Source organism: Accipiter gentilis, chromosome 30 (genome assembly GCF_929443795.1).
Source record: "Accipiter gentilis chromosome 30, bAccGen1.1, whole genome shotgun sequence".
In the NCBI taxonomy this organism is placed as follows: domain Eukaryota; kingdom Metazoa; phylum Chordata; class Aves; order Accipitriformes; family Accipitridae; genus Astur; species Astur gentilis.
In genome coordinates, this window is record NC_064909.1 from 18,152,255 (window position 1) to 18,224,343 (window position 72,089).

The window sequence follows — 72,089 nt, forward strand, 5'->3', positions numbered from 1 at the left end:
TAGACTAGTACAAGTCTAAGCTTTGCTTCTTGCTGTGCCTCTAAGCTTATGCAAACCTACAGAGAAGCAGAAGGTGATACAGGAACAGTGCAGAGGACCAATAAAAGTTCAATCAGCACATATGTGTTATAGCCCCTTCCGAAAAAGCAGTGGAAGCAAAACTACCACCTGTCTTTTTTTAAAACTACATTAATCCAGCAATTGCAACTCGACGCACAGCAGTGGGCAATAAACTTCAAGGACCAGGCTGGTGCTGTTAGAAGAATGGTACAGCTGGCTAGGCAATTTTTACCTGCATGTAAATTCTGCTGATTTAACCACAGCTTTCTCCAGAGATTTCTCTAGGATCTAGACTTCTCTAATGTCAGAAGGACTTGCCTACATGTGATACATAGTCAGATTACTTCAAAAACTCTTCACAGGGACAGTCAGGAAGAGAAGCAATGTGTACACAGCTTTTGCACTTCAAACACTTGCCATGCAAGCACGTCTGTTGAATACTAATTGTCTCCTAAAAAGGTTATTCATTCAAGAAGCTCAACACCACTACATAAGCTAGCATCTAACCAGTAGGTTTGTACTGTACCGTTGCTTACGGTAGCTCATAACGTCTTTGGTATCCATAATAGCGTCAGTACCCATAAAGGCAGCCTATAAAGGAGTGGCTTGGATTTATCACCGTGTGCCTCTGTAGTTACGCTTGTACGACTCATTGGTCATGGCACCAGTGAAGCTAACACCACTGTATTTTGTCCAGTAACGGGACCTAAGGATGTTTTACACTGCCACAATGATAATAGAGAAGTTTTTTAGGCATGACCATTCACTGACAGCAACTGGGCATGCTCTGGTGTCTAAACAGCTCCCAAATCAAAGCTGGCAGGCAGCTGACGGGCTCAGAGTGCAGGCCATGCTAGCAGGTAGACCTGTCCGTATGGAGATTTGTGTTCTACAAAACCGGGCCCGTGGACTTCAGTGAAGTCACTGCAGCACAGCAAAGATAAAAATCAGGCCCATGCTGTGCTACAAATGGCTTGTGCAGGATTGTGGGTGTATTAATTCAGCATGGCAAGGACTCTTTACCCAGATTATTTATTGTTCCTTTTTTATAAGGCTGTGGCTTGTTTTCCCTCAAAAAGTCATGTTTCTTACTCTCATTTGTAACTTGCCAGGGGCAAGTAAAGCATAGCAAATGCACAGAAAGCAAAGGCCTAGCAGGGTAGTTAATTTTAGACTTACCCTGCTAGTGGCATTTGCTGCTTTTATCAACTTCTACAAATGGGGCAGGCATAGGGAAATGGTTTCCCAAGTAGCAAGTCATACAGTATATTTAGAAAGTACTGATTCAGTTAGAGAAGCATGCAGTCAGTGAATAAAAGTGTTAGATACGGGAATCAGCACATTTCATAGCATCAACATGCTGCAGAGAAGGCTATAGCCAGTGCTAACGTGCTTCCTGTCACCCATTCCCATCACTGGGAAGAAAGCTGAGCGTAATTAAAAGATTCATCTCCTGGAAACAATGCTTAATAAAGAGACAAAATCCTGAAAGTAATTCCACAGTTTCAAATATCTTTCTCCACTTAATTTTGCCAGAGTTGTTTGTAAGCAACTACATATATCTAAGATTCAAGCTCAAGTCTATGGACTTGATTCTGTTTCTGGTCACCAGTATAAGTCTAGAAAAAGTTAATCGAAGTTAATGTAGAAACAAAGGAATAAAACTAATGCAAGTGAAATATGAATTAGACCCAGTCTTCAGAAAGGTCTAAGAAAACAGCTTCATCCAACTTCAGCTAACAGCTAACATCCAGCTTCAATTTGCTGCTTCAATCAAGCCAAACAAAGAACAGTATTGTAGAAACAGATATAGAAGATGTGATATTTTATGCTCTGTGCATAAACCTTTTTTTTTTTTTCTTTGTGCTGTTTTTTTGTTCGTTTGTTTAGGAGACATGACATAGTACCTGAACTTGTCATTTTAGGGGAACACAGTTGTGATCTGATAGCACTCACTGTTTGGGGATTTTAGTTTTGTCAATATTGTGATAGGTATCATATGCTGCAGACCAAATTCTCAACTAATTTAAGCGGATGTAACACGTTTAAGTCCAGTGCAACTCCATTAGTTCATAGTACTGCTCAGCACTGACATTTTCATGAAATGTATTAGTACAAGCCAATGCAATTTAACAACACAAGCATAACAGTATTTGGTAGGGCCCAAACTGGCTCTATTTGTTAATACTAAGACCAGAAAAAACGATTACATTATACAGTCTGATCTGCTGGACAGCACAGCCCATTTACCAAGCCAAAAACTCTAATTAAAATAGATTAGAATTTGATCCTGAGCATGTACAAGAAATAACCAGCCAGGTAGCTAAGAATGATGAAGGAGAGAATGGACTGAGCAGCATTCATCCATATCCATCCAGGCTTTGAGTTCTGGTCTCATTCCAGCTGTCATGTTTAACCCCAAGCCAGCAACTAAGCACCACGCAGCCACTCACTCGCTTCCCCCCCATCCAGTGGGATGGAGGAGAGAATCGGAAGGAAAAAGGTAAAACTTGTGGGTCGAGATAAGAACAGTTTAATAGGACAGAAAGGAAGACACTAATAATGATAATAATAATAATAAAAAAATTACAATAGTAATAAAAGAATTGGAATATACAAAACAAGTGATGCATAATGCAATTGCTCACCACTTGCTGACTGATGCTCAGTTAGTTCCTGAGCAGTTCCCCCAGGCCAACTCCCCCCAGTTTATATACTGGGCATGATGTCACATGGTATGGGATATGCCTTTGGCCAGTTTGGGTCAGCTGTCCTGGCTGTGTCCCCTCCCAACTTCTTGTGCCCCTCCAGCCTTCTCGCTGGCTGGGCATGAGAAGCTGAAAAATCCTTGACTTTAATCTAAACACTACTTAGCAACAACTGAAAACATCAGTGTGTAATCAATATTCTTCTCATACTGAATCCAAGACATAATACCGGACCAGCTACTAGGAGGACAATTAACTCTATCCCAGCTGAAACCAGGACACCAGCTCTGATTCCATCTCTCTAGTTGTGCATTTGGGGGGGGTGGAGAAAAACATTTTAAAAACACACTCTTTAAGGCCTACAGACGATTGACTGAAGCACAAGATTCAGTAACTAACTGAAAGTACTAACTAGCTGAATTCAAAACCAAAATGTCATGAATACATGGAGACTGAAGCAGAAAATTTTCTTTTCTTCCTCATTAATCCACACAGGCAGCACAGACAGCACAGCATTTAATTATCCTGTTCCTATGGAGTGCCTTCTTTGTTCCTTCTCCATCCTTGTGCCTGGAAAGCTCCATCTTATTCTGAAATTGAATTAGTTCAACTTCACCTTCCAGCTACTGAACTATGATATACCTTGTAACAGTTGCTGTCATATCACTTTCCATGTTTCAGGACTGATTTTCAGCCATGAAGTCCCCTTCTAATGTTGTCATTGAAGAGACTTGTGCGTGCAAATGGTTCAAAAGTCTGTGATAAACTTCTGAGCCAGTAGTTCAGTTCCAATTTCTCTGCATCATATTATACAAGCCTCTTAAAAGGCTAACAAATAGTTAAGTTTCTGTACATGCTAAATGAGCACGTATGGAAAATTTCCTTTTATCATTGTTGAATCCTTCCATTGATTTCACTCCAGAAGTTTCACATCCTCTTTCAATCTCTCTCGGACATTATTCGCTCTATTACCAGTCCTCTTTTCTGAGAAAGTCTGCAAATCACAAGATTATATCACTGCCTAGCATGTCAATAGAAACACTAAAGAGCATCAGGCTCCAGTTTTTAGGGGAAGCTACTAGAGACCATGTTTCTTGCACTGCTAGATCTCCATTCACTGTGTTATCTGTAGACAAGGTAGGTTTTAATTCAGCTAACATGTCTGATACATCTCACATAAGGCAAGTTTACTTGGTTTTTAATCATAATAGAGTTTTAGTACTAAATCAGCATAAATTCAAGGATGGTATGTCAAACAGACTTCTAAGATCTACAAAAAACCTGCCAAACCACCCCCCCTCCCCCAAAAAAGAGGAAAAAAAAAGGGAACAGCCTCCCACCACCATTAATGTTTCCATTAAATAATGCCTGTCTAAAATATAATTGCACATTTCTAAATCCTATCTTGTAACAGCCCATGGTGCTGGCTGAGGTTTGTGAAGGAACCAGGAAGAAAAGAAGAGAGCAAACTGTCATTTGACTGCACAGACAGCTATGACCATCCTCACTACTACCAGCAGAGATCACCTCACCTTCCCCCATAGGACTGAACTGTCTCTCCCTCTGTCCTATGGGGTGGGTTCATCCCCTGGTTGTGCTCTAGTACCAAACAGCTCCTGGCTACTGCCTTAGTTACATCTCTTTTTATGATTTTAGCACCTACATCTACAGTCACCCAATTGCCCTTTGATATTTCACTGATTTCATTGGCTTCCCATAAGGGATCAGCACACAAGTTGCATGCTTGTGAGCACAGGAGTTGCTTAAAGAGACTTCACACCAAATGCAAATGGATATTTTCACGTCATGCAAGCCAGGTTCTTCAAAATGGTAAATAATAACCGTTTGCTCCACTCTGCAATGGAAGCATATCATTTATAGCCAGAAAAATAGAATGATATGGTCTAAAAGTTTCTCTCTTCTGCTTGAAGACTGACAGTTCTTTCTGATCGTAGCTTTGGATGTAGGAAGCTCTCAGGAAAGCAGAAGCATTAAAAATAAATGCAAGATGCTTCATGCACGTTATAACATACTGAACCTTCAGAATAAATTATTTATACCAAAGGTTGGATGCGCCATAACAGCACACACCCAGCAGCTAAGAAATGTATAGGAAATGGGAGAGCAAACCACACAGACTAAGAGAAAGAAGCCTGCCAGCTATGGCTGCAAGCCTGGTAGGAAAAATAACATAATGCTTAACTAAAATTATTCAAAGAAAGCAAAGGGATGATCAATTCACCTGGGTTTTGTTTTTTAATCCCTTGATAGTCTACAACAAGAACACATGGACCAGAGGATTTTGTAGAATTACGAATCTGGTGTATTTGTTCGTGTTATGCATCCATATTTCCGTGCAAATAAAAAAGTCACAGTTGCCAAACCTTCACTTTAAAAAAAAAAAAAAAAAAAAAAGTACAACTTGAGACTTCCCATGCAATAATAATATACAAAGTCTTTTAATTGAGCATCTCATTTCTTACATTGTTTGTAGCATTGTATTAACTAGCACCTTCCAGTAGTATTAACAAATACAAGATTAGACTTTGCCAGGATACTTCCCGGAGGTGGTTGCAATCACACTGCAATCAAATCACCTCTCCCAGGATGGGGTTACATGATAGAGGAAAAATCCATTGTATAAGGCAGCAGATAGAGCACAAAGTACACACTCCTTGGCTCTGCACAGCACCGTATTTTATCTCCATCTCCTTGCTGTTAAACTATGAAGCTGAAGTGTCAGAACAAAACCCCACATGCTGATCAGGGGATGCGCGTCTTCTCACACCATGGCACAGAATCAGGAGATGAGAGCTAGTGAGGTAAAATATTAGGGGGGACTTAATTCCAATCCCTTCAGTAAATCCTTACTTCCACATTCTTTAATGTCTCCTACACCAGTGGCGATCAGCTCTCTCCATACCAAGCATTTTGAATCAAGAGTTCAAAAAGATGGTGCAAAGTAAACAGTGTATCATATGGTTTCTAAAGTTCCCTTTATATTCTGAAAGCTCCCTCCACCACCAGCAAGCTGTTAGGTCAGAACACAAACACACACCCCGGACAAGGAAAACCTTTCAGTCTGAAGTCTTTCCTGGACGAAGGCAGTCAGAATATTACACTTTCGGTATATTGCATTTCTGTGAAATATTTTCAGCTGATGTCATGCTGACAGTGTAAGAGGTTGGGGTTTCATGTTAATATAGTTCTCTTTTCCTTCATGGAGGCTTGCTAGGCAGGGATAGTCTACTAAATATGCACGGTAGTACGTAACAAATTTGAGAGTGCAATATTCAAGCCTGTAAAGCTCTTCCATAAAGCCAAGCAACATGGCATAAATACTACATATTATAAGCAAAGTTTTACAGACACAGATGCTCACCGGATCCTGAAATTTTGTAACCCCTTTGCTTCAGAGAGCACCACGATGACGCTGCAGAGGGCACACACTGCACCACCCTGACAGTGCTCCATGCTGCGTCTATGAGCTTCGTGGCTTTGGTGATGAGTAACAGCATCACTCCACAGCCGTATGCTACATGGGTATGAGGAGCACAGCCAGGTACACCCTTACATTTGTGTTTCAGTCATAAACCATTCTACGGAAGGGAATTGTCCATGCACCATCGTCAGGGCCATCTGTAGGCTATACATCACGCTTGGTGAAAGCCCCTGAACTCAGTAACACCCAGTTTATTGTCCAAGACTGTCACCTAAATATAACAGAGCACAAACTAATCATTTTTACTGCTGTCACGAGGCTGAGCATGGGAGGGCAGGATGAAGGTGAGGGGCATGCTAACTTTCAATAAAGAACCTGAAACACTATTTCAGAGTGTTTTTCAGAACGGGCAACAAAGAGGCTGCTCTTGCACTGTGGGTTGCTTTGTAGGCTTCAAAGGCACAAGTGTCTGCTTTGGATTTTTCGTAGACCACTTTGGAAATGCACATAAACCCCAGACAATGCGGTAGTACCCTCATTCCAGTATTTTGCCAAGATACAAAATTAAACAAACATTGTCTTTCTCACTGTAACAGGTAGAGAGCTCCATGGTATGACAGAAGCTATGTATATAGCAACTGCTAATAGTTTCAGCTGAAATCACATTTAACAAAGCATGAAACACAGAAACAGATTTATACAAATAAGTCTACAGCCAAAAAAACTCTTCAGACCTACACTGCATTTCTCACTAAATATATCTGCATACAAAAGTCGGAGGGGGAGGGGGAAATCTTAAACTTGTCATTGGAAAGAAAAATCCCATGGTGGTATGCTTAGGTGCAATTCTCTTATTAACCCCACTGTGAATGCTTAGTAATTCCACCCACATCAAAACTATAATGGTGTAAAAAGCCCAAAAACTGCGAGGACAACCGTATCCAATATCACAACCAGAATAACAGGATGAATAATGGACAAACTGAGACAGAACTTTAGCTGGTGTAAAGCAACTTACGGATTTCAGTGTGGCAAGCTTAATTTACAGCAGCTGTGGATGTTGGTCCATTGTCAGCAAATCCTGTTTTCTCACACTTACATTAACAAACCTGTTAGGAATATGAGAACAAATGCAAAAGTAGGCGTAATGATTAATTTGATGAAACTCTCTGAATTAATTTACTCCTTAAAAGTAATACAGTATGCCCTATAAATGGAGAATGTTAAAGTTTTTTTAAAAGCCATTAAAATCACAGTAACTATTGAGCAAATTAAAGGCTCTGGTAATGATTCATCATTTCATTACAATTAAAAACTAATTGTATGCCTAAATAAATAATGTCAGAGTTTTATTCGTGATACTGGGGAAAATAGGGTCGAACAGCTTATGTTAGAGAGACACTCTTGTCCTTTCACTAATGGAGAGGATTATACTACACAATAATTTTTTTACCAACACCAGCATTTATGCTGCAGCATTAAACACAAAGATAAAAATGATCAGTTGCAGCAAAGAAATTGGAGCAATGGCGTTAATAAAACAACAGAGGCCAGCCATCTTGTACACCACAGGGAAATCCAGTTTTGCACAGTTGGTGTTTTGAGGCACATATGTGACACAATTAGTATAACAAAATAAGTTTCTCCTTGCTGAAGCATTTACTGCAAATTGAGTCATTAATCTCATTTATAAAACAGGCACGATGGCTAGCACACTGCGATTGGCCGAGGCGATTTCTTCTCATTAGTGTGTGAATAGCTCAATCTTGTTCACTTTACATGTGGGTCATTTTAACTAAATATAAATACTTCAGGCCCGAGCCCCTGCAAGAACTGTTTCTATATTTATATGAGCAATTTAAAGTTCCAGCATGCTGGTGATGCTGTGGGCTAGCACCTGCCCAGACTGCACTATGACCACGGCAGCAGGCATATTGCAGTCATAATTTTAAAGGAGAAGACTCAAAGCTCAGAGGGATTCAGGACTAAGTCCATTGAAAGACTTCATCTTCTAAAAGAGGATGCACGCACATTGAGACTCCTAAATTCAACCAGTGATTCAGAAAATCCCTATTGAGTTGCTGCCAAAATCTGAAGCTGCCTGTGCTCACAGGATGTCTACCTACTCAACTGTTTACAGTGCTTGCACCTACCCAAAACTGCCCAGACTGAGCTACTTGGCATATGCCTCCTGCCTTGTCCTGGTCATGTTGCAGAGAACAGGTGTCTTTTCAGCATAAGGCATTGGATCCAGACTCTTGTGCCACATATGCAATCTCATAGGAGTTTTGCAGCGTAAGGGCCAGTCCATCACAAGTAAAGGACTGCTGCCAGACCTGAAGGAATAGCCTGAGCTTTCTGATAGCAAATACAACTCAGTCACTACTTGCGTGGACCAAGTTTCAGCCTCCGGCTTGGACAGGTAATCTAACCCAACTCTAAAGTCACTTTCCCCTCCTACATTAGGAACTTTCTTATTTTGGTAGACCAAATATTGGGTGACTAGAGAGTGACCAAAGCTATAACTTCAGGTCACCAAGGAGATAGCAAATCCCTTGACTGACTTCTAGCAAAACTCCCTTTCCCCTGGTAAGGGCTTCTCCACATAAAGAAAAGCAATGCAAGGAATTACCTGTATTCCTTGTAGGTCTTTTCTTTCAAGTACTTCCACTTGGATGACTCGTGCCATGTTTACCTCAATTATATCACCTAATGTAATACAGTGCCACTAATACCACCAGACATAAAGAATAGCCCACCAGATCAGCTTTACAAAAAGCTACAGCCCATAAAGAGAGGAAATAAAAGACTACACACCCCTCCTCACAGCACAGACTGTTTTGATTGCTTTTAACATAAAACACACCCTCACGCCACCTGTTAGAGTTTCAGTCCCCATCCAAGAGCTGTCCCGTCAGCAGAGTCCCTATAGCATCAGGTGTGGATTGGGTACTCTGCGGGCTCCCTTCACTTTTAGGACACAACAAGCTCCAACAAATCATGGCTTCTTTGAGGCTCAGTTACTTTTTCCTTCCAAAGGGGATCTGCATAATTTAAACAGAGTAACCAAGTGCTAAGCAGTAGAGGGATCAAAGTCTAGCCTTCTTCAAGTTATCAAAGGCAACTCTTTTTTTTTTTTTGGTGTGTGTGGGGTGTCGTTTGTTTGAGTTTTTTTCTTTTCAAACAAACTTCTCAAGCCCACCACAAAATCACGTTAGCTGATATGATCATCAAGCTTCAAAACCTCACATTACAATCAAAGTGCCAGGTTTGCAGAGAGGCTTAAAAACCTCCTGTAAAGAAAAGCATGAGGAGGTCCTTTGAAATGCAAGAAGGAGCTACTCTTACATGTAACAACTCAACAAAAGTAAGTCACCTACCTACCTGGCTAGAAAGGAAGAGGTTAGCCCAGACTGCTGTAAGCCTCTTGCCTGCATCCTAGAGACTTAGGGGTGACTTCCTCCTCTGTTAAAAGGCCCAGCTACTCCAGAAGTGTATTTAAGGGGAGAGGCAACTGCAAGGGTAGGGGAGATCATTTTTGGGGGAATAGTCATTGAGGAATTGCTCTTTTGGTAGTGTAAGAGGTCGGATTATAACTCCCCACCATCTGAAAGCTGTGCTGAGGGGACTTTCTGCATAACCTTGCTGAACTGTCTTTATATGCATACAGATGTATAAAAACTGATATCTAGAACTTATGGTGTCTTGCCTGAGATTGATTTGTTGGTGTTTATAAATGAAAATAAAAGTCTAGGGCTTTTTTTCACATCAGCTACTTGTACTCTGCTCAGATAGGACTGTTCTCTAAAACATAGGCTCACAGTGCCAGCTTTAAGTGAGGGAACCTGCTTCTCATATGAAACCCGCTTGGATAAGTTGCAAGACTTTTAGGGCAGAGATGGTCAGATGCAAAGTGTTTGCTACATTCCAGCATAATGGTGTCATCTCGGTCTGTGAAGCCTCTAGACATTTCTTTGTTTAGCTAGTCACAGTAAACAATTAATCAAATAGTGCATGTTCTTTCTGAGAGGTTAAAAACATTAACATTTTGAATACTCTTATTACAAATTTTCATCAGTCACTGCACTTCCTTGATCCCACTGAAATTGAAAATGCTGCTACTTTTCTTGCTACTTCCACCCAAGGATGAAGCCAAAAAGGTGACGAATCTCAGAGAAAAGGATCATATCTCCCTTACTTTTGCAGATCAGTAAGCCCCTAAAGTTTGAATCCAGGAGTTTTGAAAATAGTCCTCTGATTTATAAGCAATTGTGGCATCCAAGAGGGGGATTACATTTCTTTACGATGGTCTTATTTTTTTTGTGACTGAAAGCAGGGCTTTCTCATCTGCTCTTTCACCTGGCACTACTTAACCCTCTTCTGGCAATCCTCCCACAATCTTGGAAGAGGAAGGGAGTAATAACATTAATCCACTGCCGAATGTACTGGCAGGAGTTAAGGCACAGCACTTATTGGAGGCCATGAATATTTATAATTGTAATCCACTGTGGCACGTGTTTTCTGCTTGCACTTTCATTGCATTTTCTAGGCAATATACATTTTTTTTTGTTGCTCAGAGTAAATACAGGAACTCTGAACTATTAACAATTAGAACACTTGCTGTTGTTTGTGAATTATTAGCTGACCTATTTCATTGCAGTTTTAATTAGGTATTACTCCCATGCTGTTCTCGTCCCTGTGGGGATTATACAGTTGGCACTGATATAAGTGTTCCTACGGTAGGGCGATTCACCAGGAAGGAGGCTGTTTAGAAATACATCCTTCAAGGCAAGGCAGAGAAGCACAACAGAGCACTGTACTGGTATCTGATCCACGTCAGCTTCCCTGCTCCCAATATCAGGAATTAACGGGGCAGGGCTGCTGATGTCCAAAAGGGAGACATAGCTTTGTATCCATCTGGGATCAACCCTGAATTCCCCCTGACTGCAGCCTAACCCCAGAAAAACCCTACTCTACCAAAAGTATTGAAAGCCTGGGACTGTGCCCAGGGATTCATCACCTGCAAACTTAGAGGTACTGTATTGACAAACTACAAATCATTTTAACAGTTGTCAAAACTGTTGTTTAATTTCCCAAAATAGGTCTTTCTGCTTCATGCCTCAATAACTGAAGTAATTCCAAATGAACTATTTTTCGCTTGAAAGAAGTCTGTTGAGGAATGGCAAGGCACAGATCTTAAATTATTTTCTTCTTTTACCCATCAGTAGAACCATGATAGCACAGTTATTTTGTTGTTTCACTACGGTAGTTCAGTTGTATGCTGCTAACTGCAAAAATGTATTCCCTGGGAATTTTTACAGTTGTTTTTTTTTTTTTTTCTTTTGGCAAGATGAATAACTATATGCAAAATTTCACTGCTCTATGTCCAAAAATAAGCAGCAATACATTGAGCAAGAATATGATTCCATGACACATGAAACAGATACAGTTTTACACACATCAAAGTAATTTCAGAAGCAATTAAGGATGAAACACAAATCAGGGGAGCCTGTACTCCCATTGAAGTGTCCCAGGGGAGAACAAACCCCTTAACTGCCACTCTCCTCTAATTACATGTAATGCCACTGTATACAATACAAAGAAATTGATAGCTATGGGTGCCTCAGCTGGCATTTGGAAACAAAAGAAAAAGTTAAAAGCTTCCACAGCAGTGAAGTTTTGAACCTCAAACATATCAGGCACATTTTTGTTCATTTGTTTTCTTTTTCCTCTCGAAGGGGCAGCTTTTGGGGTAGTCTTCCTTAAGCTGCGCCTCAGGCCATAGTCCTCACTGATTTTTCACTGACCTATAGCAGAAACTTTTTTCCCTCTGTTTATGAGTTTTAGGAATGATTAAAATCACCCTAAATCTGCCTTTCCTATTACAAATGAAAGTTAAAGTGGCCACAGCCAAATCCAATTAAACTGATGGCGCAGTCTGACCTTTCATCTTTAAAATCAAGTCGTTTTTTCATTAAGGAAATTCAGAAACCTTGAGTTTCTCAGTGAGAAGTGAGTGGCTGAACCTCCAATGCTTCCAAATTCAGGCTCAGATGAAATGAAACATCGTCATCTCCAATTAGGAGGCTTCGCACCTAGTGTTGTTCTCCACTTGTTGCAAAAGGGGATACATCAAGATTTGACAGAATTTCCTTTCTACTTTTCACACAAGATGCTAAGCAACAGAAAATGATAGTCTGGGGAAACAACATATAATCTGTGAACTAGCTGTTATAAATGAGCAGACAAATAATTTCGACTGAGTAGCTGGATGATTACACAGGGTTCTGGGCAATATGAAGGAGTTTATCCAACGACCCCTTTGCATGGCTTTGCAAACACCTCAGGTCTATAACAGGAAAACTTTCCCTCACATCATCATCCGCAGATTGTATGTGTGGTACCTCAAAAATGTACAGTCCCCTGCCAACCTCACTTCATGCCCATCCCACCTCTCTTGCCAACAAGCTCGTCTTTCCCTCTCCGTTCTCTATTGCATGCTTACCTTAAGCAAAGTTAGACTATCTCTATATTTGATTACTCAGAAAAACCTGGTTCTGAACTCCCAACAAGAGAATTGTAGCATTTCTTGCACAAAGGTATGGTCTATTGGAAGATCAGTCCTTTTTAATAATGTATCTTCAAACCAGCCGGACTTAAGAGGAATGGAAGAAGTGAAAAAAAAGTGAGACTGCAATGTCACACAATGTCACATGTGCAGCCAAGCCAGGACAGCTTGCATGAGGTTTACTCACCACTCACACTGCAGTTCATTCGGTTATGGGGCAGCTCAGCCTGACCTCCACAGCAATCTGGGGAGGGAAAACCAGCAGAAGGCAATTCCAGCTTGCCTTCTGTGCCACCTGGGTAGAGCAGGTACAGACAGAGTCAAGCGTAACGCAGCCCACTCTCTCAGCAGATTAGATATTGATGTTACTGTTCAAGTGCAGTGTCATCTATAAGGAAATGGGAAAAAATGTCATTTTAACCACAGTTATGGGAAACAGGGACAGAGCGATCCTAACTACTGCATAAGCCAGACAGCTACAATAATGAGTTACCCTCGTTTGGGACATACCTGTAATACTTTCATTCACTTATTAGGCTTTGATTTGTCACAGCAGGGTTGTGACTGCTCTGCCTGTGCTGTAACACTTCATAAAGGTTGGGTAACCTAATGAAGCAGTCTTTCCCCCATCATCTATAAACATCCAGTTAAACCACAACAGGCTTCATTAAGGTGACATAAAATGAGTAAGTTTCGAAGCCTTTGCAAGAGGATTTAGCCACACAGCTTCACAATGCTGTTTATAGGACTCATGTGGCAGGACATATGTCAAACACAGCACTGTAAGACCTTGCTTCCCCAACAGCAGTCCCCTGCTTCCCCCGCCCCCCCATAAGAGGGTGTTGGGCAGCATCATTTTGTCAAGAACCAGGAGACCTATGGGGCCGTGCTTGAAAAATGGGCTCCTTCTAAATCAGTGGAAACTCATTATTCTTCTCTCAGGTTTCACTGACGGTTTCTGAGCTGGGCCCACATACACAGATGTGGCACAGAAGCGCTTCTGAAAGTTTTGTTAGGGCAGGATGCTTCACCTGGGCTATGGATCCACTTTAGAAACCTCAAAGATGGAGCCAGCTCTGTAATTACTTCTCCCCATTCCTTTTAGCTTTTGCAGCTTTTGCAGGACCACTGGAACTGCACAGGCAAGGCTGGGGACAAAGGAAATATAGGAACCAAGAAACAATTTTAAGTGAGCAAAATAAGGTGGTTATTTTGTATTTGTACAGGCTGTAGCTTGTACGAAGAGTTCCAAATTCTGTTCTACATATCTATATGCAGAAAGCTTTCCAGTGAACCTCAGAGCTATCTGAAGGATGTGGAATTTTCTATCATAAGCATACATATTTCAGTGGAAAATACTCATATGCAGTAAAGCTCCCTTTTTTGCTGTGTTCTTCTTTACTTCGTTTTTAAAGTACTAATTGGAGACACCAAGAGGTGAAATACTGACTTGAGGAAAGTGATTTCAATGAACATATTGCCTTGTCAAATGACAACAGCCGGTTTAAGCCTAATTAATACAGGGTTTGAATGGGTGAGGTAGATCTCACAGAACTAAACTTGGCACAGCTTGGTTTTGTTGCAAAAGGTTGGTATGAGACTACTGCATATGGAAATAGTCTAAGCATCAAGTTGTGTAGCAGTCAAGCCACTGCTCTCTGTAGAAAGGGTGAAATTTGATCTCTGTGACTCCTGATCGTCCTGACTTCTTAAACATAATGACAACAGTGCCTATCTTATCTACCTATAACACACCATGCCACAGCAGTCAGTCTTACACTGATGAAATGGAAATGATTGAGTATAACAAATCTAAGGCATGATATAGGAGCAGAAAAAAACACATTTGAAACACGGTATGTTTTCTGTTCTTTTTTTTTTTTCATATCTAAGATTTAAAAAATCACCATATAAAATTTAATCATAGCCTGCTATTCCTGAGCTATAAAATATGAGCCATGTCTTGGAGGAAATGGAGGAGAAAGAAAGTAGAGATTCTTAAAGAAATGTCACCCACTAAAGACACCAGAAAATTTATTGTAAATGTTCTGCTAGGTCCCTATCTACGTGCAGGGCAATAACAGACTCCATTGTGGTTACTCCTGTTTTCATGGCTCATGAAAGTCATGTTATATTTTGTATGTGTGGTGGGTTATACTTTTTGACTGAACATGTAACACACCCTAATGCTAGGGCTGACTCCTTCTCCTACAAAAGCATATTTATCGTTACATTTCACTTTTGTTAATATTTCTGATGCCGGTGTTGCACATGCTAGAATTCTGACCCAGCTGAACATGTAACAAAAGACAGTCGTGCAACATTTTGGACAGGCTTTGAAGAAACCCATTCATGAAAACATACGTTCAGGGAGTCAGCAGCAAGCTACTGAGAACATAATATGCTTGTAAAGCTGGGCTAAGCACTGGGCAAGGTCTAAGCAGGGACACTTTTATATGGTCAGAAAAAATATGCTTGCAATGAGCGAAAGATGAATATGTTTTGCTTTTGTGGGAATATGTTTAGTGAATCATGCAAGTGGGCAGTTAATTTCATTTCTATGGTTGTAGTGCTTTGAGTTATAAATTTCTAGGTAACATTCAGAGAAAGGAGTCGTTTATAAATTGCCTCATTTCTGTTCATATTCTATATTAAATACTTAAATTAATTTTCAAGCTACAAACAAATAACCAAAGATGACAGTCAAGAAGCAGAATTTGGGCTGCTGCTGTAAGGGGCGGGCAGAGTACGCAGCTGCATATCTTCAAATAGTGGAACTGTCCATGTGAGGAGAGTTACTCATGTGCATAAATGTTTCAGGAGAAAGCTCTTGGGGCGTATTACACATTTTGCTTTATGGAACACAAGATTATTTTATCTTTCATCCTATCCAAAGCACACTGAAATCAATGTATGCCTTGCTTTGACTTCTCTGAGGTTCAAATCAAACTCACAACTGTAATTTTGGTGACTTATTTTGGTGCCTTATAAACTGAAATGTTGATTTACCATGTTCATAGCCCATTTCCTTTTGCTTTGTGTGGATTGGAATTGATTCATGCACATATCAGTAGAAAACAAATTTGATGCTCCTTTTTTCCAGTAAATTTGTCCAGAGCAGACAGCTATTTCCTTACTAGAGGCCACCAGCATCTGCCATTAGTGTTTGTGCCAGGTCAGGACACTAAACCGATCGTGATGCCTTTTTTACGACTGCCACTAACAGTTGTCTACAACTTGAGGGCACGTCTTCATGGGAAATCCCATGATGTTACAGCATATGCTACCTGGCACCACACAGAGCATTGGGTGAGAAGAGGGATAGTCACATTCACAAACTTGCCAGCTGGTCAAGCTTATACATAGCAGTAACTTGAAGTGATGCTAACCACCACAGGTTTGACTGTGCTGAGTGCCCTGCCAAGTTTATTGTAGTTCTGGTTAATATTTTTGGTTATATTTTCAAATATAGGTAGTCCCTAGAGTTCCCATTTATCTGGTTCCCTATCACCATCTTTTTAGTGCTGCTCCTAGCATGTGCCCCTAACTAATAGGGACAATTACAAATGTGCCAAGAGTTAATTAGCCCAACACAAGAACAGGTTTTTTGGCAAGTTTCCCAGGTCCTTGACTGACATCTTGGCATGGGCTCATCACAAGTGCTTCACCGGTCTGTGAATATGCATGCATATTGCAACCTGGGCAGAGGAGGGAGAAGACGGAGAAGTTCCCCCAGTTGCTATGAGGAATTGTGACAGATAAGCAAAAACTAGGTTCCACACCTCTGACATTCTATATATATGATTTACTTATGAATTAGTATTTTAAGAACATCCACATGCGCACAAGACACAAAACAGAAGGCCACCAGTTTGTTTGTGGGGAACATGGTGAACAACCCAGAGATGCACGTTGCCTTGCAACATTTCTTAAATAATTGTAAGCGATGGCCATGTCTATAGAAATACAATTTTGTTCAGAACCACTAGGAACCAAAAATGAGGAGGAGAGGTACAGGAATGGTATCTTGCAATGAAAAAGTGTTCTAAACCTCTGTGTGTGCTGATAGGGATCCATCTCTGTTCTGTTCATGCCCGTTTTCTAATATGACCTACCCACAACGATTTAAATACAGTGAATAGCTTTAAAATATGTAGCCTGTTTCTGGTTTTTCTAATATTGTTTTAAGATGTTTGCACACATGTCCTTTCACTGTATCTATCCAAGAAAGAAGACTAGACCTCTTGTTTATTTATTTATAAATTATATAGATTAGAGAGTTTGTTTTCAGAAAGCCCCTTGATGGTATCTGGCTATTCCAGTGGATTAAATAACAGATTCTGTTCTCATTATAGGCAAAAAAATTACTTCTACCAGTTTTAATGTCTTTGCAAAGCTCTTCAGACTTGCTTCATAGCATTATAACAAATGTAGTAGCAACTAAACTGAAAAAGATAATCTTTGGGAATAGAAAAGGATAGCCCCAGTTTTTCCAAGTCCCTTCTCTAATAGAAGAAGCTGACAAAATAAGGAAAATATTAGTCATGACATCTGGTGTCCGAGAACTTAGTGACAACATCATAATTTAAAAAAAAACAAACAAACTAGTAGAGAAAAAATACCAGCATTGCCAGCGAATCCATGGTCAGTTATTTTATTGTAGGAATTTTATAGACTTTATCTATAAATATTGTAAAAAAGGATTTGAGAAATGTAGTGGCTTTGGACAGCTGTTCCTTTACTGAGAAGAATAATGGGCTGCAAATGCCCCTTCCAGCCTTATGAGAAGGTTTTATGTCTGCTTAGGAGGAATGGGTTTCTTTTCCCATATGCAAATAATAAGACTCAAGATTGAAATGAGTACTACTATAAGCTCTGTCTTTACCCATACTTGGATCTACATTATGAATAAATATCGGAATAAACCTGAATCCTTGTTTTGCTCAGTTATGATGACAAATCTCCCTCCAAGTCCAGAATTCTCTGGATTGGTGCTCCAATGAGGCTAATTATAAAAATAAAATTAAACGTACTCACTGGGAGGTACCTTTCTATACAGCTCGTATGTCTTCTTGTTGTCCAGCACGAAGATTTGAAGGAGATGAGTAAGCATTTTGAAGCAGTTTCTCCATAATTTTCCCACACGTTCAAAACCCTTCTAATTCTGCATCTTCATTTCCCCCAGCGCCAGCCTGTAGAGCGTCTCATTTTCAAGGCCACTACATCATTCTGTTAGCTGAGCCAGAAAAGTTTCCCGGTTCAGTTTATTCAAAATTCTGTTGTAACTTTCTCTCCCAAAGATGTATGTTCCCGGCTTTTGAAGACTGAACGCCTAAGGGAGAAGAAAAGAAACCTGCATAATGTGATGGCAATGGATGGGGAATCGCTGAACTCCATGGGCGTCACTTGTTCTGCAGTGCTCACTCTGTACTGTTTCATGATGGTTGGTGCTATTGGTACCAATAGTCAACACTATTACCAATCCTTTCCCAACCTCGGTGTCCCACATCTTAATTTTCCAAACAAATTATGCAGACCAGAGAAGAGTTCTCTCTGCTGCTCTGTGAATCACAGTTGGGGAATTCCCACACACAAAAGCCAAGCACGTTGTAGGAACCTGTGACAAAATAATCATTTTCACAACTGTACTTTGTAACTTAACATAATCTACAAAGCTTTTGCTCGCATATTGAAAGTAAGACATGTTCCGAGGATTTATGTGGGATTCAGGGAGATAATTAAGCATGATTCAAGCTCTTTACACTCTTTGCACTTAATTTGAATGTATTTACTTTTGTGGCCTAGACATATTAGTGGGCATTAGACCAGTCCAGTTGAGGAGACAGTAAGAAGGGCTGCGTTGATGTGGGTCATTCTAGCATGAATGAACTAACCCTCTTATCCACACTTTGTACATCTTAAAGACTGGTCCTGAGCTTATTTGAATTGGCAATAAGCATGCCCACTTCCTTTGCTCCTAAAACATCATGGCAGTACCCTCATTTCAGTTGTATGAAATTATCTGTAAAGGGTGACAACCCCATTACTAGCCAAAGTAACAAGCAAAGCTGAATTTCTTCCAGGCTTTTTTCAGAGCTCAAAATTTAGGAATTGCTGATCCATAGGTTAAATCCCATAGGTACTGAATGCTCCAGTTCTAGTCAAGAAAATCACAGAAGGCTCTGAGGTTAGGACAAGAGATTTTTTTCTAGTCTCCAGTAAAAATTACCTGCATACTTGAAGCTGAACATCTGCCTGAGTGCTCTGTTGGATTGAAACCAAAATGCTTAGCTCTTCGCCAGGCAGGGTTCTGACAGTCTCAAGGCCAATGATTTTTACAGCAGAAAGCCAAGCTATCAAAGGATTAAACAATACAGAAAGAATGCTGAAAATATAAAGTTATTGCCTTGGATCCTCAAGGAGATGACAACGTGTACCCTTATCACAAATTAAAAAAAAAAAAAAAAAAAAAAGTTGTAACCATAGCAGCTGTTAAAGTCAGGCACTCTGGGCACAGGATTTATTATGCCTCTACTTCATCACAGGCTGCATTCATTTACAAAGAAGTCCTTAACATCAAGAACAAAAGAAACAAAATTTCTTTGAATGCTCCGAGCGTGCTGACTGCCTAATGCTTTGAGTGCCACTTCACAAGCTGAGCTGACAGGAAATAATAATATAATTAGGCAATAATGACCTTCAGCTTGGGCACTTCCTGGCAGTTAACCCAGTCTTTAACCTGACAGCTCCACTGCTCCTGGAAAGTGCCCGATCCTGAGGCTTTCATAGCTATGACAACTGCGGGAGTGCTTAAAACAAATAAATTACCATTTTTATGTGTTGAAAAGTTAAAAACTGAACTGCACATTGCCATGGAGACAGTGTGCTATTTAGAGCACAGAGATTTTCCCAGTAGCGAAAGTCCAGTTTAATATCCAACAGGAACGAAGGCTTCAGTCTTTATGTTTTGTTAGGTTTATAATCATTGTACTTTGCATGTAGTATGCGCAGAGATAATGTTAATTGATTCTCTGAAGTTATTTGTGCATTCTGGAGACAAATCGTGACTGTTGTATTGGAACTGTGTATTCAGCTCTGGTCTGCTCCAGTTCTTACACCACACCCTTTCTGCAATATCTTAGCATATTACTAGAGCTATCAGAAGGGACAACATTAGACTTTGTTTAAGCATCAGTCAAAATAAAAACTGCAATAAACCCTTCCTAGTTTTGGCTGGGACACAGTTAATTTTCTTCCTAGTAGCTGGTACAGTGTCTTTTGGATTGAGTGTGAGAACAATGTTGATAACACACCGATGTTTTAGTTGTTGCTAAGGAGCACTTATCCTAAGTTAAGGATTTTTCAGTCTCCCACGCTCTGCCAGGCGCACAAGAAGCTGGGAGGGAGCATGGCCAGGACAGCTGACCTGAACTGGCCAGAGAGATATCCCATACCACAGAACATCATACACAGTATATAAACTGGGGGGAGTTGGCTGGGGGCGGGGGCGATTGCTGCATCGGTCAGCATGTAGTGAGCAATTGCATTGTGCATCACTTGTTTTTTCTTTTTAAATTTTTATTTTATTATACTCTTTTTCATTACTATTATTATTATTGTTATATTTTTATTATTATTCATAGTAGTACTATTACATTTTATCTTACTTTAGTTATTAAATTGTTCTTATCTCAAGCCACGAGTTTTCCTTGTTTTCCAATTCTCCTCCCCATCCCACTGGGAGGTGGGGCAGTGGGCAAGCAGCTGAGTGGTGCCTAGTTGCCGGCTGGGCTTAAATCATGGCAAAACTGCCTCAAGTTTGCAGGCTCTATATAACGCATTGAGTGCCTCAAATTACAGGTGTGCAAACGTGGTTGAAATTCCTTTTTTTTATATTTTTTGGGGGAATAGAAAGGTTCCACTAGTTTGCTGGTAAACACAAGTGAAGTTACACTATCTGGATGTCAGACAAATGCTTTGTAAAAATAGCTTGTCCCAAAGCGTTAATGCATTTTACCAAGAATTCTTATTGATTGAAAAAGTCATCCTGACACTTTGCATTCCTTATAGTTTTATTTTAAATGTTTTTGTCATCTTGTCAAGGACTAGAAAACAACACATGAATGAGCTTTTATTGTAAATATTGATTCTAAAGCAACCTATTAGACAGAGACTCCGTGTATAACAAATGTATGAGAAGAAAATAAAAATGTGTGGGTTTAGCTCCCAATTATCACATACAAACAGTTTGGCCAGTACTTTGGTTTTGTGTTATGGATATACCCTCTGATTGGCAGAACTGTTCTGGCTTTTTTTAAAAAAAAGCTTCTTAAAATAAACAATGACTCGTGAGGCGGTTTACAAATGATTCAGTGCAATGTGAAACAGAGCATGAATCAGCTATTGTCAGGATGCACCAGAGTGACACATGCTTTCCTGGAGGACTCTTGCAGAAAAGTCAAAATACAAAGTTATCAAGCAGTCCTGCTGAATATCTGAAGATGGGTCCGAAAGGCAGAAAGGATCTAGGATCTGAACATTCTGATTTATATACAGGTTGTAGAAGAAAGCATACATTGGTCATGTGCAGAAATATATTGCGAACAGTGCAATATAAGCTACAGCAATAGAAAATTAATCGGTATTCGTCTTATGAAAAAAGCAATAGACTACACATGGGATGCTTGGATTTCATTTCGTGCTCTACCAAAATTCTTGCAAGGCTTTCCAGATCCTTTTCTGTAATGCCTAATCTTTCTCAACTCCACAAGTGCCTGGTTTATTTAGATCTAGACTCATGAACTAGGTATGGGCCTCTTACTACTTTTTCTTTTTTTTTCCCCTCAAAGTGTAGAACAATAAGGTGCTATACAACAATATATTACAACTATTAGGTCTCAGGTGAATTTTATTATATTAGTGGGTGAGAAGGCACTACCTATTAGCTACTTATTGATATTCCCTTGAAAATTCCTAATACTATAAAATAAGCACTGCAATGCCCTGCACATGAACAAAGATTAATTTGCTCAGATGTGCAATAAACCAGTAAAAATAGCTAACCAAAACTAACATTACAAATCATCATAAACAATGAGCCAATTTGAAAAAAACAGAAATTGCTCTCAAAGTGCCTCTAGTAACTCCTGTATTTGAGAGTGTTGGGCTGAACTCAAGACCACCTCAGGCTAAGGCTGTCCCCTGACTGAGGGGGAAGATCTCTTTTCAGGCGGCACTACCATTCAGGGCATGGTAGCACACAGGTATCCCAGGCTGGAAATGGGACAAGACAAAGGTGGAGATGATCCATAGTCATTGCCTCCCCACAGGGGTAACTCTGTCATACTGAAGGATCTGACTTTGCACATTTAAGGTTATGCCTGGGCAGCAGGTGACTTTACCTGCTGTACTTCACACCAGACTAAGACCTTCTAGCCACAGCTAATACAGCACCAGCCTGAGCCAATAAACTCTTCTCCTACAACAGCAGACCAATATGTTGGCTTGAAGCACAGGCAGAACGGGCTCATGTCTGCCAACAAAAGTTCTCTTAAATATATTTAACAGTGGTATCCAAACGCAGGCATAACTACAATTAGAAACCCCAACTGTCTTTATTAGCAGAGGTGGCCCGTCCAGCCTATGAAAAACCATTGCTTACCTGTAAGGTAAGTGAGAAGCTCAGACTGAGCATAGTCCCAGAACAAGAAATCTTCCTTGGGACTCTGCCAAGCTTTGTTTTATCAGCATTCAGAGCTGTTGTCATCTTTGTGGAAAGGAAACAAACACCACTGAAACAGAAGAGAGATAAAATGAGAACAGTGATAAGGACTTCCGTAATTACTCGTATTCTGAACTTTCACTCTAGTAGTGCATTTTCAGACTCACCTTAGGACAAGTAACTGGCAACATTTGCAAGTACCTCAGAAGAAGCGGGAGAGGTTCTGCACAACTTTCAGAAAGATGCTGTCATTTACCTGCCCTTTACATTATCTTCATTTGCTTCCATTACATCAATAAGCAATTGCTCTGTCTCTTTCTCATGCACAAGTGATCTCTGTCCCTGCAGAGCAGTAGATCATACAAGACCATAAAGGAAAGAACACAGTTATCTTCTTGTATTATAGTAGAGAAAAAGGAAATTACAAACACATTAACTCTCCAGCAGAAATGATACATGGTATTTAATTGTTATTCTTGAACTCAAGGGAACTGTGAGTGCATGCTCTGGGAATGGCATCAGATTACCTCAGGTGGACTGCAACAACAAGTTCTTTTGTGGTAGGGATGAGGCAAGGACAAACTAACATCTTTCTTTTGCCCTCATCTGAAAGGGAAAGTGATGGCAAAATAAGTCAAGAGAAATTCACCAGTAAAAAAAAAAAAAGACTGTTTCATCAACAAGATATGAACAAAATCCTTCCCCAGGCATCATAGCAGAAATAAAGGCAGCAACACATTCACTGAGGAATGGGACAGCTGGCACCAGCAGAGACAACGGGAGTGCTGTGTGCCAGCTGTAAACCATTCTCTGGTCCCACCTGCACTCATATGTTTGACTCATGCTTTGCGTTGAAGCTTTGGTTGCCTCTGGTTTGGGTTGAAGCTTTTGCTCCATCTGTCTGAGCAGAAGATGAGCTCTGAAACAGTGTCTTAAGGAAAGCTGTTCTAGTTATAATGAATGGCATGTTTTTCCATCTTGCATTTTTCCAGGCTCATATGTATCTTTCTAGACAGGTCATAGATTCCATTAAAGAAAAAGACACTTCAGTTTCCTTGAAGTTTGCTGTTACAATTTGCTCAAAGATAAAAAGTTTCACTATTTCACTATCAAACATTCACAGTACAAAGAGTATCAGTGACTGAAACCTGGACCTTATATCTGGTTCACAATTATGCAGTAACCATTAAGATTTTTGTTATAGCCTATTGCTCACTGCAGAATAAAACAAGACAAATATTATTGATCTATTTTTTCCTGACTGAGGCTTTGAACAATCAGTAACTGTAAAGCCAAATATTGTTTTCATTCACTTCACTTAAGACATGGTTCAAAGTACTAATTTTGAGCCTAACTTTAAGTGTCTAAGTAGATTGACTGATCTTAACAGGACTACTTAGGTATATAAACTAGACACAGAAATCAGTATCTTGCAGAATCAGAGTATAAATAGCTCTGAAGTTGACAAGAGTGTAAATACTATCAATTTTAATGACATGCTCCCAGGTCATACCAGAGTGGAAGAACCTGTCCCACCAGAAACAACATCTGGCTCCTGGATAAGTGTCCAGGGTAAGATATAGGAGAGAAACTCAGTGAAATCCAAGGTGAAATCTTCACTAGGAGGGTGAGAAAGTTGATTATTCCCACCCCCCCCACCCCCCCAATTTTATCTTGCTTTTGCAGGCATCTTCCTTTTCTTCTCTCCCAGAGGCAGGGATCGTCAGTGATTACAGGTTTGTGCAGGACCTCCAACTCCATCATTCCACCATTTCCCTCTTTACATTATAAAATTTTGAGTTATGACCATTACTGCAACGCTTTTGCCACTGCTAACAGACAGTATGATGCCACCCTGCACTTAGTTGCCTAAGGACACTTGAAGTGACACGAGCTGTATCTCCCAGGTTCCTGGGACACACAGTAATCCAGAAGCAGCATGACATTTAGCCCCCACACATATCAATAATTTTTGGACTCATCAAATCTCCATGTCTCAGCAACAACAAAGCATATTCTTTGTGTGCACAAGGTCGGTCAATGGAGACAATTGATTTTCAATGTGTTCTAGCAAAAGAAAGTCTGGTTTGAAAACTGCTTTTCAAGCTTCAGCTCTTAAGAAATGAAAAAAGGGAGAGGAGATCTTATCAAGATATACCTAGGTTTGTATTCATTTATGCCTGGTCCCGTCTGTCATGTCATACGGTACTATGAAGCAGAAACTGATTTCTAAAAGAGAGAGGATCTGGCTGCTGGTAGTACATGATCCATTTGGTCTTATCACAGAAAAAAGCTTGAAATGCCAGAATTCCAGAATGGACCAAGGCTTCTTCCCCCCCCCCCCCCCCCCTTTCCTTTTTCTTTTAATAAAAACACACTAAATTGCATGAAAAATACTGTTTGCATACTGTCATTTTCAGCATTTTAAAGCTAGGTGTGTTCAAGAAAAAACTCATTGCCCAAAGGGTGTTAATTTCCCAATTCTCAGTAAAATCAGTGGGTGGAAGATGTTACCACTCTTTCAGGATTTGTGCCTCAGATCAACTCTTTCACGTGTTGGTGCAGCAGTGCGTGGCCAGTTGAGGCAAAAAATACATGACAGAGAAACATCAGGTTCATATTCTACAAACTGTAGTTTCCCTCACTGAGGTCTTAAAGCTCTTTATTTCTAGTAATCTCCTTTCTAATGTTATGTCCACTGTTTCTAATAACTTGGTAGACCACAGAAGGAAAATTCTTACTCCAGAGAACACGTGAAATGAATGTTGCAGCTAATGGGGCGAATCTTGCCCATTGTAAAACAAAGAAGCCTCTTAGTGCATGTCCTTAGGCCAAGTGAACAATATTTAGTGTTACTTCTTAATCTTCAGAAATGAAAAATCTATTGCATGTACCCTAGGGCTAAAATGAATCAATCAGACATGTAAAATATTGTTGACAGTGACGAACTAAACCTGCAAAGAAACATACTCCTTTCCTTTTATGATTTTCAGGTTATGTCCTACAAAGTGCAAACAAATTCTAAGTCTGGAGAGTATGCTGGGTCTGTAAAACCCAGCCCCAATAATCCTATGACTCCTGCTCACTGAGCTGGCTGGTTTACAAAGGAACCCATTTCCTAAGACTGCTCATACGTGCTCAGAGAGCTCTACTGACTGCACTGCAGCTTTCCTCTGATTGCACATCCTTCTCTCAGGCTTAATTCACTCGCCTTTTTTCCTCAAGAAGAAAAAGCTTGGCAACCCCAAAGGTTACAGAGCATTTTAGAAAATCTTTACTTATTAACAGATGACTCCTACTAGTTTGTGGGAAAAATTAGATGATGTGACCGCTAATGTTCAGGCATTAGATGTCAATACTTCCAGAAGCCTGATAGAAAAATCTCACCACTTTTCTTGACCTCTTCAATTTTTCATCCTGTAACGTTTTCTGGTGTGATATCACAGCCAGTAAATTTTTCTCTTCGTGCTTGGCAAGGCTCCAGATGGCTTTTAAGTCACTTGTTCGGGCAAAAAAAGGATGGTACATTTGGGATGAAATTATCCTGGAGGGCATTGTTGCAATTAGAGAGATGAATGGCCTTCGGCTTTAATTAGAACACTAGGTACACGTTTCATATCCTTATTCAGAGGAATCCAGCTCGGTCAGCTAGGTAATGTAGTGCTACTAAGTCAATACCTGTAGAACTGCAAACACTACTTCTAAAAAAGGGGCCGTTTCAACTCCATGTTTACTTATAAACAAAATACAACTTAGTAGGAAAAAACGTCCTGATCATCATGAATACTCCTGCCTCATTCCTCCTAGTGTTAGAGCTGCTTTTAAATTCACAATAGAATAGTGTGCTAGAGAAGGTTGGATGGACATGAAAAGTGAGATTAGGACATTTATATTACAGTTATAAGTATACCCATGCCAGATAACATGCAATTACATATCTCAAATCTCATTCTAATAGTGGAATTGTTTTTGTGCTACTTGAACAGAACAGAAATCTGTTCTTTAAACCATATTGCTTTCTTGTGCTTTTCAAGCTTCATGAGATAACATTTTGCGCTACATATCTACAGCTTCACAAACACAAAAATACTAAGAGAACATTATTAAGGTCATAAAGACAAACTCTCTTAGGGTTGGGAAAGGAAAAATTAAGATTGCTAGTGCTACCTCAACTCAGATTCCCTTTTCTACATGAATTATGATAAAACCTTTGATGATACAAGCGTATTTTTCCCACAGCATTTTTCCTGCCTCCTTTTCTGCATAGAATGGACTGTGCTCACTTAATGAGCAGCAATTCAATATTTTGTTTTCTGCTTGTTGTTCAATGTATTGCCCCAGGCCTTATTTACTGCACATTTACAAACGTGATTCTGAAGACAGAATTATTAATTTCCTCCTTGGCATTTCTGTGGCACTCATCATTAGCATCTGAGAGTGCTCCCCAAACGTTATGTGATTTATCTTCCCAACACTTTTCCGAGGTGAGGGGATGGAACCATCCCCAGTTTACAAAAGGGAAACCGATACAAAGAAATTTGAATAAGGGAAAAATATACTAATTCTGGATGCCTTGTTTGTGACAAAGAAAAACTAGTGACTCATAAATGACAGGACTTTCTATTAGAGTTCCAATTTTTTTTCTCTTGTTCATTGTGTCATTTCTCAAATTGGTCTGGTGTCTACTCTGCTAGCACTTCACCTTGTCTGTGTTTCCCTTTCCCCAGTTTCACCTTTCCTTCTCACGCCAGTTCCCATTCTGAAATGGTCTTATCAGTTCCTCAGCCAGTCTCAATGCCACCTCCGTATTACTCTTTCAGATGTTTCTGCCAATCCCACCTTTTGTATCTTAGGTGGTTTTCATCATTTTTCCCTATCCCTTGCTCCATTAATTTAATTTCCATTTTTCTAGTCCAGCCAGTCTTGCAATCTCTATTTCTTCATGCAAACTTTATCCCTTCCCCCACCTATTTTCTTCTTGCTCATCATACCCAGCAATCCCCATCTCCTTTCCTCACAGCTTTCAGGCTTTTTTTTCCTCTTTTTCCTCCACAACCTCAACACTTGCAGCTTTTGCCCTTTTGCCTTGTTTCACATTGTCACCAGTGCATGCCTGCCTCCTCAGCAAATTCTAGCTCTCAGTTTTGTGAAGGGGTCATATTTCTGGTATTGGTGCCCAGCAGAGGCTTCCCTTCTTGAAGAGGGGAAATAAAATCCTTCCTTTTGTTGGTAGCGCTCAGGCCTGACATTATATGTAATTGCCAGGCAAGCTGTTTCAGTCCTGTACTAAACCATGCCCCATCCAAGCAGAAGCTTTGGAAGACTTAGGCGTCAAACTTACGAAATTTGTTGAACTCCAGCAAATCAGATATTTTCAAAGACTTATAGTCTGATTGACAGTGGAATTGTATTTTTTATAGACATAACAGGAGCATCCCTAACAGAAACTCCCTGCTCCATTTAGTTTTCAAAGCCTCACTCTGAAAGTGGGAATACTAGAGCATTCTAATGACTCACTCAAATTTTAAGATAAGGAAACCCTTTTTTGTCATGTTTCAGTTGTAAAACAACCAAACATTCTTGTTGAAATTACTATATATAAATATAATTTGGATGGGCTTGTTATAGAAAATCCTGCGCTCAAAATTCATGTTTTGGAGAGCTGTAACATCCTATTTTCAGTTTCTTGTAATGGGAAGCGTTAATTATAGAAACTGTCATCAACCCTACCTGTAATACATGAATGCACACACATAAAATTCTTATGTCTGTATGTCTATCTCCATGATGGGGTGGGGGGAAAGAATCTAATAATCTAGATAAGTACACTCACAGAAACATGAACATATACAAATGCCTTTAAGTTTTCATTTGCTTAAATAAAAACACCCAGGGGAATTCTTTAAGAGAAAATATATAAAGCAGAAAAAACTAATTTTCTGGGCAATTTATCACATCCCTTCTCAAATGCAGTCCTCTCATAGCTCTTGAAAAAATGACCTAGCTCTTGTTAGTCATGGACAAACTATCAGTACCACAGTAGAGCTGAATTTCTCAATGTATGCATTACCAAGAGTGTTAGGTGCTGGTACTCTTGTGGCAATTACAACATGCATCTCAAAAATCTGTCTGCACCCTCTGTGGCCACTGCAACTATGCCCCCAAATCTCCTGCCCCATCTACTAATAGGATCACAATGTTTAACAATAATATGACACTTAACTTTGCATCAGTGTTGTGAAAGACCCAGATGGTCATGGTCATATATAGCAAGCTTCAGGACACTATCACTAACATCCAGAACAATACAGCACAAAGCCTGTAGTCAAGTGGGGGTTTTGTTTGTTTGTTTGTTTGGTAGGGGTTTTAGTTGGGGGGTTTTTTTGTTGGTTTGGTTTGTTGTTGTTTTTTTGTTTTTTGGGTTTTTTTTTTTACAGAGATGAGATCAAACCCAATATCAATCAGTGTCAGACTCCCTTAGGACCCTTAGGCTTCTGACATTTTCTCTGTTCAGAATAGAGCAGAATACTTACTTGGATAACAGCTGTACCCATCGTACATTTCTTCCATCCATCCCCTGCATCCCAAGTGGTCCTAGAGCCTGGACCTGTTACTGCTTGGTAGAAAAATCAAGAGAGTTAGCATAGGAAAAAAACCACACCCAAAACAAATAAAATAGCAGTACCCCAATGAAGGTAAAGATCTCTGTCTAGCAGAAATGGGATACCTTGATGCTAATAAGCTTGAAACCCCTCAGAACTCAAACCAGGTTAAAATTACTTCAAATGCAAGTATTAATTTACAGAAGTCCAAAGAATACAAACACAATTACAAAGCATGTGCGTATTTTGTCTGCAAAAAAGTGTCTCTCACTTTCAGATTTTCAGGTTATTAGACATTCTCAGACTTCTCGTGGAGGTTCCAGTTCTTTACCAATGCTTCACCTCTGAGTTACTTTCATAGAAGAGACTCTTGGTCTAGGGAAATAGGCTGGGGTTTGCACTTCTATGATGGAGCTTCCTTGAGGATTCACTGAGTTTCAGTCTCATTCCCCTATCCTTCTTCATAGAATTCTTTGACATTTTGTATTAGACTATTAACTACTCTCACCTCTTTGGAAACATCCATATGTCTGACAGGTCAGGTGCAGCCCTCTTTTGTGCTTGACTAAGCCAACTGCTAACTCCCCGAGTAGTAAAACGTTCTTTCTGTCTAGGGAGGCACTATGTATCTCTTAACATGGAGTATTTCAATGCATTAAAAATTCATAAAACATACCAACAGGTAATTATGCTTTATACAAAAATGTATTAAAATACAGATGGATAAAATACACATGGCACAGTACTGGCCATGTGACTGAAATTATATTACAAACAAATCAGCCACAGTGGAGTTGATAGGATCCCAATGAATTTGGAGACATGTGTCCCCACAGCTGCCCAATGCCATGCAGAAGCCTGAGCAGGAGGTAGAAATGCTATGTGCAGGAGCTGCAAGCCATGACCTGAATAAGTCAGTCTGGGTAAGCACTTCTCTCCCCTGGGTGCTGGTCCAAACTGGGCCAGAGGGGCTGGGGCCTTGACTGGTGCAAGTGTGTCATATACAAGTGTCTTTTAACAGAAATCTTACTATAAAAATTGTTATCTACTCTCCAGGCCCATCCCACTTCATAAATACCTTTCAGATTTTATGTCACTGAATAATATGATTATATGCCTGTGTCTGCCCTATCCCGAATTCCACCATGACAATATGCCAAGCCTCATCAGCCCTTCTGACCCCAACAGGGCATGGCTCCTTTCTACATAACTCTTTCCTAATAAACTGGTTTTTGAAAACCAGGCATATATTGTGTAACCACTGATTAACAATATACTTAGGCTAAACTACATTCCTGCAACCTTAGACTTGAACAATAGCAAGGTACATCAGAGTGCCCACTAATAGGCTTCTAAGTGCACTACTCTGAAGGCTGAAAATTACATGGCATAGCAACGCACTTGGCTTACAAAGCATTGCTGTAGGAGTTAGATGCCAAGGATTTATTGCTTTTGATTTTACACCCATCAAACAGTTTAGCACGGGGTCTATGCACTCCCAAATACAGTTGCGCAAAAGGGAGAAAGGGTTGCAAGTGCTGGTGTATGGAAAAATTTAGAAGTGGTTCCTTCCACCGTCCCCATCAGAAGTGCTGTCAATCAATGAGAAGAAAGGTACCACCCTCGTTTTACATTTTACCCACATGTGCAGCAGGAAGGAATTTCACTATGTGGGATCAGGTCCTCGATCAAGCCCAGCAATGCCTTTGAGGGCAATACGGTACACCTGTGGCTGTGTCCACAAACTGGTCAGAAGCAAGTAACTGAAAATAATTTTTTTCTACATACTTCTTCAATACAAGCAGCTAGCTGTAGTATTTTATCGATTGTATTTTTGGTTTCTATGGAAACAGATGTGGAGTTAATTAAGATCAAGTGTTAGAGCTGATAAAAATTGGAATTTTCAACGCAGTTCATCTATCACTCACATTCAAATTAGTTTCCCCAACAAAATATCTATTGTAGAGAAATGGTGATGGCTTAATCATTTTAACAGAAGTAAATTAAACCTGTTAAGAAGAGCTTAAAGCTGATACATTTGTTTTCTGTTTATCCTTCTGGAAATGTTTTCCTTTTGATAAATAAATAAAAACAATTTTTAAAATTTGCAGATTTTGGATTTAATCACCTAAAGATCTTTGTGATCAAAAGCAATTCTTATTACAATCTGCTTGCCAATGTTCACTTCTATTAATTCATTCACCCAAGGACCCTAAGTGTTTTGCACAGCTGCTAAAACATTTGTCTAGGTGAAAGGAACCACTTCTTTGCCTCAGACGTCGTTAGTCCTGTTAATTCATTCTACTGGATGCAACAATGAGCTGACTGCCCTCAGATGCTCCCTGTGAGGTGATATGCACGTGCCCGATATCCAGGTAACTGCAGCTCTTAGCAGAAGCTGAATGTGTCCTCACTTTCTACAAGTAGTACCATGAAGACACAGTTCCCAAGTCCAGGTTGCGATAACAGGCTGTGTGTGTTTTGGCCAAGCTGCCCCCAAAAAACACAATTAAAATGCTGGTGGTTCTGAATTTCCCTGGTGGATCCACATTCAAATACCGGTGCATTTACTCACTCCTATCTAATATGTGACTGATAAGAATGGATTCTTAGTGCCTCATGTTTGGATAGATGAGCCTTCTCTGCAGCTCCCAAAAAGCAGAGGGGGAAAAGGACTACCTGACCTGTTCACTGTATGCTAGCTACAGCTTAATCATCTTGTCAGGTCAAAAAGTGTGCCATATTTTCTGAAATGGAAAAGGAAAAGAAAAAGGAAATTCATGGAGAACGCAGTACATTACCCTTGACTCATGTTTTCACATTTCAGCTTCACAAGGAAGATCCTTTCCAAATGAGCTTGCAATCAATAAAATGAAATAAATTACTGTGATATTCCTGGCCCTTCAAAATGGCATCAAAGCCACAGCAAGAGATTGCTTTGTATCAGATAAAGTAGGAGATATAAGCTAGAACTGAATTCAGTGTTTCATTGCATTTCCCCAGAAGGGCTTTAGAAATGTGCCAGCCTGAGCTGTATCTCCCAAAGGGCTGGAGAAGCACGAGTGCCACTGGGAGGGGATGCTTTGTCTCAAAGCTGGTTTACCCAGTCCTTTTCCTCTCCCCAGTGCCACCTCTCAGTTCCACCTGTGCACCTGTCTGTATGGCTACTCTGTGAACCAGGAGGATGAACTGACATGATTTAAAAATACACAGCCACTTCAAGCTGGCTTTGACGTAAACAAAAAGGTTCAGCTTCAGAAGGAAGCACTGGAAAGCCTAACACAGGAAGGCTGGGGAGGAAAGAAAGTGCTAATCCAGCTTGTCTGTCAGTCTGTCTGTATTTCTAACCACTGCCTATCTGTTTATATTATGGCCATCACTATTACATGCCAGTCCTGGTGTTTGTTGCCTCTACAAATCCTGCTAACAAGTTAAATACAACAGAACAGTAGCTCCTTATGTACACTGAAATGCATTCACCTCTGTTTTGTTTGGGGTTTTTTTTTACCAGATAGGATTTACCAGATGCTGACATGCTACGCATGTGTTCATAACAAGCCCAACACATGCATACACAGTGTAAACTGTAACTTACCCAGCAGAAACTCCAGAGGGAATGCAGGTAGCCAGAATGTAATTACCCAAGCTGGAGTTTAGCCAGGACAGTGGGGTTAAAATCCCTATTTGTTTGGATTAATTTAATTGCTAAATATATTGTTCTACTAGTTGCTGTAGAAATAACCTTTTTGTATTAGCCAGCAGGTTAAATAGCACTTTTATTGCAGTACTTACTTGCTTCTGTTCCTGCCAGTCACTTCTGCTTTTTATTTGACTTCCAGGTCTTTTGCATTATCCCTGTCAGCCTTGGAGCTGCATCTCCTAAGGATAGGTACAAAAAGCCATGATATTAGGTGAAAAAAATTGGGCAAGACAACCAGTAATAATTCATCTGGCACGTACTATTTCAGTCAAAGAAAGTTGGCAATAAATGTGAAAATATCTTTGTAGTGGCTATATTCTTTTCTTTAATAACATCATGGGGAAAAATTGTCACAGATCCTTCAGCTGTTGAAACAAAATTAGCTTTTATTACAGTCTAAAAAAGTAAATATCATAGAGTACAAACACAGTATTGCTGCGGTGTACCCAGAGGCATATACTGACTATCTTCTGTATTGTAATTTAACATTGCTACTATTCCTGAGAGGAATAACCCTGCCAAACTCCAAGTATTAAGGGAACCCCCACCCCACCTTGCCCATGCATGCTATGGTACATAATGCTAAAATGCACAGGATAGGATCTGCTCAAAGTAGCCTCATATATTCCCAACGAGGTTTTCCATCCTGCTTTCTCACGCACCTTACATTCTCCCCCAAATTACTTTGGAAACTAGAGCAGAACAGAGAGAAGGTGCTATGGACTGAAGGAAAACAAACAAACAAACAAGAACAAAACAAAACAAAACACACAAAAAAACCCCCACAAACGAGCTAGAGTTTCTTGTCTTCTCCATCCTTGATTCATAGGCCTGTACCACATTTGGACAAGCTAAGCTGCCAAGAACAGACCACACAAACATAACAGGAGATATTTTAAGAGTAGGCCCAGAGCTGAAGAAACACCACTCACAGGTATTTGCACTGCTGCTGCAGGATAGGGAGGGAAAATACAGAAAAGGCTCCCCTTTCTCTAATATTATATATGCATACAGCTGTATAACTAAGACCTTATTCAAAGCCACCCTCTTCTTGCCTTCTCATTTTCCCCCCACTGATGTGCTATCCGGGAAAGCTTTGCACATTTTCCTGGGAGACAAGGACCACAACACACTTCATTAAAGCATATGACCCCATGACTGAAGCCAAGACAATCCTGTGGTAAGGTTTTGATAGAAAAAAAACCCTGCGATGTCCAGAGGTGCATTTTGCAGGTTACCTAAACAAAATGCCAAAAATGTTTTTACTTTTCACCACATAGTTTGTGGAGGAGACATACTACCAAAACCCCACACAAAATAACAAAAAAACCCACACACAACTTGTTCATGGAAGTTTAAGACAGTTTAAACAATATACTGAAGCTCTTTCATATTTCTGTTACCTGCAAAAGCAGGTGTGTAATTACCAGCTATAGAGAGCTCAGAGGGAATCATAGAAAACCATTAAAACTGACCAAAAATAATTCTTCTATACATAAAGATGTCAGAAATGAAAAGCTTTAAGTCCTTCTATGGTATGAAGGAAATGCTGTCACTGAGAAGCTAGATCCCAGCCTGGAAAGCACATGCGTTCGGTTGTGAGGAATCCCATTTCTCCCCAGCTGAGAGTTTATTTTGAGCTGAGAAGCAGTAAAAGCTCCTGTGACAGGACTGACTCCTGTGCGAGTCTGGCACAGCTGGGTGATGTGCATGGTGAGCAGCTCCCCTTCTGCTGGAGGAAAACAACTGAAGGACAGAAAAAACTGTCAGAAGAGGAGGGTGCTGGAAACCTTGCAATAATGGGTTTAATGCGATGGAAGAAGGCTCAAAAATCAGAAGTGCCCCATGAAGATAAGCACCCTCCAGAGAAGTGTTTCTCTAGAATCTCCAACACAAGATCCTGAGATTTACAGAAACAGAACCGAAGGAAACTTCCTGAGAATCAGCCCTTTGCACATCATTGTGTAATCCTTTTCATAAATTTCCATAAATTGCCTCTTAAAACTAGGTAAGTTTGGGGAAAGAAGAGGCTGGTAGAAAAGCTTACTCCTCTAAAAATTACAAACTTCTAACATCTATTCTAAACTCATCTGTGGCTGTAACATCCAGATATGTTTCTTTACACATTCTGCATGCAGAAGAATGAAAAGGAGAGAGTAACACAGATTTTGAAGACTTTCAACTGCCTATGGCTCTTCTGAAGCAGAGATCAAGAGCACCTGCTCACTAACTCAGGCTATAAATGCAGATTTACAAGGTGTCATGAAAGCAGAGTCAGTGAGCCACAGGAGCAGGTTGCCTCACAAGAGGGGACAAGAGGGGAACCACGGAGACCCCAGCATGGGACAGTACCCTCATCACGCTGGGCACCGTCCTACAGCACCCAGGTTGGCAGCTGGTTCCCCACCTGTCCCAGCAACATGTTGTGGAGTTGGGGCAGGGCTCCACTGGGGACTGGGCTCAGAGAGGGCTCCTGGCCCATGGGCAGTGGGTGTATGGGTGGCAGTACCTGGTGGGCAGAACAATTAAGACCTATGAGTGTCCTCAGGGTGCTGGCACAAAGCCACCTGACCCTCTCCTGATCTCCAGTAGAAACCAGTCCCACCCCTGCAAGGCGTGCTGCTAGAGGTGCCACCTCTGGATGTAGCGCAGTGAGCAAAGCGTCCTCCATCAAAGCTGTCGGCCCCAGCAGCTCCAAGAGAGCACGTGCTTTCCAAAAGTCAGGCCTCATAAGTCCTGTATTCGTGCCACTCGAAAGACAGAGGACCTTCATAACAGAACATACAGTTAACAAAATATTTTTTACCCAGCTTAACACCTGAGCAACAAGGAATTCCTTTCCTTTGGATAACTCTTCCCAAGTATCATATATGGCCATTCTGTATGCCCAGTGTCTATGACACTGCCTTCTGCAATTAGCAGTACAATTCCTGACTGTTGTTCCTAAGTTCTGTACTTTCCCCTTCATGCTGCTGGTGACACTTGATAAAGTAGATTAGGACACTCTCCTTCTCACACCTTCAGCACTGGGCTTCAGGTCCTACAGCAAAAAAAAAGAAAAAAAAACACCTTTATATTTCTTTTTTTGTTTGTTTGTTTCCTCCCAGATTGACCCAGATACAATTGTGGTGTCACAGTTCAGCTGCTGGCCACAGTGACCTGCTATCTGAGCTGCTTCCCTTTTATGATAATACCAGAACACAAAAAGATGAGAGTGGGTTAGGCAACAGGTGTCTATATTCTTTTGATGAGAGCTTCCTTTGTTCTTTGTTCCAACTCTGTTCCTTTTTCAGTCTTTTTCAGTGACAGGTCTAAGGGCATTCTTAAATATAATTTTGATCCAAAAAAAAACATTTAACCACTTCTTGCTAACCTTTCAGTTGTCAGAGTTGCAGTATGTGGGGCACCATCACTTCAAACTTCAAAAGTTTGTTTGCTATAGAAAAGCTCAGGTTAACTGTAGAATGATTATTCCATACCAAGTGCTTTCACTACTTTAATAGACTTTTTCTTTCAGAACTAAAAACTCCTTATTACATGTAGTGAGTTTAAAATGTTCAATAAAATTAAATTTAAGGTCAATATATATTTGAAAAATTGAAGTACAATATGATCTGAAGAGAATACTTTCTGAGGGAGGATTGTGTGACATTTTAGAAAGCATGGGTTTTTTCCAAGGCTTAAACTGAAAACAAACAAACACTAAACACTTACACTCTAGCCAACTTCCACATGAAAAAAAAGCTAAGACATAATGTCACATTTTACAAGATAAAGCTTTCTTTCAACCTACCCTAACAAAACATCATCAACCAGGCAGTAATGTTCGTATCATAGTCTTACTATGTCCGGGATAAATCCCTACAGCCATTCAAACCTCCTCCCTTGTTTACAGTCCTAGAGCACCATTTCCAGAGAAGCTGGACCTCTCGTTTGGGGGGACTTTCCTCATGCCACTGAATCTCTCAAGGCTCTGCCTTTGATGGATATTAGCATTAGCATCGTTCCCTGTCTCCATCAGCTTCCTTTAATGACAGCTTGCCACAGTCTGGTAAAGAATTTTTCTGAAATGCCTTTCATGACCTCATAGACAATTATCCTGTGCTGCCAGTTTACCAGTATTTGTCATCTCCAAGAGTAAAAAACAGGTGGTGTAACACATGGAGCACAGGTCTAAAGCAGTGGAGCTGGCTCATGTGACTCACAGAGATGACTCAGAAGCGCATCCCTGGTCCACCTCCATAGCCTGCTGGACCTGGGGCACCTTCTTTAGCCATAATAGCTCCAGGGCCCAACGTTATTTTAGTAACTACATGAAATTGCTGGGAAAATGAGTGCTACCAACATGCCCAGTGATGGTCCAGAAGCATGTTCCCTCTGCCTCACCATTTACACATTCTTTGAGTCTGTACTTTGTGCCTGAATATATTGAGCTTGGCTAGGAGAAATCTAACAGGAGAAAAAAAGCACAAACCTACAGTTTTATCATCCTGAGTTTCTGTGTGTTTGCAGGCCAGCTCTGTAGCTAAACTGCACGTGGTTTGTATTTAATTTCCTCAGGGATTCAAGCAGTAATTAAAATAAATTATAATTAATGACTGACCAAGCCCAGAACTCTTCATGCAACTTAACAATAACAAAAAATAGCTGATAATATTGAAATAAACAAAACAATACATTTATTCATCAACACCAGTAACCAGCAACATAAAATAACAAAATAAAATTAAATAAAATAATCTTCTTAGAAGCTATTGATATGAGGTATCTTGAGCTCTGCTAGGAAAAAAATTCATGTAAGGTTTCTAATAAGCTAATGTCCCTAAGTTGGTGCTCCTCTATGTCCTCTGGCTGTCCACAGTCCCTACTGAAGTGGTACGGTATCTCTCCTCTAGCAGCAAGGCAGGATTTGTTGGGTCTCTGCAGGTGAGTAGTTACAGTGCAGAGTATTTACAGCTCTGGAGCAGGGTGAGGTTATCCCTCTGGATTTAACAAGGAATTTAACAAAGCTGGGAAGCTGTACCTGTATGATTGGCAAAGCCACCTAAAGTAAGCTGACTGCAGCCACAGGTTTCATTAGCTCCCCATCATCCAAGGGAGGCCTTTTTCCCCCCACAGCTCCCAGACCACCAGGCTTGCTAGCCAGAGCTACGTCTCCCCAGAAAGCTTCCCATTTTCAAATTTACCAGGTGTGCTGGCAGCACAGAGCCACACATGTACAGGCCACTCACTCTCCTTATGACATAAAATTGCAGGGTGGGAGGCCTGTGTGTTTGGTCCTTTAAATACCACCCATTTCAAGAAACCAGAGATGTATTTCCTTACAGACTTTTCTCAATTTGTTCATATTAAGGCCCTTAAGCTTTAGATTAAGCACTTAAGCCTATAATAGAAGAGACACAAAGAAAGCAGTAAACTGTTAATTTAGATAATGGTGAGGAAGAAAAACCTGCAGAAAAATTCCTCCCCCTCATGTCCAAAGCTAAGTCTCTGTAGGCTTCTGCATTCAAGATTCCTCAATGCAATGCAAATGCTACATAACATGGGCCACCCACTATAGCATATAAATCCTGGAAAGCGATGGAGAATAGAGTGTAAGGACAAGTTTATTTTTCACTCTTCACCATGCAAACAGCTAACAGGATAGCCCAGAACTCTCAACACTAACAACTTATATGATATAATTATAGACCACACAGCAACAGCATAAAACAAAGCCTAGAGTAAGTCCATTTGCCACCAGATCTCCAAAAAGAAATTCAACTTGCCCATCCAGAACCAGGGAGGTGACTTGGCAACCTGGATAACTCTAGGTTCAAAGGATTTTCAGCAACAGGAATGTGTGCGCCCCCAGGGAATTTGGAGCTTGCCTCTTCCCTGACAGAGGACATGAATCAAAGCAATTCCAGTTGCCAAACAGCTGGTTATGCGCTGAGGATGGATCAGTTTCATTTTGGGAACAGCACCCTTGATCACTTGGCCCGTAGCTGCTGGGGCACTAAGCGAGGCGGCGGGGTGTACCGTGCTTCAGTGCGGATGGGGCTGTGTGCTTTTGCCATGCCACAGAGCTCTTCAAAGCAATGGCAACGGGTGAAGGTGTGGATGTGCATGACTTGTTTGTACACAAGGGCAGCGGTCGGGCACCCACCTGCAGGTGCTCCGACATGCCGGCCATCCAGATGTTCACTACAGACTATCTTCCAGGAAGAGCAAGTCCCTCCCACAGCTCACCCAGCAACACCCCTGCTGCAGGACTTAATTCCATTCCTGGTCTTGCAAGCATGTGGCAACATCAGCTTTTAATGAATCGGGCCCCCCGCATGGTGTAAGAGAGGGCAGGACAGAGTCATCGCTGCCTCTCAGCTACGAGTTTCCCTGATTCACATTCTTTGTAAAGGTGTTGCCTTGCATTTTTACATATATTACATTATAATTTGACAGCTGCATTAAATCCTTTTGCTCTTACTTGGAGAGAAGCAAAATGCACACAATTTGCCTTCTCTTTAACACTGATTATTTAGTCTAGGTATAGCATGGCCTTGTGTCTCTACATTAAGCAGTATTAATCTTCTCTGTCTTCTTATGGAAGTCTTTTCCATACCTTTAATCGTTTTTAGCTCTCCAGATACCTCTGTTTCTTCTGTATGCTTCAGATAAGGAAAAAAAACCAAACCACCACGGTGATAATCTATATTTATATACTATACAGAGAGGCTATATGCAGCAGAGGAAAAAAAAAAAAAGCTGATAGGTAAGGACTACTGAAACATCACCTACTTAAAGCAATGCCACACATAGCCAGTGAAGGCTTATAAAATAATGAGACTTGTAGCAACGACTCAAAGTGGATATTATACACTAAATAGAGAGGTGTTACAGCAGCCTGTCCAAGAAAAAGATTTAGTAGTTATTTCAGAAACACTCCTGAAGCATTCAACCTGATACACAGCTACGTTAACAAAGGAGGCAAATAGGATGCTAGAACGTCTTGCTAGAGGCATACAATGTACATCAAAAGGCTGATGGTTAAATTACTAAACAAAGCACTCCATGTGGATCAAAAATAGACTCTTTTCCATACTTGCAATAAGTTGTAGATAGAAAGTAATTACCTGCAGGTTACTACCTTTATTCCTTCCTATTATGCTATTCCTTTTCTTCCCCATAACAATATCTGTCCAGTGAACACATTATTCACAGCAGTTCCCATGTGCATTCATAGCAACTTCAAGCCATTTTTTTGGGCAACATTCGGTTTATTTTTAAGCTGTTCATTGGATGAAACTACAGTAGAGGCCTGTTTTTTCTCCCTTCTGAATTTCTCAATTAAGTAGGTCACTGATGCACCTTAAGTTAATAACCACAAAACTATGCTGATAAGGGTGTAGCAGAGAGTCTCTTCTGTACTGCTGCAAGCAGCCATGGCTTACTTCTCTCCAAAAATGCCCTGGAAACAAGCCCAGGTTGTTCCTCTGCTGAGAAAGAAATATGTATTGTTTTGTTCAAGGGAGCAATAAATAATATAAAGGGGTGGATGAAAATAAACACCTCAAATTGAACTGAATATAAAGCAAAGTGAGATGGTGGAGATCACTTTTAAATGCTGACAGGGTTTGAGAAAATGAAGTCCATGTGAAGGGAGAATTGTCCTCTCAGTTATACTGCTCTAGATCAAAAGCCAGTGTAACAGATTTCTGTGTATAGGACAGATGTAATTGGAAACAATATGCACCCTAAGTATTTCTAACCCTGAATGTTAACAGGATACACAAGTGATCTAAAAAAAATCATGAGGTCTATCTAAAAGAAATCCTTCTGTTTTAAAAAATAAATACATTTGAATTCTTGTTTACCTTCTCACTTCCGAGACTTTAGGAAGTAAATCACATTTTCATAACTTTCTCTACCAGTACAGAAAATCAAGTGATTAAACACAGGCACGCACACGTATGTATTTATATGTTCAGAAAAATAATTTTTAAAATCGCCTGACTCCAGGATCTGGAAATACAAGGAAAACACCAATGTTACCGGGCTTACAATAAAAAGCACAAGTTTCCAGCGCAGCAGTTCGTTTGTTTTGAGTAGGCTTTCAGTTACATTGATAAAATTCAACAGCAGGAGTCTTGAATAAGTAGACAAGTTTTGCAATACTTCTTCAATGATCATGCATCTGGTTTTTAGTATAGGACAAAGCAAAAAGTGTCTGTGGTGCTTTAAGCAGATCTGGTTTTAATTTATTGCACTTATTTTCCAGCTCATTAGCAATTCTTGTATTACATCATGAGAACAGAAACAGATCCTAACATGCAAAAAAGGCAGGAAAAAAAAAAGATTAAAAAACGTGAGTAAAATTCCTTTGTGGAATGTGGCACATTAGACTAATATGATGTGGCAAAACATTTGTTCTCCTGCTTTTTCATGGGAAGATTTTACTGAACTACCTGGAATATTGAAAACTATACGATAACAGCTGACACTGACTGGGGAAAAAAAAATACCTAGAACAAACAGCTGCCATTTAAGGACTTAAAAATCCCTTTTTGCACCTCTCCCTGACATCCCCCAAGGAAGTACTTTGCCCTTTCTGCTCCTTGCATACTTCCAAACCTGCCAAAGTAACTAGTCTTTCTCTTTTGTACCTCTAAAATGACAAGCTGATGAGCCATCAGATGGAGGAGCAACAGCCGTTTGGTGGATTTATAAAGCACGCTCAAGAATTACGTGGCACCTAAGGAAAAAAAAAAATATTATATATGTATTTGCACTGTAGCTTAACAGCCTCATGAAAGGTCCTTTGAGAATAAGTCCAGATAGTGGCCTACCACTAAGAAAAAAGGCAGAAACTAAGAGCAGGGAGAATGCTCAAAGTTTTGTAAAACATAAAAGATTAGGATGAATTTTAATTCCAGAAGCAGCATATCTGTACTGTTACATAGAAAAGACTAGAGTATTTATAAATGCAGCAATATACTTCCTAAGTGCAAATTGAATAGGTATATTTAGCTTTCTGCAGGGATTCATGAAATTAGGTTCAAATAGAAGAAAACTGGCATGTGAGCGCTGCTATTTCTTATAATAAATGAACAGTGAAACAAGCACATTTTTATAAAAGAACGTACATCTCATACAGCATACTGATGAACAAGACACTCAGCTATCCTAGGGAAAAAAAAAAAAAAAATAAAAGCCTTTCATCCTTTGTTTTATGATTTATCTTCATGGCTAGAAGAGCCAGCAACCGCATCTGTCCCCCAAGGTGAGGAGTCAAGAAGAGCACTTCTGCTCCCTATGGACTCTGCTCTTTCCATTGTGATTGCTTTCGCAAAGGCTATGGAGCCTGCTAACACTGCTTTGGTCACTGGAAAACAATGCATACATTAAAGTTTGCCAGTGGGAATTGATTTTGAACACTGCTTTCACCCTGAGTCAACAGCTCTGCTTTGTCTCCACTAGAAGTGGTTTATCAGCTCTGGAGGCATGCTTCTGTCTGAACTGCAGAGCAAGCTCAAAACCAGATTTGTGAGTAGCAGGGCTTGCACCAGCACAGCCAGCAGTTGAATTCGCCCCGCTCGCTAGGTTGGCAGTCACTGTGAAAACCTGAAAAATGGAAGGGTCCCTTTCCCCATTTCTATGCTAAATTGTGCTGGTGCTGCAGAAGAAAGGCTGGTCGACAAGGCCTACAGAAAATTCCCAGACAGAAACGATTGCATTAAACTAGAGTTAAACTTCTAAACAGCTGTTAATTGCTGAAGGGAAAAACCTTAAGACAACACTGGAGTTTTCTCAAAAAACATTTAAAAATCCTGGGAATTGAAAATTCAGATTACAGTAAGAGAAGAAAACCCAGAATGCCACAATACAGCTATTTGCTTAGAAATGTATATTTAAAGTCATTCAAGCAACCTTAAATTTAGCCTCTCTTGTGCATACTATTCACCTCTTCGCAGCATCTGTTCTGTGCAGACAAGACACATTTTGATGGAAGAGTTTTCCCTAAAACCTAAAGCAGTTCACGGGCTGTAACCAGAGGAAACTTAAGCCCCTCCCTTGGATTAGTTTATCCAAGGAGATGAGAAAATCTGGTGCACCTAACTTTGCAAGTGCACAGAAACAGATTAATAGATGTTAAGACCAAAAGATGATAATAAGCATGAACTCTGACCTCCTGCATAACACAGCATGGAGAATTTCACGTGTAATCTTTGCCTCAAGCTCTGCTTGAGCTGGAACATACCTTTTTAAAAAGGCGCTCACTTTTGTTACCAATATTTAAAATGACAAAAGATCTACCATATCCCCAGCTCCGCTCTGTGACTGTCTTGTTATATGCACCCTTATAAACTGGAATCTAATTTGCAGAGAAACAAATAATTTCCTTCGGTGCTGTGCTCTCTTCTTTGCAAACTGCAGTACTTTATGCCTTGTTCTGTCCTTAAGAAGTATTTTGCCCAGACTCATCAGCTGAATACATTTCGTATCTTCATCTAAATGCTTAAAATGGATGTTTTTCTTCACAGATTTTGTTTTCAGACCATCTCCAAATAATTTTGTCTTCCCTGCTTCCCTTAGGTTTCCTAGATGAGATTACAGTCGGGGCTGGTTGGGGGGGAGGGGGGGAGAACGGGGACGGGACGGGGAGGAAAAAAAAAATCACAAACCAACCCTGCTCAAATTGAACAAGTGACCTTTGTAGCCTTTATGCACTCTGAAAAAATCCTACTTCTCCCTTAAGTGCAAAGTGGCAACCTCATGCTTTTACTGGAAGCCTCTAACTGCTTGATGCTTTTAATTAAAGCCCCAACTCCTGGAATCAAAGGACAACAAAAATCTCTACCTCCAGAAGAGCTCTAACCCTCATAGTAAGCAATAAAACTTGAACATATGACCCAAACACCACAAAAATATAGCCTCAGATGTAAAATTGTTTCATGTTTTAGACAGCCAAATCACATATTTGAATGCATAGGACTAGAAGTATACCATTGCTAACTGAAAAAGCAGGAATCTCCTCCAGCTGGAGGCTTACCATCATCTCCTGGAGCACAGTGGCAGAAGCTTCCCAGCAACCCCTGCAACTCAGCCTTCAGCAGCCGAGTTCTGAAGCAGAAATTCCTCTTGTCCTCACCAGCTAAAGAAGAAGAAAAGCTAAAGAAGCAGCTAGAGATCCTCTCTGGTTTACATGTGGAATGAGTTTCAACAGACCAGCTTAAGTCCTCTCCAATTCCAACAACCTCACTTTCTAAAAGCAAGAATTTCCTCAAGGAGACGAAAACCCAACAAAGAAAACTCTATAGACAACAACTTAAAATGAAACATCTAGCTTTACTTTCTTGAGTGTCCTTCACCATCTGTAGAAGATGGAAGATATTCTCAAAGAACAAAGCAACTAGCAAGCTCCTCTGAAAGGGCCTCCTAGCCCAGAAATACAGTAGGCATGTTTGAAACTCATCAGGTGTCCCTTGCCACATATTCCCCAGCTCAGGACTCTGTAGATTATAAGCACCTATCAGCTGCAGCTCGGAGCTAAGCCTGTTGAAGCAGTCAAGGCACTATGCTCAATGAGAAAAGGATTTCGGCTGAAAATGTTATCAAGTAAACAGATAGCTCTTACACTGGGTCCATGGCAGAGCTTGGAACAGGCTTCAGCTTTCTAAGTTGCCAACTAATGCCCTGTTATCCCCAGCAAAGGGAGATACAAGCCAATTCACTGGAGATTTTCCATTCAAACGCTGCCTGAAACCATTTACACAGCAACAAATAATTGAAAGCAGCCAAACAAACCTTTCCTCTGTCCCTCTGCTTCACTTACAGAAAGTAAATTCTTATTCCTGGTAGAAGCACAAAGCTCTGCAGGGCATGGGGGACTGACAGACAACTGCTGAGCAGCTGGGCAAGTAAGAGATTTCACTACTTACCAATTTCATGTAAGCTCAACATAACAGCACTATTAGGTTTATATTATGTATCAGTAAAAATACTAATTACAGAGGCCCAGACTTGAAACAGTTTCTGAGAACAACATGCCTACAGCTAGCACGGGAATGAGCGTGCTTTACAGGGATACACATTCCCTACTAAACAGAAACAAACAGGCACAGTTATTATCATTTAGAAAAGACAAAAGCTGCCAAAGCCAAGGAAATGCCATCAGTGCTCAGAAAAGAGGCCTTTATTGTTTGCTACTAATTGCAAGGAAAAAGAATTCACAGACATTTCAAAGCAGCTGCTGTCTTGTCCTTAAAAACTCCTTCCACTTAGAAAGGAAGATTTTCATTTTAATGGCCTCCAGAAGCTTTTATGGCTTGCTACCATCCAAGGCCATTCAGATGTGTTATTTCTGTATTGATTGTGTTGTGAGGTTCAGCAAAAAGGTCTAAGAAGCTAAGACAAAAGCCTGTTGAGCCTGCAACTAGAGAAATTACTATTTAAGTCTCAGCAATTTCTGTTAAATTAAGGATTGCTTCTCCCCCCAACACACACTGGCCTTGTTAATTTTACTGGTAAAAATCTATGCAGACTCAATTGCTCAGGAGACTGCAACTTGATCCTTTGAAGCTACAGGTTCCAGCTGCTGTAAATCATCTGTAGGGTGAAGCTGATTTACATTAGCTGAGAATCTGGCCTGCTGTGGCTAAATACTCCCCATCTGGTTTAATCAGTCCCCCTTCTTGAAAGCCCTAAGGATCATCATTTCAAGCTGTATTTGTCTCTAAGACCTTTGTAATGCTGATATTGCGGGTACAGCCAGGAATATCTTAACCACTGCTAAGCTGGGCACTGTCTCAGTGATGGGCGAACTTGCTAAATGAGGCTCAGGGTGCCCACCTCTTTTGCAATGTCCTGCAGAATTTTTTATTTCCGAGGTTTCCCCAGCTAAATGTCTGTCTTTTGAGGTGTTGATCCTGCTTTTATCAGCCAGGAAGACTGGCAGCTGTTACTGTGTGTGCCTGACTGTTAGGAGCTGGCATCATTGTATTTGTGGCATTAGATGGGAAAAACAACAAAAGGATCTAACTTCTTTTGTGGAAAGATTTCATTTAAACGTGCTTTTCATTTTCTCTTGTGGGGAATAGCATCTGTTTTTCTGCCTCTAGATCTCAAATTAATATTTGGCCATGAATTTAAATATCAAGAGAAGATTTGCTTGGGCAAGGAGTGACTAAGGCTAAGGGCTCATCTAAAACAGCCGAAGGGAAAGACAGATCCAAAGATACATCAAGGCTTGGGAGACCGGGTTCAGCTCTTCGCTCTGTCTCAGACTCTGCTTGGGTACCTAAATAAATTACTCCAGGTCACATTTAAAATGGGATGTAGGCAACTGCAGAGGGAAAGAGGCAGAACAAGCTTACACACAGGCACTACAAGCTCCTTTTTATCAAACTTGGACAGGCACCTGTGGTGGTGCAGCCCCCCCAAGCCACTCTGAGATCTCAGGATAAGCCATGCATGCTTTGGGAAAACCTCCCATTGTGCTGTGCTGTTATCTTGATTACAAGTGCAGTACCTTGGGCACCAGGTACATCCTGGCCACACCTGGGCCATCTGCTGCCTGAATTTTATACCAGAATGACTCAGCACAAATTGTGGCCAGAATGTAAAATAATGACCAAAGCCAATCAACTCAAGACCCTGTAAATAGCGATCCAAGGTGAGAGCTTTTGAGGTCTTTGGGACTGCAGTGCGCTGTGTGACCCAGTATCTCCCCCTGACCTGGGACGCCTCTCAGGGTAGATTTCGCAAGGATTGAAAGATTGCCTGTCGATGATTCCGCCAGGACTTAAAGGCCTGATTTCATGAGGTTCACTGACAGTCTGTTGATGAATGCCAGCACATAAAAGTGAGTAATTCATGAAACTCATGAAAGGGAAATTTTAAGCATAGGTTAATTTCTCTGTGTGTGTGTGTAGGTAAAATTTGGTTCAGAACTGTATTATCTTTGTGTGTGAATTTGCAGTTTGGTTCGGAACTCTGCCTGTCTCTGTGTGGTTTGGTTTAGAACTATTTTGTCTGTCTGTGTGGTTCAGAACTGTTTTGTCTGTCTCTGCCTGTGTGTGATTTAACCTCCATCTGTGTGTGCAACCCTGCTTTAAGTTTCAGGTGATCCTTGCCATTTTCAAATCTTAAACTAAGTAGCAAATTTGATTGTAACAAATTCCACTGAATCACTCTGTTAAATTGGCTGATGATTATGTATTGTTAAAATTATACAACATAATCTTGTGATCTATCTCAAAAACTTTAATAAATCCTAAACTGCTGCTAAACCAAAGCTGTGTAACAAAATCTCATTTACGACAGCATCAAAGTAACACTCATTAAAGGACCCAACTTGGGACAGCCAGGTCCAGTCACTGCACCTGCCTAAGGGGATCCAGACGTGTCTGCCATCTCACAGGAGAGTCTCTATCCAGAGAGACTGAAGAGGAGGATCCCCACAGCTATGTTACAGCTGCATCATTGTGCAAAAATTATTTTAGAAATTGCGTGTAAGGAGACTGTATCCATACTACTGTAGTTAGGGTATTCATCAGGATCTACCAAAGCAAGTCCTGGTTCATACCCAGAACGCGTTTATATTCCCCGAACGCTATCCCCAGGCAGCACATTGCTGAGCTAAACTCCCTCCTACTGCTTGTCTTGCTCTCAAATTATTTCTGATGCAGGGAACAGCTTCAGTGTGGGAAGGAAGGGAAAGGGAGATTAAACCTGGATCTTCCTGAATACATAGCAGGCCACTAAAGCACTGTGAAGAGGGAGAGAAGGCTTCCTCTTCCTCTGGTATTTTAAAAGAGCTGAGAGAACCCTATCAAGCACTGGGAACACGGTGGGGTACCCATCTAGAGGAGAACATGGCTGATGATCCAAAGCCAGAACTCCTCTTTGAAAACCTGAGTGAGGCAGCCAAGGTGTACAGTCTAACACCTATCCTTGCTCATAGTGTTTCTTAGCCAGATAGTTCTAGAGACATCCAGGAGTACTGATTTCAGGCAGCTTCTTTCTCAGTAAGTTGGCTATTTTAGTTCCCTTTAGAGATGATGAGCCTGTCCTATATACACAGGCTCCTAAAAATGGAGACTAGGTGTCTAACAGTGTTCTGGATCCCATATGGGCACCAGATGACTGCAAGGTAGGTGCTGCAGTACTGTAATTCTTTATTAGATTTGGCCTTTAGTGCTTCAGCTCTCCATCTGCAAAAGCGGGATAAAAGCACTTCCCTGTTTTGTGGCTCATTTTCATACTCATTTGTAATTACTACAGAAAGATATTCAACACTGCACCACTTTCCCAGAGCAGTTACCAACATAGTTAAGCAGGAACAAAGCACGATATGGATGCTTTTAATCTGATTTTATAAACTTGACACATAACTTTTGGCATAACTCTGTAAGGAATTGGTTAGAGCTTAAATGACATTTCCATTTCACTTCTAGGGAGATAACTACATTTCTCACAGCAATGGCTAGGTAAACGTGCAGGCAGCCTTGAACTGCCAGCCACACAGTTCACAGCTTCACTATTACTAGCGCTCAAGTGAGCCACCTTATGGGAATTTAGGTGTGATTAACCCCACTGGATACCAATTAGCTCTTCCAACCACATGATCTATCAGAGACTATCAGTGACTTTGATTTTTCTTGAAACACCACACTGTGCACTGCGGTAGCTCCAGAGTTATTACTCAGGTGTTCAGATGTCTCTCTGTCCTAGGGGATAAAACTACGTATAGTAACCTTATCATCTGTCCCTAAAGATGTTCTGTTCGTCCATCTGAACCTCTGTTCATCCAGCTGAGCCCACAGCTCATGTGACAGATGTGGATCAGACACCTGAAATGGCTCCTGCTCCCAGCTCTCCCTTCTAGCACAACAGGGACAGCTGCATAGGACGCTGGTCCTCTTAAGCCACCCACATTAAACTTGGACCACACAGCTGCAGTCTGTGCAGGAGATCCAGCGCAGATTCAGCAATTGGCTTTCAGCCAGATGTTAGGCACCCAGTCAGCTTTAACCTGCTACTAAACCACAAAGCAGCAAGGCTGGGTTTAAAAGCATGGACGTGCTCACATACATTAGTCTGGGCAGCGAGCGAGCTGAAACTGTCCTGTACTGGGCAGGCACGGTTAACATGCAGTTGTCTGCAATGGATCATGCATATGAGCCCTGAAGTACCTGAGCCACCCAAGCTGGTTTTGAAAATGGAAGTGGAGTTCCTAGTCTTGAAGGACATTATTAAAATATTACCCTTTGAGTTTACTGAGAATCTGTGGGATCTGTGAGCCTTCCTATTTTTTTGAAGGTCTCCCTTGACACATACAAGAGCAGGGTGTTAAAAGTAACAATACTTAAAACAACCCAGTAATTCAGTTGGTGTCCTTGCTGTTACTGACTCAGCAGCAATTTTCATGTATGTCTCAGGGAAGAGGAGCCCCTTCCTTTCCCCTTTGACTCGGAGCACTGTAGCAGAGTGAAGGTGTGATCATGGCGTGACCCCCCTCCCTGTGCATGTCACCTTCACTGACAGTATAATATAATACATCAGACTCTGAGCTGCAGCAGCCAAAGTTCAGGCCCCTCTTTTATTCAGCTACCGCAGTTACAAGGATGAGAAGCCTTGTGGACAGAGGGAGCACAGGGCAGGAAGCTGTAATGGCCAAAACCACCTCTGTGAGATTCACCAGAGCTCCTTCTGTCAGGGAGCCCTGTGCGCTGCAAATGAAATTTTCATGAAATGCTGAGCAAGCCTCATTAACATCTCCCTGAGAAAATGACAATGTTGGGTAACAAGTAGTGCCTCCATTCAGTCAGCTTCTCCCACCAGCCCAAGCGCTGTTCATCCTGCTGTACACTTATGCCACAGGACAGTTTGTTCCCTGGGAACACAGGGCAAATCCCACCTGGCAGACTGACAAATCGTGAATGATTTGTAGTTATTAGAGAAACATTGGTTCTGACTGAAAATACAGAGATATTTTGAGGGTCTGAAATAACTTATTTGGACACTAAGGCTGCATGTGCAAACAGCAAGTTTTCCTTTATCCTATGGGAACATGTAATAAATTAGGTGATACCTATGACTGAGACAAAATGCTCACTGTTAATTAAAAAAAAAAGAGGGGGGGTCATAGGTGTAAAATTCTTTCCTTCTGTCTTTTTTTCCTTTCCTTGTTCTCACTTCAGAAATGAGACAGCTTTTACAGCTGGAAGACAGAGAGTTTTGCACATTAATAGCCATAGTGAAGGTCAGTAAGTCTGACTCACTCAAGTAATGGCTGAGTACATTGGATCTCATTTCATTTTATTACAATGGCAGAAGCAGTGCTGATCAACAGTGTCATATTTCCTTTTCTTCAGCATAAAAGATGAAGTGATTGTTCAACGAGATAGCAGTGGGGGAAGGAAACTAGGAGCAGAGCAAGGTACCTAGCAACGCACTCACTACACCTGTACCTGTGTTTTGTCCTTCCTCAGTTCTTCCTCTCTTAGTGCTAACAATGGGGGCTCTGGATAACTCCTTTGGGGTTTTGTAGTGTTGCCCCAAGGTATTCCAGGGTCCATTTTATACTCAGAAAATGCAGATACCTGCATCATGAGTGCCTTCTGCATGGGAATACTGGGGAGAGTGGTACTTAATATTTCTGCCCTGAGCGCACCTGCATAAGGACTCTACAGTTCACCAAAAAGATGCCATGTCTTGTCTGTTCAATTTTTGGAAGTGTCACTGACTGACTCTCCAGGGATAAAGAGGGAGGAATTCTCCCTCCTAGAGGCCACAGAGGCTTTCTGAATCTTCCAGGTTAAAATAAGGTGGGGGAAGCCCTACGTGAGTGAGGCCAAAAGAACCAGGATGGTGACTAGAAGCAAACTCCACTAATATGTTTAAGTGGCCCCCAGCCCCTTAAAATCTGACTTCCTTGCAGTGTTTCTGTGTTGCAGAGGACTAGTATCCACATTTAACAGCATGGAAGCAAAAGTGAAATGACTGGACCAGGAGATGTAGAGGAAGCCTGCAATGCAGAAACAGTTGAAAAAGATTTCTGAAATGTAAGGTTAATCCGTTTCCCACTGGGCCCTTTTTCCTCACTGATTCTCTAATCATTTTCTTAAAGACCTTCAATTTTTCACTTCTATACTGTAACACTGCTCCTGAGATTAAATACTGTATGGTCCCTGTTGCTGGGGCACATACATTTTGCCCTCAGATAACTAAGCAAGAGGCAAAGAGCTCAGGCAGTGTCAATTATTGGCTTGGTCTTACTGAGGACAACCAAAAAGCTGCGGTCCCCGGAGAAGAGCAATTACTGTTGACAAAATCTGGATGGGCCTCAAAGCATAGTACGCTAACTTTCCTCTGTACACTCCTTAACATTGCCTAGCATTGATTTCCTGCATGTTAACAAGACTACTAGAAACGTGATAGGGATGCTGCTAATAACCCGACACTGGTGTTCTTTCAAAAGTAATCAGAGAGAAGTAAACCTGCCCCCGAACACCCGTGCAGAGCTCACAAGCTGCTCCTAAGAGCAGCAGGCACTAGTTCTGCCCAAAAGGAGCTGTCTTTCCTCCTGCTGCTGCAAGAGGGTGCATATCAAGGGAAACAAGTAGCTGTAGACAAGCTGTATTTCTTACCCTTAGCTTACAGAAGAAGCAGATTTATATCTACACTGGCCTGTTCCGTCCTCCCTGGCTCATGCTCACCTTAATGCTACAGCAGAGTGAGAAAAACAAAGGGTTGGATTCCCTGCTGGTGTAAATCATCCTACTGCTACAGCCTTGATGAAGGTTTTGACCAAATATTCAACTTGCCTGTGAGTCCTAAGAGGCAGTACGTGCTTTCCAGTGCCACTTCTTGGAGCTTTGTGCTCCAAGTTCTGATCCACAGTTTTCCGCCTCCTGTTTTATCAAAGGCTTTAGAACGGTTCCTCAGGGGGTATCTACATGGTGCAATGAAGTGTTGTGCAAGGATAACAGAGTTATCCCTGGACTAATAGAGTTATTAGGAACAAAACAGCTACATCAAAAAGCTGCTCTGCCAGGGTGGTTGTGCTGACTGCAGAGCAGGGTTTATGGGCCCAGCTGGCATGCTATGGCAATACAGTCCAGCACCAGCTTGTGCAGAGGTAGTTCTCTTCTCCCTGTGTTGCCCTGCCGTGTCCATCAAAGCCCCTCAAGCAGCTGAATTCCTTCAGGCTGTCGGGTCCTTTCACCTGATTGCCCTTGTTTGCTTTTCCAGAAGAGTGTAAGTCTGTCACAGGACAGACAGATATGACACAGCGAAATCTCTGCCTGGAAGCAGAGAAGCAGCTGGAAGTCAGGGTGCCAAGGGCATTTAAAATGATGCTAGACGCTCGTGTTCAGGCACCTACCTGCTGCCCAGGGATGGGGAGTTTTCAGATGTCAGTGTCCTCAAGGTACTTCCAGCAGTGGGAATCCAAACTTTAAATTCTGTCTGTCTCGGCCAACTTGCTTGACAGTCTTACACCGAAAGATCACAACTTGAAAGAAAAAAGAAAGTATTCCTAAATATCCCTCCATTATCCATGAGGAGACTCAAGGGGAAGGAAGAGAGGATGCTGTTTAGCTCATTTGTAAGTGACCCTTGTCAAAGCTGCAGATAGCCAGCAAAGAGGCCAGTACAGGGAGGAGTGCACATGTTCCTACGAGTGAGCAGTAACTCTCCCTTGGAGCATCCTCTGAGAAGTGAGAGCTTTTACCTCTCAGTGACCACGGCAACAGCTACTGCCTCAGCTGAAGGGGTCAGTCCGTAGCTGGGTTTGGTGAGTTTCTTCATCAGGAACAGCAGCAGGACCCAGCTGCTTGTATATTACAAAACCCTGTACCATAATTAGCACTTTTAAGTTATTAGTCACCTGGAAAGGAATTAAACTGTGGACTGAAAATGAGTATTATTATGCAAACTACCAAATCCTGCAGGCTTCCACTCACCTTCCCTGCTTCTGCAAAGACTTGTGCTGGGGAGCATGCATGCCAGAGCAGCCATAACTGAGGGAAAGAAAGGTTTTATACCACCAGTGGGAATTATCCTGTTGTATCATCTCCTTCACAATGTGATACTGCTTTTTTTATAGGAGTGGGAAACATTTCTTATACATTTATGCTGAGTTTTGCCACTGTTAAAATGCAAACTGCAATTTTGTCACAAAATGCAGTATTTCTGAATTATTATGCTTTGAAGCCCCAAAGGAGCCCCAGAGGAGCACTTCTGAGCATTCTTTTTATTTTAGGTTGTTTGCATTTTCCCCCAAGACTAGTCAGATAGATCTAATACATTCCTGATGCAATGATTTGTTGCTGTTTATTTTTTTGTCAAATGACCTACACCCACACACACAAACACCTTTCAAATTTCTCATCAATTTTTATTAAGCTATTCCTAAACCAAAGAATTAAATAGCTCTTTTTTTTACCAAAACGTTAGATGAACGCACCAGACTCCAGCTGTCCGTATTCTATCATCCACAACTCAGAACACAGAAGTTACTCTGTGCAGGTTTTCAGCAGCAACAGAACTGCTGCTGAGAGCAGCCCTAGGGGCAGTGGCTGCAGATAGAAGGAGGAGGTAGAGAGTAGTTCCTCCCTGGCCATTTTCCCTGAGTTTCCTTCCCACTCCAGCAAGGACAGCCACAGAGCCAGGGAAGAAATGCTGGAAGAGGCACTGTCCTGCCTCCAGGAAGCCACTGATACTTCCCGTTTACTGGCAGACAATCACTGCTAGGTACAAGGCAGGGATTTCCCCACAGCTGTGCTGCACTGCTGGGCTTCTGTTCACACTGACCCTGATCCAAAACTCTCACTGAAGCCAATAGCATTTTTTCCAGTGACTGCACAGGGTTTTGGATGTGGCCCATTACAGCCAGGAGCACAGGCTGCAGCCAAAATCTTGGCTTGTGTTTTGCGAGCAATGGGAATAGATGATCACAGTTATTCTTTCTGGCCATACAATCAATGCAGTATCTTCTGATATTCCTTGCCTCTCCCTAATAGAGAGCACTTGTTCTGCTCTATTCCTGACCAAGTTTCCTGGGAAATATTAGATTTCATATCAGTTTTTCTCACTGAAATGTTCTCACTGGGATGCTTAGACATCAACACATCTATATCCAAGGGATCCTGAAGACGTTAGCCAGAGGTGATTACGTCTCAAATGATGTTGTACTATAATTGCTCAGGATATCAGCTTAAATGAAATAATCTGCACAGGAGAGAAGAAACAGTAAAGCTAAGGAAGGAAATTGCTGCTATAATTACTAGAGTATTTCTCTTTGAGGTATTAAAAAGAAATGTTTATAACATAAAAAGCCTGGAGAGGATGACATGTGGCAGCTACAGACTGGATGTCAGAGCGTCTCTTACCTTACATCAGCTGTAACAAGCTTCCTGAACATTACTTATACATAAATGGAGGGTAAGAGCAGAAGGTAGGACGGTGGGCAGAAAATAGCCCATACTGTCCTTTAGGGTCTTTTGCCACTGAAGTCATTCAAGCCTTGCTATCAACTTCAATATAGGACGACCAGACTTACAGCCAACAAGGGTAAGAAGGACAGCAGTCATTCCTTACAAACAACTGCCTCGCTTTTTCCCTTTGATCATTTTTGTCTTTTTCCCTGCCAGCCTGTCCTGAACAAATAACGATCTGAAATTCTTACAGCTAGACCAGCCTCCCTGTTCTAAACATAACAATGCCATGCAAAGTTCTCATGTTTCCTCTCCAACTCTTTTACTATTTCCAGAAATACACTTTATTTGAAACTCTTTGGGGAAATGCATTAACTGTAGATTTGACATTTCAAAACCTCTTGCGCTTTAACGTGCAGGTACATAATTGTGTGAACCTCACTAAGAGGACACACATGATTTAAAAAAAAAATAAATCTAATCACCCAAGGGAACATTTCCTGGTCTCAAGCCCTCCTGAACCCGCTGGACCCTACGAGTGGCCAGACATTGGGTCATTTCAGGCATCAAGCAAAGCCCTGAGGGATTCACTGTTTCAGAGTCCCTCTTGGTACGGGGGATTACAGGATTGCATTTTAGTCCTGGGGTACATCAGTGTGACAGGATCCTGAGGAGGTTGGATACAGGAATTTTTCTAACTGATGCCTCAGGGCCAGTGATGCTCTTAGGACATGAAATGCTCACAGACCTGCCAGAGAATTGCAAGGAAGCTCCAAGACAGATCTGTTTTAACCTTTTTCTTCAGATTTTGTACAACTTCCAGCAGGGTGACCAGTGATAGCAAAGATTGGAAATTCCTTAGTTACAGGATTACTCCCTGGTTTTGCTCAAGCTGCTGTAGCTTTGAAACAGCAAATTCTCAGGGAAAAGCATGGCTTACAACACAGAACAACAGCAAAGACACTAGAAATTAATGAGCAGCCCAGGTGAGCACCATCCGCTTCTCTTAAGAGCAGAGTGACTGATGATTGCTGCCCAACAGTGAGGTCACTCTGGCCTAATAGATGGTGTCAGGACTAGGTGGGGATGCAGGTGTATCTAATGTGGCAATCAGAGCTAATGAACCAAGGCCACTTTCATAAACACAGCCCCCAGTGGTGCCCTGTGTGGTCCTCTTTGTGGATTTAGAGGGGCAGTACAGACTTGTTATTGCAGTATGCAGAAAAAAAGGCCCAGCATTGTTTTGCCTGTTTGTGAATGGCCCCCATGTACAGCTGCAGACCCTGAAAGACTTCTGAGATCACAGCAGCATGTGTGGAAGTGATGAGCATGGACCACCTTGAACTGAAGCAGCTGAGCGTGCGTACTGGGTGATGAACAGCAGTGCTTCATTAGCAGCCCCCAATGTCCTGGTCTGATAGGTGCTAGTGTATGATTCATGATTTAAAATTCCATTTCATTAAAGTAATTTGATTTGTCTGGGGTGGGGGGCAGTGTTTGGTTTGTTTCAGACACTTTCATTTTATTTCAGCAGAAATATGAGGCAGTGGTTTGCAGGAAGGAAGGAGAAATCCTCACAGCCATTCCAATGCAAAGCCATATATTTAGGTTCAGTGCAGGAAGAATTGCAGACACTGAGGGCAAGTACTCTCCTGAAAAATAAAGCCACACAAGCCTGCACTCCTTTACAAATAAGACACATAATCAACTCTAACTTCTTCTCCCAGTAGGGATGCTCTGTATGGATCCCTCTCTGTCTCTTAGCACTTCCAAGTCCTGCTCTGTTGCTATATATCAGGGCTCTCTCTAGAATTTCTCCTCACTCTCTTGCAGCACTTCCAAAGTACACAGAGCCTAGAGCAGGCATGAAAGATGGATTCATTCCTCTGTGCCAGCTGTATTTAATGCACAGATCCCATCCTGCTCTCAACACAGAATCTTCCTTTTCTGCCCAAAAACACTGGGAGCAGGAGCTTTCTCTATAAATACACATTCTTCAACATATTTGTTTAAAGTTATTACCCTGAATTGGAGCGCCAAAGCTAAAAATTTGTAAGTATTTTCCTTACTCGTACTTGATTTGTATAAAAATTCCCAAATATATTTGAAGCCGTGGTATGATGGGCACCATATAAACACACTGGAAAGAGAATCTGTACCTGAGCCAGACAAGACATAGGGTGAAGAAAAGAAGGAACTGTTACCCCACTTTACAAAGACTTGGAAAGATTAGCGTGACTTGCCCAAGGTCATATAGAAACTCTAGGGAACTGAACAGAAACCACTGCAGTCCCAACACAAAATCTTAATTACCAAATCCAATTTTCCACTTTTCCTTTCATATGATTTTTTCATACATTGAAACACTTCACATAAGCTTCTTTTTTTTTTTTCCACAGGAAGAATAGGAAAAGCAAAGGCTGCAAGTTGCCCTTGTTAAACTAGGTTGCACAGCCAAACAAATTTAAAATGATATCTCAGCAAGATTTTTGCAACCTGCCTGCGACAAATAAAAGTACTTTCACCCTGAAAACATGTGAGCGCTCAGGAGGACTAGCTGAAAGAATTTAGCAAGGTTCCTAATGAAAGAGATGAGCTGTAATATGTATATGCATGAGTTCATGTATTATTAAAACCATTCTGATCAGAATAAGCATCGTGAGCACAGTACTGAAAGTGTCACTAGTGTTCATGCATAGAATAACTTGCCCTCATAAAGGTATAATAATGTGTTCATCAGTTTTGTTTGTGCTCCCAAAGCAGTAATAGCATATACAGAAAATAACCCTATATGTTGCAAAAAGCACATAAATATGAATCTAATTATATCTTTCCTTGATATTATGACCAAGAAATGAAGATGCTCACTGAAGTATAACATATGAGACCAAGTGCACTCCCAAGGGCCTTTGTAAAAGTCTGCTTCTATGTTCAAGTCTAGCCTGGGATTTTAGGGGTTAAAACAAATAAATCATGCTAAAGTTGGTCGGCCTGCCTCAGTAACCTAGTGGCAGGTCCTCTCTCTTGATAGGTGGGAGGTTCAGATTATATTTTCAGTGATTCTGTTACAGCTCATCCAGTGCTTGCTGCCACACACCACGCATCTCTCCACAGATACCCCACGGACTGACAATTAAATCAGAGCACTGATGGCTCCCTGGGAAGATGTCCTATCCTCAGTGGTCCTAAGGATGACTGTGCCGCATGACATGGTGGGGAGGGTGAGACAGGAGGGAGACCGTAGGAGGAAAAAATGGAGGGATGTGATAGTTCTCAAAATACACCAAAAGCACCCCTGCCCATGCCCATACACACCTTATCAACCAAAAAAAAAAAAAAAAAAAAAAAAAAAAAAAAAAAAAAGTCATCAGAAAAACTGAAATCAAGGTGTAAAAATAAACATAAAAACCATCCACAGATTTTTTTATTGTACTCAAACAGTTGCCTCAATGAAAGATTTCTATATTAAATTGACTTATGAGCTGTGATCTCAGTCTTTTGGATTTCTTTTTACCCTTTTACATGTTAGTGAATTGTACTTTCATGTGGGAAACTTATGCAGCAGCCTGTTCTTGCTGGTAAAAGTGGCAAGACTCCCACTGGTTTCATTCAAAGGTTCAGGCTGTTAATGATGACTCAATCAATCAATCAGTCAAGACATGAGAAGCTGCAGAGAGAACCGGAGCCAAAATTGGTCTCAAAATTCAGTGAGCTCATTTATTCTTGTGCAGTTTCATCAGCTGAATCAGATATGCTCTCTGGAGTAGTGAGGAAAGATGCATATCTAGGACTCTTTGAGTAGGCATGTTTGGTAAGCACCCATCACTTCGTTATTTCGTGGCAGTTCCCGTATGCCAAAGGTTTCAGAAGAGCACGATGCAACGGGGTGGTGCTGGCTGGGCACTAGGACAAGAGCAGGTGCAGGGGGTGCACCAGGACAGGAGACGTCAAGGTGGCTAGGGTACCAGGGGTGATGACTCCAGTTTTGGAGGATCCAGAAACGGCAAATGAACTTGAAATGGCCAGTCAGGCTAGGGGTATTGAAAGAGACAAGAACGAGCTACCTTGGAAAGACAACCTGGTCATTTACACCAGTGTGAAATCAAAATTAGAGCTGTGTGATCTATATTCAGGAGGGAAGACCTAAGACCTTTCTCCTCCAAGAAGTACTGTGGGGATTCACTTCTCCCATTTGCTTTTTATGGATGGGAGTTTAAAGGATATTACTAATCATATTATGCTACCAGTAAGTGCTGGACACATTTACCTTCATAGACTGTTATTATTGGAAGCGGTGGTAGAAAAATTATGACTCCCATCTTTCTCTGAAAAGATCTATTTGCAATTGTCAAGCTTTTTTTTTTTTTTTTTTTAAACCAAGACCTTTAAAATTATCTCGTGTACTAATTACATTGAAGCAGCCCATAAGGCTTGAGGAAGAAATGCACAATAGATGTTTATTTAGTCTGCAACTGTAAGTTTCACTAGATCTGTTTAATTTTCCTTAAGAGCTAAATAGTAATAGAAAATGCAAAGATGTGAATGAGGCGTCTATAGCACAGAAAAACACAAGGTTGCTCTATAACGCAGGAATGCTTAAAACTAAGTGAAAAAAACCTAAACACTGAAAAGGTTTATTGCAGGTACATTTAAGACGGGTATGCTTAAAACAGTAGTTTACTGAGCGGAGCAAGATATAAATGACATAAGCATATCTAGATTGTTTTCTGGCTGCAGGTTTACCATTATGCAGAAGAGCTTGTAGTCTTTAATATTTTAAGCTCAGAAGGAAAGAAGCTTTAAAAAAGGGGAGGAAAAGAAGAGAATACAAAAAGCTATCTAGCACTCTGTATCCTACTGGGTGGTGTTGTCTCTGCTTTCTCCCCCCATCTCTAACATCCTGAATGTTCAAGGTCAGAATGTTTAATCCAGATGCTGCCATAATCAGATAAATGGCAGTTCAGTGCATTCCAGTGATGCTGCTCAATGAATGAAGTGCTGTTGATTTTGATCAAGGCCTTATGAATTTTCCAGTTTAAATCAGTCTTGGGATTATGGGCTGTATGTGTTCACAATTCCAACGCACAAGAAATAGACTTGCTTTTTTTGTTGCCTCTTTACTCCCCAGAAGAGAAGACTGGCCATTGTTCTGTACACACCAGTCTTTTGCCAGGTATTCACACTACATAGAAAGGGGAAGATTTACGAGGATTAAGATTAAGGCTCAGGCAACTTGCATGTGATGACCAGCTCTGCAACAGGCTTCCTTCAGGCAAAAGATAATGACAAAGTGTGGACGCTTTTTGGGGGCTTAAGCACTCCTTACATAGCTATCAAATGGTTTCTTTCTTTCTGCAGCATCAGTCACTACCAAGAGCTCTCTGATGAAGGACTGTGAACAAAGAAGGACGGCTGGAGAGCAGGAGCATCAGGAAGGGGCCAAGGAATAGGACTTGGGAACCAGGGGGAGCCACCAGAACCGGTGCAGAGAGGGCCTTCAGGATCCCCATCAAATCAGCCAGTAGCCTCCAGCAAAACACATTCTGGCCACACAGGGTGATGAAGGAGTTGAGGATATTCATAGGGCTAGCATTTTCACTGTTTAAGGAAATGCCCCTGTGATGAGTATGTATAGAAGAAAGGGTGAAGTAGCCTCTGTGCCTCAAATAAAATAGGAGATAAATTATTTTCCTACTTCAGCTTGGGTTATGTATTAATCATGGAATACTTTCCAGATGGAAGGTGATGGTTATATGCAAAGTCTTGCCGCAATTAAGTGGGGCTTTTTAATTAAAAAAAAAAAAAAGCAAAAACCCCTGTAATGTTAGCTGTCTAGACTCTCTCAAGAGGCAGTGGAGAGCAGAATTTAGGTTTTCCCAAGGCAAACATCTAAAATGATTTATGTATTACTCTCTGAAAGAGTTTATTTCTGTCAGATGACTATAGAATAATCTAGATAAGACTTTTATATTGTAGCTATTTAAATATACAGTAAATTTTGGTGAAACGAATCCTATTCTACTTTCCAAGAACCTGTGTGTTTATTTCCATATTTTTAAGAACCTTAAACTACAGAAAGGTTTAACTTTGTCAGTACTCTGACAACTGAATGAAAGATGGAGGCATTCAACACCTGAATATTTATTTTAATAACATACAACAGTTTGAAAGTACAAAGAAAGCAAGGTTGAACTGGATGACTGAGATAATGGAGAGATCACACTCTTTCTGTTTTTCTGTTGTTCCTTAAGAACATAAAGAATTGACTAGTTTGTTTCAGTTTGGAGAGAGTCAGTAATTCAATAATATGCCATATAATAATGAACATGCCAGAGAGTCAGAAATCAATGACAGGGAGTATAAAATTTTAAAAACTTAGTGAATTATTTAGGTCTCTCTCTTAATTGAAGATTTTTTCCAGGCATGTTTTTGAATAGCTAAGTGTGTTTAGAGATCTAGCTATTTTTCTCATACAGTCTCTGCATTTATTTCTTTATCTGCCTAAAAGTCTAGTTAGCTGCAGCTAAGGGTACAGGCAGAAGATTTAACATAGATGAGTCAGGATGGCTTAACAAGTTACCACCAGTCTCCTCAGCTGACATCATTCTCCATCACAGTTGGGGTTTTTTGGTTTTTTTTTTTGTTGGTTTTTTTTTTTCCCCTAAAGTCAAGGCAAAATGTATGAGCCTCAACCTCATTCATAATTGCTTAAGCTAAGACACACAACTCTTCAGGCAATCTCAGAGCATGCACACATGTAGATACAGTGGCTCAGTTAATACATAATAGCTTTAACGAGCTTCTGTAACTCAATCCCATCCTATGGCCTTACTCCAACACAGACTGGCATTGTACTTCAGTAATTTAGTTCTTCATAGACGCTCTACTAGCTTTCATCCTGCTTTTGCTTAGGCAAAGCCAATATGAAACTGTCCTTGACAAAGCAGTATTGTTCTAGGGACACGCTCCTTTCTCACCCTGTACAGAAAAAAACAGAAGGGAAGAAGCAGCCCCAATATCAGCAATTGGAGCTAAATTAGATACAGTTACACTAATATAGTGCTTTGTGCTTGTTATTTTATCCCTCATTTCTTTTCAACTCTCTTGCCACAAGCACATTTTGCCCAGTATAAGCAGCTTCTCTGCTAGGAAATGTGTTGGCACAATTTATGAAAGTATTTCTGCATCACAAACACTAGTGTGGACTGGGTCTTAGTAAATAAAATAGAACTTACGGTCAGCTTTTCTAAAGAGCTCAGCACATAATAGCTCACATCACTGTGTGCTTTTGAAAGCTGGAGTGCATTAAGGTGTCTATATGGGCTCAGGGTTTGAAATAACTCAAATCCAGTATTTATTCTGAGGGTGCCTTAGCAGTAATAGAGATCCTGTCTCTTTCATGGAGGGTGGAGGAAGAATGAAGGGCAAGGAGGAAAGAGAAAGGTGAGATTGCCCTCTTTTCTCTATATACCTTGTGTCTTTTACACATATCCCCAAAGGAAGCAGAGAAAAAAGCAGAGCAAGTCTGCTTCAGCAGCAAGCAGCTGATCCAAGATGAGGCAGTTTACATTATCTTTTTTACATCAAGACCCTTGGGAAAATCCTGTCCTTCCCTTAGGCACAGCCCTTTCTACTACTGTGAAAACAGTTACTTGCTACCCCTTGCTTAGAGATCTGCCTCTGTCCCTAAATGAGAGACTAGCCAAACCTTTGATGAACAGTGCAAACCAAAACCAAAGGACCAATTTAATTGCTGAAGATTTGGTACATATTCCTACCTGGTTTGACTTGAGGGGTTGTGAAGTACCGCAAAAGCTTCTTTGTAAAATAAGGTACTTTCCTGTATAGTATTTGTCCTGTTTTCCTTTTAATCCCACCAACTTTACATACAGCAGATTTATCACAACCATTTTAGTTCTGATCTGGTCTTGCAAAAGGACCCAGTTCATTTGTAACTTGGTACTGTCAGTGCTGTCTGTTGCTGTAGTAACAAAGTAGTGTTATATACCTTCAAGAATCAGTGCTGCAAAACTTCTGATTTTTCTAAAAAGCTAAAAAAAACCACCATAAAAGACCCTGTTGATTACATCTATCGTTCTTTGTGTTGTAGTGCTGTAACAAAGAACTTTAATGTTCCCTCTGGAATAAAAATATGAGAAAGCAGGGCTTTCTCCATTGTATGAGGTTGAAGGAAGGTCTCAACTTTAAATCCCAGTGACGTGGACATATACTGCTGTGCTCAGTTTCATGTTGGTACAATCACAAAAAAATTGCAATGAAGTCTACAGAGTTATGCTGACATAAAATGCCACTGAGCAAGGCTGGAATCCAACCAACTAACTTCCGTAAAGTTGCATCAGCTATATACCCATGGGCTTACCTGAAGCCACATATCCTGGCCCACCCTGACACAGTACTGTCTACCTCCGTGATGGCTCTGATGTCTGGTACTGGTCCAGTGATGGATATAAACATGCATACACTGGAAAAAGTGGATAATCAAGAAGTTTCCTTTTCTTGAAATATGCAAGATCAAACTTAAATTTTGAGTAAATACTTAAGTGTTTACTATAGTGTGGTTATCTCCTTCTTGTCTCCCACTGAACATACCAGCATAGCTACAGTTACACTTGTATGCACAGGGTGTTACGTATGTTCTTAGACAGACACATGCTAGTACAGGAAGAAAGGTAAGTTCGAGCAGTAGATGCTTTAGAAATGGTAATTTCTTTCCACATTTATAATTACATGGGTATAGCTATATCAGGAAAATAAATTCTCTCTCTATGGCAAAATCATACTCAATAATGACAACATGCTGGTGAAATTAATCTAGACAATTATTTAATTTTTAACTAGGACAAAAAGCTTGGAAGAAGAGACTCTCCCCCTACTCGCACTAACATTTCATATGTTGTAAGTACTGTTGTAATGAAAGTCTTAGGCTTTGTAGTCTGGTTCATGTACTTTGAGTGCTTGGAATGGACACCACTGTAGCAACAGAAAGAGTGACTGGACATTATTAATAGCTTTGCTGTGGACTTTGTTTTTTTAATTGACCTTTTGGGTAAATTTTCACAAATTATTTTAAAACTCCAATTAAAATTATTTGCCATTCTAATGCTCAATTATTTGAAACCTGTTTGCATCGTATAAGAATTTGAAAGATGATTACGACAACTTGAAATTGATATAATTTGATTGTTCTTTCCCAGCCTTAGAAAAAACTTTTAAAAAACACCAAACAAACCCCATAAGGGAAAAACATATGCAGTGACAAAAGCACTTCTCTGCATTTCAAAAATTCCTGGTGGATGATAGTGGGAGTAGTAAGGAAATGTGACTGTTCAGTGAGGAAGCTCCAGCTGACAGTGTTCAATAAGCATCTGAAGGAAGATGAGACTTCACGAATCAAATTCAAGTGAAGCCCTGGGACCAGCCCGCAGCAGAGATTGAGTATGCCCCATAGGAATGAATTTGCTAGTGCTTTGTCATTGCTTCCAAAGGAGTTCTGCCTTTCTCCCTGTGGCAGACCCTTACTCCCCCCTCAGCACATCCCCAAGGCCAGGTTAGACAGGCATGGTGCATCTTCCATCTGGGGAGTGTGACAAACAGCCCTGAGCGTCTGCACTGCAGCTTGCACAGAGGTAATGAGCTGACGTTACCCTCGCCAGCTTAAGCATGGATGGCTGTGTCTGCAGCATCACTGAGCTGCGAGAGAAGCTGGGCAGCTGCTGAAGCACCTAACCTACGCTGAGCTCAGGGCTGCCACAGCCACATCACTACAAATCCTAGGCTGTCTTAGCTCCCTATCTAAGCAGTCATAACTGACAGCACCGCAAACACGACCAAAATGTTTACAGAACTGAGAGCCTTACAAGGGTACAACAAATGCAAAATCTTATTGTTGATCAGGGATATTCAGAGCTGTTTGGCTCCTTTCCTTTCCTCTCCTCTGTTTTCCCAGACAGTTGCAACTACTGTGACTGGTGACCTTCTTCATTTTGGTGTTCCATCCTATTATCACAAAGTCCCACTGTTGGATATTTATTCCAGTTCCATTACATAGCATCCACACAATTTTTGAAAACAATTTTGAAAACTGAAGTGTCCTGTTTGTACAGTCGCTGTTTTGTTAGGCTGCATTATTTATTGCTGTAACATCAGGACTTTCACATCTCACCAGTCTGCAGAACTAAAATTGAGTTTTGAAAGGCCATTAAGGACTTTGCAAAAGTAAGTTATATAGCTATACCAGCCTATTGTCCATTTTAGGAAATCAGATTGGTTTTAGGTTCTTTGGATTGGCTTTTCTATATTCTGTGTTCAGGATGTTTGTGCAGGGCCATATCCTTCCTCTCAATCTGCTTTCTGCAGCATTTTCTAATGTATTGATTTATTTGGGGTGCTACATACTCAGGATGAAATCCCTGCTCACGCGGAAGTTAATGGGAGTTTTGCCTCAGAGTATATATTAAGGCCAAGTTCTGCTTTTGAAAGGGACTTTGCTGGTGCACAGCAGTGTCATGTAATGATTCCCATGGATGGATAATCACTGAAAGTTTTCATGTGGGGAGCAGAGCAGCATAACAGGCAAAGACCACGCTCACACGCAGGTCTGGGAAAGATGGCTTCCAGAAAGGCACTGCGTGAGACCAGGCACCAGACTGTTACTGCAACTTCATTCATACACACTGAAACCTTCACCCAGGATGTGTGGCAACTCCCATCAAGACTCAGATCAATAATAGTGATCAATAAAAATTCTAAGTTTATTTTTTTAATTTGAAGTCTCTAATATTTCTAAATTTGCTTAGATGATACCAAAAAGCTCACTTAATATGTCTAAAAACTCTAAAGTCATATTCTTGTTGCCAAATTGAACTGTTTTCAACTGAAACCGAACCGTTTCTGAACAAGCTTATGTTAACGGAGAATGTATCCTTCTATATTTAGCAAGCAGCTTTTGCTAAAATGTAATAATAAAAATAGGCAACTCAAGATGATTTTTGGAACTTAGGCAAAACTTATAAGCAGCCACTTAAACACAAATATGGTCATTTACAAGAATTCAGATTTAGAAATCTTTTATCATCAGTCTGTATCGTCAGTCTTTGATGCCTAACACTTAGAAATCTAAAAGAATTAATGATGACTATTCAGAATACTGGTATGAAATGTTCATAATAATATGCAGTATGCTAGAGGGAAGTGTAATCACTCCATAGTTAAAAGCAGCAATGAAGTTTCAAATCTTAACGGAAATGGCAACTTTCCTGTCTGCAGAAGATACAAGCAAAGATCTCAAAATGTAGCCCAATCTCCTGTGGTTTCTCATGATATTTTTAATACTGACTAAATCAGGAAACTGATTACAATTAATTCCCTTACAGGAAAGAATTTATTTTGGCAAGAACTAGGTTAGAGAAGACTGACAAAACTTTGGTTAAAAGCAGATCTGTGTTGCAAAATCTGGATGTAGAGTTTCCCAAAGACCAGGGCTGTTCATTACTGTTCTGTCTCTGAGTGGTGGCCAAACCCAGCTCTGCCCCAGCCATTTCTGCCAGTTCACCTACTCCATCTAGAGCTCCAGCACCATCAGCTTTGCTTACAGCATATTTCTACAAGTTAGCAATTGTACTGTTGGTGATCTCAGTGTTGGTACCATGGCTTCCTCATGCAGTGCGTATCTAAAAATACTTCCATATTTATCTCAACCTATTCAAAGGAAACAAGTCTTTCAAACCATTATTTCTTTAGGTTTAAAGAAAAGGGTAGAGGGGATGCTAGGAAGTGGTGGTGGTGGTGGGGGAGCGGTTAAAAAGGAAGATGAGGGCCAGAATTACAAAGACACTGAATCCTGTAAAAATATCAGGAAGGCCTTAATGTGTAGTGGCAATTTTCATTTGGGGCTGGGTACGTCATATTAAAAATACACTAGTTTTATTATGAAGAGTTGTTACGAACACACTAGCACATCACAATGCACAAAGAGTGTTTCAACAGGAAAGTTTTAAGATCAGGAGTACAGTTCTGAAGCAGCTCCAGCTGTTCCCAGTTTCTACACTTCAATTAACTTCACAGAGCACTCTACATTAAGCAACTGGACACTTTCCAGATTAAATAAGATGAGCTCCATGAACACACCTAAAGCCACCTAACCACTAATCAGCACTCATTCTGTTGGACCAGACTGCAACTGGTTAAAAGAAAATCCTGAAATGCAATATGGAGGTCAGGTCCTCAGCATCAGCTGCTTTGCCCTGTAAATTTACTCTTGCTGGGATGTACTTGCTGGTACAGTTGTAGCCTTAATGTTGAGTCAAATCCTACAATCCTTACTTAGGCAAAGCTATTAAAATAGATGAGAAACCGGTCCAGGTAATGCCCATTACATTTGTGCTATCAGTATTTTGAAAGGTTTACCTGAAAAAGGGCCTGCAGCCAGGTATAAATGAGCTCCCAAACAAATCTAGCTTTCAGGAAAGCTGAGCATAAACTGGCCTTGCCCAAGCACCATCCATCAACAACCCAAAATTTAAATAAATTAGTTACCTGAAATTCTTCTGCTTACTATATGGAGATTTGCTGGACAGCATGACACAAAGCCTGCTTGCCTTCCCCCCCCCTTTCACTAGAGTACATTCTTATTCTGTACCTTGGACCTCCCCTGTAAATCAAACAAAAGTCAGTAAAAACCCAAAAGGCAGGAAGGAAGTGGTTCTGGCCTATAAATTCTGCCCTGATGTAATTCCTTGCTTTGTATTGGTTGCCAGCAATGCCTGAATCTAAAGGAAAATCTTTGCACAATTAGCTCACACATGGTGTGAAGGGTCTGGTAACTACAGCAAGCTCTGTCCTTGCTAACGGGGGAACCCTTCTGGCATGTGGGACTGAGAGGCAGATGTAACAAGCCTGCTACCTCTCCATGTGTGACCATCAAGGAATAAAACCCACCTGTGAGCCTGAAAAGCTGTGTATGGTGGGATCTCCCAGGGGAGCTGGGGGTCTGTGTTATTGTTTTCTTCCTTAAGGTTTTTACATGTCCTTGCGCGGAAGCTTGTTCCTTTCCCTATGTTTTAACAGACCACGTTGCTTTATCTCACCCTCAGTCAATTTTCTGGTTCAGATCCTTAAGATCTGGTGTGCTGGAAAATTAGGGATACCCATATTACTGTGGGGTGAGTTTAATGTCTGTGGGATGCTTTTGCCTTCTGGCCTCCTTCCCCAGGCACAGGAGGCCTGAGCTTGTCCTCTCTGGTGTGAAGCACAGGCAGATAAAGCTCTAAAGAAACACTAAACTAACTCCTAATTAAATTCCTAAACTCTCTATACCCCCACCTTTTTTGATAAACCTTTTTTTTTTCTTTTTTCTTTGAGGGATTGAGCAGCTAAGGAAAACCTGGGCCTGCTCCAGCTTTGCCAAACCATGAGCCCTGTGGCACGTTCCCCATCCACTCCTGGTTGTGAGACCCTCACAACTGAATTTTCTCCCATTTCGGTAGTCACCCTGGGCTGGGGCCCGCAGCCTTTATGTCTTCCTTCCTCACAGCCACCCATCCTCAGGGGATCATGTTGGCTCCCGAAACACCACGCTTGCTGGGGTAATGCAGCTCTGAAGGCCTCAGCTCTGCCACAGCTGTAGGAGGTGCAGGAACTCAAGTAAATAAATAAATAAATAAATGGTGAGGTGCTCGTACCTCAACAGCCTTGTCTCGAGCCATGCCCGGGGGGCCACGTACAACCATGCAGTGGCTGGATGCTGCCCATTGTCCCCTGCCACCTGTGGAATAGAAAATGGCCCTGGGACCACAAGGTCCCGCCACACGCTGAGCCGCCATTTTAGCAGAGTATAAACTCAGGGCCTAGTGGGAGTGAAAGCAAAGGCAGCCCTTTGGGGACAACATCAGGGACCGTAAGCACTTCATCATGTCCTGGCCCTTGCTATCCTTCCCCAGACCACAAGCTGAGCCCGTCCCAGCATACAGGGTTTCCCCGTCCACCTCGCCCAGCACCCTGTCCTCGGCCGCCATCGCCGTGCACGGGGAGCACGAAACTGCTGCCAAGCTCAGGTGTCCGCTGCACCCGGGGCCACCGCCAGCGTGTGGTGGGACCTCTCATTTCTGGACCGCATTCAGCTGCCATGCCTGAGGCCAGGGCTCTCCTGAGCAGGATGGAGGTTTCTCCCCCAAACTTGCAGCCACGCAGCCGGCTCCTAGCCAGAGGCCTGGCTGCCGTTTCATACAGTGCTGGCTGTGCCGAGACATGTTTTGGGAGCCACTTAATTTGTCTCACGAAGCGATCTGCTGTACATTTCCCAGAAAATGTATTTTAATTTCAAAGGGAAAAGGAAGGTTTATCTGGAAACAGCCGATCAGCTGGCACGCAGCAGCTGTTTGTGTAAAACCTGCCCAGTCCCCCTGACTGGACGGCCCCTTAACAGCAACCGGGGCCCCGGGCCTGAAAAAGCCAATGCGGCCGCGCAGGCCGTGCCTGTGTTTTGTCAGCCTGCTGTATCCCACAGTATGACTAATAGGGGTATTTTGCTATTTATCATCTGATAAATGCTTACTGGCTTGTAATCGGACTCGCTCCTAAGAGTCCGGCCAATGTGCCAGTGGTTATTTTTTGGCTGCCCAAATTCCTTTTTCCCATGTTATTTGCTGCAACCAGACTGACGTGTTCATGTTTTGATAGCCCTGTTGTTGGTTCCTGCGCTCGCTGACAAACAAGCTAATGTCTTTATTGTTTACTGAAAGGATGTTATTGAGGATTGCTGGCCTGGATTTTTAAACCTCTGAAGTGTACGCCAGCATGAAATTACTGTCCTTAAAGGCAATTTACTCACTGAGAATGCCATGCTCTTTGAAATAACTCTACGCCTGAAGTTGCCATGTTTTTTCTTTAAAAAACCCCAAAGTCTACCATAATTCAGCCCCACTGGAGGAGCACTGTCATATGGAAATCTGCTTGTTCTGAACAGCAAATGGAGATACTTGTATGGTAGTGAGTAACTGAGAAAGGCGAGGGGCCGCACTTTCTTTTCCAGAAGTCAGACTTTACGGCTGATGTCTGTCAAAGACCTTGAGTAGGAAGAAGCCTCCAAAGCAAGCAGGTAAAGGACTGGGTGAGTTCTGGCCCCGCACCTCACAAAACTAAGCAGATCTGTATCTATGACTTCTTTTTGCTTTTCTGGAATTTCTAGCTCAAAGCTTAACCTGTGGGGGATGGTTCTTGCTTCACGGAGAGCAATGACCAACCCAAGGAGGAACAGACCATCCGGACAAATCAGAGGCTGGTAGGCAAGCAACTTTATCATTCCCAAGCATTCATCAATTCATAAATTGATTTAAATGCTGTGTGGATGCCTCTTTCTCCCCGCTCCCATGAGGGCCAGAAACATTTTAACACTGAAACACTTACAGACTCTAAGAAAGTGGGGGCTTTAAAATAAAGCAAATAGCCTTCATTACAAATAAAATTGTATTGACAAATCTGGCTTATCCCAGCACAATGCTTCCAAGCACTTCTAAACAGGACTGTACTGAACTTAGAAGCAAATTTCTATAATCAATATGAAAATCATACCTAGCTACCCAATTTAAAACTGCTCTGTGGAACTATAAAGAAGTCATATTGGAGGAATTAACAAACACAGTTGTCATTTACAGCCTACATGTGTGCTCTCTTTCCCTTATTCTAAGTTGCGTTTGGAGGGGTTGGTTAGCTTTTTCTCTTTTTTCCCTCATCTTGTGATGTTATTTTAGCTAGTTGGCCACAGTGATGATTGATTATGGAGGCCACCACTTAAAGCGGTTAGCTGATGATAGATGATGCAGGTACTGCGAGGCCATTAAGATTTTGGTGAAAGGGAGAGCACAGTATAGATGTAAGAAAAAAATAAAAAAATACAGTGTAGAATTAAGAAGTGTATAATTAAATGTGTGGTTTTTTGCAGTAGAACAAAATCACTACCGATATAGCTCCTTTAAATGTGTATAAAGCATTTTCCTAAATGGAATGTTCCGTATTCATTTAAAAACACAGACGCACACACAGACACACACACACACACACACAAGTACTAATCCCAGTATAAAGAAGTTTACAACGTAAGTTTAACTATAAACTGTTTTATACCAATGGAAGATAGTGGCTGTTTTCTCCAGATATTCCCGAACTTAAATTATCTAAAATACTTCAGTCCATACCTAATTAAGCAGATGAATAAATCCCATTGAAGTCAAAGAAGCTACTAATGTGATTAAAGAAGATACATACTTAAATTCTGTTTGGAGTTTAGATCCAAAAGCTTAACTCCATCCCCATTCAGCAATACATTTAGGCAACCTTAGACACTTGCTTGAATCAATAGGATTAGATGTTTGCTTGAAGTTACCCACGAATCTAAATGCCATGCTAAATAGGGAAGTACTTATTTAATGGATTAGCTCCAGTTGAAATTTTGTAATTATCTAGGAATGTTTTTAAGGGCCTGAAATACATTCATTTTTCCATCAATTTTTAAACCATCTTCTAGGCAAGAGAAAAATTTTCAGTTTTGACTTTTCATCTCATTACCTTACCTTCTGCCATCTTCTTTCCACCAGAAAAAAATAAAAAAGTGGCGGGAAAGGAAGGGAATTCTTTTTTCGTTCATGGAGGGGGGGGGGAGGGGACATCAAATTTTAATTTCTTGATTAAAAAAAAAAAAAGGCTATAAAATTTCAAATTAAGTAATTCTATGGAAAACCAAACAATGCATTAATGCAATTCATACTTTTGTAACTGGGCCAGTTGAACAGGAGACTTGTAGAAGGTTTTTACTTATGTGTACAAATTGTACAAAGAGCTCTGAGGTCACTTTTTCCTGACATGAATGTCTGTAACTTCATACCAATTTACCATTTTTTTTTCAATGCTTTAAGATGAACAGGTACTCCAGATTCAAGAGCAAAAGAAGAAACAAGCCAGCATTTGTATTAAGAAACATTTTTATTAACAAAACAGTAAATTCCACTTGCTTAGCATTTCCAATAATGAATAAATTGGCCTTGCAACAAATAAAAAAATCGTAAATATCTATCACAGAAAGCACTATAAGGTTAGGGGCATTGGGCCTCTCTTCAATGTCTTAGGGTCGAAAGTTTCACATGTTATTTAGTGTTTGTTAAAAAAAGGCAACACAATACAGTCATAGAAATGAAGCCATCTCAGTCAAACAAATTAGGTTATTATAGAGAAAGGATCCAATTTTATGTTAGGTAGTTGGTTTATGTCTGTTTGTTTGTTTGTTGTTGCTGCTGTTTTTAAACAAAAAGGAATTTTAAATTCACTTGCTGGCACTTCTGATACATCCATATTTGTTTTTTGTTAAATTATGAAATTAAAGAGGAAAAAGGAGAACCTTCAGAAACAGTGTTAAAATCGTGTTTGTTTGTTATAGTAGTAGCAGATCTTTTTTTCCTTGATGTATGGATTTAGTTAAAGATTAATCTACCAAACTGCCTGGAAGTTGACCTGACCATGCTATTTCATTAATGCAATCAATAGCAAGCAGAAAAGACCATTTCATCTTGCCCAAACCATATTCCGTCATGTCCAGTCTCCTGTCATCAGATTATTCTTGTTCTTCTACATATCTTCAAGCACTGAAATCTGAACACCACCTGGCTTTCAACTTCTTCTTTCCCCCCTCCAGCTGAAGTCTTTTGCTTCCAGCAATGACCTCCAGTATACCTGACCCTACCGTTCCCTGAGTACAGCTGTCTTGTAAAGGTGGGAGAAATTATGAATGCCACAGGTGAACAACAATCTTAAGAAAGGAATATCAGATGGATTTTGTGAACCTGTTCTCATTTTTGTGTAA